We start from the raw sequence: 72,089 nt of genomic DNA, 5'->3' as shown, positions 1-72,089 counted from the left end.
GAGTTAGGTTTACCCTTGCAAGGTTGAATCTCGATTCAGAATCGTCCGCCTCTCACGATGTATGAGACTGCTTATCCCCTTTATCACATAGAGTAACAAGAGCAACTTTATGATTATCAAAGATGGTGCTTGATTAAAGATTTCACCATGCTTGATTAGTTATAGATGCTTACCTAGAATGGTTAATCAACTAGAACCTGAAAGCTAAAAGTTGGAAATAAGGATCTACTCTTTGTTGCTTTTCAGCTGAAAACTCTACCTAAAGCTAAAAGCCTTCATGAGTATAGTTATGGGCTAAGGTATACCCAATTCCGGGTAAGTCTTGCTGAGTATTAGTATACTCAGCCTTGCTTTTGTTGATTTACCTCAGGTAATCCCACTGACGAGCCAGCTTTCATTACACCGTGGCCCTACCCTTTACCTGATGGTTGGTCCGTGGAGTGGGATCCGTCCCCGGCCAACACAGAATCCGCCAAGTGATGTCATGCCAGGGCTAGCATGACATCTGTAATAAAGACGTGTATAATGTTTACACTTTTCAAACTCCGCTGCTTTGAATTCAAACTTAAACCTGTTTTGTAATAATCTCTCTTTAATGAGAGCTAATGATGCTTGTAAATTTTTGTAATATAACTGCCTGTGGTGTAAAATGTATTGGCATGTATATCTCTGGACTCACCTTCGTGTGAGGTACCTTGTTGGATCCTGCGTACGGTGGTTTATCGGGACGTTACCCGACAGGCCAAAGGATTATACCGTTTGAAGCACGAGGTAGCCCTCAAGAGAGGACTCGCGTACTTGAGCCGGTGTAATTCAGGTTGGTTCTGCCACAGCTACGCACTAATCGTAGAGGTATGGGTGGTTTTCGCCACCGTGAGGTACGCACCAATGATGACGCTTTCAGTAAGATTAAATTTAAGATACCTCCTTTTGATGGTACATATGACCCTGATGCATACATTTCTTGGGAAATTGCTGTTGATCAAAAGTTTGCATGCCATGATTTTCCTGAGAATGCACGTGTTAGGGCTGCTACTAGTGAGTTCACTGATTTTGCTTCTGTTTGGTGGATAGAACATGGCAAGAAAAATGCTGATGACATGCCACAAACTTGGGATGCTTTGAAACGGGTCATGCGGGCTAGATTCATTCCTTCTTACTATGCACATGATCTGTTACATAAGTTACAACAATTGAGGCAGGGCACTAGAAGTGTAGAAGAATATTATCAGGAATTGCAAATGGGTATGCTACGTTGTAATTTAGTGGAGGGTGAGGAACCTGCTATGGCTAGATTTTTGGGCGGGTTAAATAGAGAAATTCAGGACATTCTTGCCTATAAAGATTATACTAACGTAACCCGTTTGTTCCATCTTGCTTGTAAAGCTGAAAGGGAGGTACAGGGACGACGTGCTAGTGCTAGGTCTAATGTTTCTGCAGGTAAATCTACATCATGGCAGCCACGCGCTCCTCCCACCACTTCAGCAACCAAGACTGTCCAAAAGCCAGCCGCTAGTGCTTCCTCGGTTGCATTCACGGGTAGAACAAGGGATGTCCAGTGTCATCGGTGCAAGGGCTTTGGGCACGTGCAGCGTGACTGTCCTACCAAGCGCGTTTTGGTGGTCAAAGATGATGGTGCGTATTCCTCTGCTAGTGATTTTGATGATGATACGCTTGCTTTGTTTGCTGCTGACCATGCAAGGGCGGACGTGCACCTGTACCAGCTCCTTCACCGAGTCGTACAGCAGCGTCTTCTCCATCCAGCGACAAGCCGCGCGCTCCTCCCACCACTTCAGCAACCAAGACTATCCAAAAGCCAGCCGCTAGTGCTTCCTCGGTTGCATTCACGGGTAGAACAAGAGATGTCCAGTGTCATCGGTGCAAGGGCTTTGGGCACGTGCAGCGTGACTGTCCTACCAAGCGCGTTTTGGTGGTCAAAGATGATGGTGCGTATTCCTCTGCTAGTGATTTTGATGACGATACGCTTGCTTTGTTTGCTGCTGACCAAGCAGGTAACGAGGGACCACCAGACGAACATATTGATGCAGGGGCAGCCGAACACTACGAAAGTCTCATTGTGCAGTGTGTGCTTAGTGCATAGATGGAGAAGGCAGAGCAAAATCAGTGACACACGCTGTTCCAAACTAAGTGTGTCATTAAAGAGCGTTCGCGTCGTATGATTATTGATGGAGGTAGCTGCAACAATTTGGCTAGCAGCAAACTGATGGAGAAGCTTGCACTCAGCACCAAACCACACCCACACCCGTATCACATTCAATGGCTAAACAACAGTGGTAAGGCTAAGGTAACGAGGCTGGTGCGCATTAATTTTGCAATCGGATCATATCATGATGTTGTTGAGTGCGATGTTGTGCCTATGCAAGCTTGCCATATTCTTCTCGGTAGGCCTTGGCAATTTGATACGGATTGTGTGCATTATGGTAGGTCAGATCAGTTTTCGCTCTTGTACCATGATAAGAAAATTGTGTTGCTTCCTATATCTCATGAAGCTATTGTGCGTGATGATACTACTAGAGCTGCCAAAGCTAAAAGTGAGACCAATAAGATTAACAAGTCGGTTACTAATAAGCAAGATGAGATACGCTTGAAAGGGACTTGCTTGCTTGCTACTAAATTTGATATTAATGACTTGATTGCTACCACTTCTGTTGCCTATGCTTTGGTGTGCAAAGATGCTTTGTTTCCATTCACGATATGCAGCACTCTTTGCCCCCTGCTGTCGCTAACGTTTTGCAGGAGTATTCTGATGTGTTTCCAAGTGAAATACCAGCGGGGCTGCCACCAATACGAGGGATTGAGCACCAAATTGATCTGATTCCAGGTGCATCGCTGCCCAACCGTGTGCCGTACAGGACCAATCCAGAAGAAACGAAAGAGATTCAGCGACAAGTGCAAGAACTACTCGACAAAGGTTATGTACGTGAATCTTTTAGTCCTTGTGCTGTTCTGGTTATTTTAGTCCCTAAGAAAGATGGAACATGGCGTATGTGTGTCGATTGTAGAGCAATTAACAATATCACAATTCGATATCGACATCCTATTCCACGTTTGGATGATATGCTTGGTGAATTGAGTGGTGCTGTTGTGTTTACCAAAGTTGATTTGCGTAGTGGGTACCACCAGATTCGCATGAAATTGGGAGATGAATGGAAAACTGCTTTCAAAACTAAGTTCGGGTTATATGAGTGGTTAGTCATGCCTTTTGGGTTAACTAATGCACTGTGACGCCCTTAAAATTTACCAAATTAAATCGCGCGCTAATGTGTTTCAATGAAAAACCACTCGTCATCGAAACCCTAAACCTAGCCCCTCATGTCCAACAGCGGACTTAACCGCCGTCACATCTCGCACCGCTCACGCGCGACCGTCCGCCGTAATTAACGCAGATGCGACCCCCTTCCTTTTTCTCCTCTCCTCGTGCCGCGCGCATGGCCGACCGGCCGCGACCAATGCCGCAAGATGCGCCGACGCTCCTCGTGCCGCGAGCGAACCCCGCGCGCGCGTGGCCGCGGTCGCCGCCGCGATCGGCGCCGGCGCGTCCTTTTTCTCTCCTCTCTCTTTTTCTTTTTCTTCCCCCCATTTCTTCCTTTTTCTTTTCTTTTTCCAACCTCTCTCTCTCTTTTTATTTCTCTCCTTTCCTCTCTCCCCTTTTCCTTTTTCTTTCCCTTTCCTTCCCCCTCTTCCCTTCCTCTCCCCTCTCTTTCCCCTGGCTCTGCTCCCGGGCGCCCGAGCGCCGCTGTGCGCTGGCCCCGCCCGGCAGTGCCGCGCGCGCGCACGCCGTGCGCTGCAGCGCCGCGCGCGCGCACGCCGTGCGCTGCCGCGCCGCGCACGCGCCCGCTCTGGCCCGCGCCGTGCTGCGCCCTCCGCGCGACGCGCTGCGCCCCGGGCCGCGCCACGCCGCCCCGCGCGCGCACGCGGCCGCGCCGCCCGCCGTTCGCCGTACCGCTCGCCGCTGTGCACCCCGCCTTGCCGCTCGCGCCGCCCCTGTGCCGGCCCAGCACCACGTGCGAGCTCGGCGCCCTCCCCGCCACGCCGCGTCGCGACGACGGAGTGCGGCCGAGGCGCCATTAATGGCCCCTCACCGGCCACCACCGCCCCGCCATTTCCCCGGCTATAAAACGGCCCCTTGCGCAGCCCCTCACTCCCCCACAACTCCCTCCGCCGCCGCTTGCCTCCCCCCCCTGTCCCCAGCGCCGCCGCCGCCTGTGGCCTTGCCGCCGCCCGCCTCCCACCGTGGGCCCACTCCCCCACCGCGCCCCAAACCGAGGTGAGGCCGGGAACTGATTTCCCGTGACCCCCTCTCCCTTTCCCCCCGCGCCCCCGAGCCGCTCTGGCCCTGGCCGGCCGGAATTTGGGCCGCCGGCGCCCCCCTCCATCCCCTCCTCTGCTCTGTGCGGGAGGAAGGAGGAGGAAAGGGGTTATTTGCCCAAAACCCCCTCCCCCTTTCCTGTTTTTCCAAAGGAAACCCCCCCCTTCCCTCTAACACACATATCCACCTCTTTTTACGAAAGGAACCCCGCTCTTTTTAATATTTCGAACCAAGCCCCCCCCCACCACGTAAACCTAATTACACTCGTCACCCATTAGTATGCCTGAATGTTTCTAGTATTTGCAATTAGATCCCTACCCATTTCAGATAATCGCGAATGAGCCCCTGAACCCCTGTTTAAGCCCTAAAACCCACTTTAGCGCGTCATTTTATGTGCAAAACGACCTCCGATTGACCCGAAACTCTACCACGCCCTTTCTAGTATAGTTTTAGCCATGCCATTAAGAAACCACCCAGAGATATTGCCCCTAACTCCGTAACTAAATTATTTCCGATTCAAGCCTATCGGTAAAAGCTTTTAGTTCTTTCGCTTGATTGTGTGTCTGTTTGTTTGCGTCGTAGGACACGGAGTAAACGACGAGGTTTCCGACCGCGACCAGGCAACTGAGGACCAGTACTGCGACCCCGAACCCGAAGGACAGTGCTTCGATCAGGACTTCCCGCAAGGGTTTGACGATGGCAAGTTCAATTCCGCCCTTTGATGCATGTTTTTGTCCTAGTTTTTATAAACACAACCCGATGGCCTGTTTTATAAAATTGCATGGTTTTGCGTGCCGTAACCATGGTAGGATAGCCACCCTTGTTGTGACAACCATACCTTGACCACCTGATTTTATAAAGAAAGTGCGTGTGTGTGAGAAAGGGTAAAATGTGGATTTGAGAAACGAGTCGGACGGGATGGATGGCATTTCTGTGTGAATTGCCGTTGGTGTGCTCGTACCTGTGTGGTTGAGCGAGGAAGGGAGATGTCCATCCTGTCACCCCTAAGGACCGAGTTGTTGTGACATCTCACCTAGCTTCCTGTCGTGCAAACCACTTGACCGTTGTATGGGCAACGGCTTGGCCTAATCCCACTAGTTAGTCTGATAGCCATCAGGAGAGCTGGGAGCAACGGGAGATCAAGGAGACGGGATAAGCTCTGTGTGACTTATGCCCCGGTTAAACCTCAGTGATAGGTCGAATGACCCCTTGATAGATCCCGTGGTGGCTAGTCAGGTCTAGCTAAGGTGGGTAAGGGCTTCGATGGGATCTGCACCGGCGCTAAGGTGTTCGTGTTGTGGTACCCCGCCTGTGGGTAAAGTTGCACACCTCTGCAGAGTTAAAATCTATTCGAATAGCCGTGCCCACGGTATTGGGCAAGTTATGGTGTGGTCACATAACTAGTGTTTCTCTCTGGGAATGGATGGGCTGGTGTGAGTTGTTTGGAAAGTGTCCGGCAGTTGTGCCGTGTGCTACGGCGGACAGGGAGTCCGGTAGCAGCTTAAAACTTGGATCCTGTGGGGATCAAAATCGTGTGCTCCTTGGTATTGGAAAACTTGTTGTGAAAATGTTTTCAAAACGAACCCTTGCATACAGTTGAGTTTTTCACAAATGAACCATAACCTATCCTTGGATTATCCTGTGCATATGATTACTGTTATACCCCCTCCGTGGGTGTGATTGGACTTGCTGAGTACGTTTGTACTCACCCCTCTCTTACTTTTACAGTGGAAGACCCAGACTATATCCCCGAAGACAACGAGTAGGGTTTCGTCCTGCACCCAGTCTTGCCTGTGGTTGAGGCCACCGTTGAATTCCGCATGGCGCCAGACTCTGATGATCCTTTGTTCGTAGCTAGTGTAGTTGTGTGGGTTGTGGTTGTAATCCTCGCGATAGTGGCGCTTCACTGCCCATTACCGCGTAGAGTTGTACGGTGATGTACCATCTGATGTAATAAAAGTGTTATCAGCCTCCTGGGACTGATAAATCGACACTTTTAAGTCTTCCCTGATGGGGGGGACGCTTCAGGTGGTATCAGAGCCGTAGGCTGGCCGTAGGACGTGACCCTAGGAGCGAGACCCCTTTTTAGGCCCTAGGACTTGTTCTGACTTCGATATTTTTCTGCACGAACACTCACCACTGGTTTTTACCCTGTTCCAGATGGCTGACAACGGATGGGTCAACGGAGTCTGCTACGCAGAGCCTGGCCTTCCTAAGTTATTGTTGCTCAGCCTGGAACGCGTTGGGGTCATGGAAACGCCGGAGTACGCCTACCGAGAATACATCTCCGGTGGCACCCTTCGGTGCGACACGATGATCTTTGTGGAGAGAAGCCCCCGCTACCCTGAGGTGGACCCTTGGTTCATCTCCACAAAGGGCTTCCGATTCCCCGACACCTACCGAAAGGCCGCCCGTAAAGCCCTACGCCGACTGCGTGTGCTCTATAGGCACCACCTTCAGCGGACTCCTATGGGATTTTTCCCACCCGCTGAGAGAAGTGGACGCACTTGGATTGCCCGGATGAGGGGGCTTGGACGAGAAGAAGAAGGATTAGAAGATGCGGTCTCCCACCTATCCATCTACCTTACTGGCTTGGATGCACTCTGCCGCGAACAGTCGGCACAACTGAAGAAGCTAATCCATGGGGTTGAAAAGTTAACCCAGGAACTGGAGGAACAACGGACAAGAGCCGCAAACGCCGAGTATTCCTTAGCCGCCCTCCAAGTCCAGATGCAAGAATACGAGAGCCGCAACGGGATAGGTGGATGGATCGAAGAAGAAGAAGAAGAACCCATGGAGACCCATTGGGACAAGGGTACTCAGACCGAAAATGAGATGGATCGGTTCCTTCCAATAAAGAAGCGCTCTATCAGGACCGAGGAAGAATCCCCATGATAGGATTAGCACCCCTAGCAAAAACCCTACCCTAATGACCACGTATCCATGAAAACTGTACCACCCTTGTTGTAATAATAAATATCATCTACTCGCTTTTGCACCTGTACCATGTTGTTTACCCTACTTCTGTTTCAGATGGCTGAGGAAGGATGGACCCAGGGCGATTGCCAAGCTGCACCTGGATTCCCCAGCCTCTTGATCAACACCCTGGAAGACCTTGGCGTTACGGAGCGCCCAAGGTACTACAGCCGAGAGTACGAGCACCATGGTACCCTCCGCTGCAGGGTGATCCTGGTCATCGCCAGGAGCAACCGCTACCCCGACATCCAGCCCTGGCGGGCGACCGCCACAGGGTTTAGGCACCAAGACACCTACCCCTTGGCCGTCAGGAAAGCGCTCCGTTACTTGTGCCGGATTTTTGAAGAACACCTCGCCCCTACACCAGCGAAGTTCTTTCCGCCGGCCATCAGAACCCCAGTCTGGGAAGCGCGCATGAGAGACCTGGAGCGACGTCGCCACGAAGAAGGCCCCCTGTACCAAGTGGCCACCTACCTAGCCGCCCTGGACCAACTCCTTGATGAGCAAGCCAACCTTCTAAGGGAGCAGACCCATCGAGCCGAGCAAGCAGAGCTCGCGGTGAGGATACAGCAGATCCGAGCCGCCCATGCCGAAGCAAGAGCCGCAGCCGCGGTCAGTAGCGAAGCTGTCGCCCAGGAAAGCCTCAGGCAGGCCCGAGACCGGCGTATGCAAGATTGGACCCAAAGTGGAACACCAGTCCCGGCAATTGGGGAAGACCATGTTTTACTCGGAACACCCGTCATAGGATGGGGGACACTCTTCAGAAACACACAAGCCCCACCCGAGAACCCTGAAAGCTCTGCTGCCGCCGATGGAGGGGATGCTGCTATGCAACCCCTGACCGATGGGAACCCAGAAGACGGCGAACGAGAACCTCTCACCCTGTCCGCCCCGGAAGAAGACACACCACGCAAGTAGAGTGACCGACGCCATCCCAGTGATGCCTTCCCAGCCTTCCTGTTTAAGACGTGCCCTTTTGCAAGACCCTGGCCGAGTAGCACGAGACTTAATCGTACCCCTAAGTTGTATCCTCCCTGCTTAATAAAATAGTTGGTGCTTGTTGCTTGTGATGTTGTGTGCTGATGTGTTGTGTGCTGCTTAATTATATAGATATCGGCAGAAGGTAGATTCTGCCTTATATATATACGAATTAAATAACTTAAACATCACATAACCGTAACCCCAATTTACCCAATCAACAGGTGACTCCCCGGAACATCGCGAGGGCCTCCCGCGGCCGGAACCCCGTAGCCGCTAGTGTCGGAGCACAGCCCGCTGAACAAGATCTCCCCCAAGAAGAGCAAGAAGTAAGCCAGAACCGAAGGGGAAGTCAAGAAGGAGAACAACTACCACCACCCCCACCCTCGGAGACCTGGCGCAGATCATCCATAACCAAACTCTCATTCTGGAGACACTGGCGAATGCCCTCATTAACCGGCAGCCACGAGGGCAGAATATGAACGACAAGCTGACGGCCTTCCTGAGGACCAAGCCACCTACCTTCGCCGGATCCTGCAACCCGTTGGATGCTGACGACTGGTTGCGAGTAATTCAGAGGAAGCTCGAACCATTCGAATGCCAGGACCGGGATAAAGTCCTACTGGCAGCCCACCAGCTCACCGGAACGGCATTATCCTGGTGGGAAAACTATTGTGCCGCAGCCGAAGATGCCTCCACCATTACCTGGGGAGAATTTGTAAGGGAGTTCCGCCGCTACCACATCCCTTCAGCCACTATGAAGCGCAAGGCGGACGAATTCCGCGCACTTCAACAGGGGAGTATGACGGTGGAAGAATATACCCACCGATTCATAGAATTGGCCCGATATGCGCCGGAAGAGGTGAACGACGATGATAAAAAGCAAGACATGTTCAAGAAGGGGTTAAGCCCAGAGCTCCGGACCTTGCTTACTCCCCAGATCTATCCGGACTTCAACACCCTAATGAACAAGGCCATCCTCACGGAAAGGGCCAAGGCCGAAGAAAGAAAGGACAACAAACGCAAGTTCTTGGAAAGTAAGGCTCGCCAACAAGACCGCTTCCAAAAGCCGAGGAACTCCAACTACACAGCACCAAGATCTCAGGCTCCGATGCAGTATAGGACTCAGTCGCAAGTGACAGGACCACAGGCCCCGCCCAGGAGCCAGAATACCACGAGGGCCCCGCAGAGCAATACAAGCCAGGTCACCCCCGACAACAACAATGTTAGGGCCTGCTTCAACTGCCGTGAGATAGGGCATTATATTGCCAATTGCCCTTATGCCAAGAACAAGCCGGCCACACCAGCCTTCTCCAACTCGGTGAATGGACCCAGACCAGCCCTGACCGGTGCTAACCAAGTGCCCGTCCGCAACAACGACGGCAGCCAGCAGGGGAAGCAGCAATCATTTGGACGAGCCCGCGTCAATCACATCGACGCGCAGGAGGCTCAAGAAGCTCAGGGCGTAGTGCTCGGTGAGTACCTAGTCAACTCAGCCCTAGCAACAGTATTATTTGATTCTGGAGCATCGCACTCGTTCATATCCTCAAGCTTTGTGGAAAAACACAAAATACCCACAGTACTACTAAATACACCCCTATTAACCCGGACGCCTGGAGGCGACATCAATTGTCAATTAGGCTGTCCATGGGTAAGGATCAATTTAAGTGGGGTAGAATTTCTAGCAGATTTGGTAGTACTTAAGTCTGGGGGAATAGACGTGATTCTTGGGATGGACTGGTTAAGCCGACACAATGGTCTCATAGGCTGTACTGACAAAGTGGTACACCTAACAAACCCTGAAGGAGTACAAGTGATCTGCCATACCCGGGATAGTAAATTTGACCCCATGGTGTTTAGCATGGAAGCCCAGCCCTTAGAAGGAGTCCCGGTAGTGAACGAATACCCAGATGTTTTTCCCGAGGAACTTCCCGGCATGCCACCAGACAGGGATATAGAATTCGTCATCGACCTTAACCCCGGAACCTCCCCTATAGCCAAGAGACCCTATAGGATGGCGGCCTCGGAATTGACGGAATTAAAGAAGCAACTAGAAGAACTACAACGGATTGGTTTTATCAGACCAAGCTCGTCGCCATGGGGAGCCCCGGTTCTGTTTGTCAAAAAGAAAGACGGGAGCATGAGGATGTGTGTGGATTACCGGGCACTGAATGAAGTTACCATTAAGAATAAGTACCCCCTCCCCAGGATTGATGACCTGTTCGATCAGCTAAAAGGAGCCAAGTACTTTTCCAAGATCGATTTAAGGTCAGGATATTTTCAACTCAAGATTAGGGAAAGTGACATCCCTAAGACAGCTTTTGTCACTCGCTACGGGCAATTTGAGTTCACCGTAATGTCCTTCGGACTAACCAATGCTCCTGCCTATTTTATGAATCTCATGAACAAGGTATTTATGGACGAGCTGGATAAGTTTGTCGTAGTCTTTATTGACGACATACTTATCTACTCTAAGAGTATTCAGGAGCATGAGCAACATCTGCGGGTAGTATTGGAAAAGCTGAGGGCACATAGGTTATATGCCAAGTTCAGCAAGTGCGACTTCTGGCTGGAGAAAGTAGCTTTCCTTGGTCACATTCTGACTGCGGAAGGCGTAGCAGTGGACCCAGAGAAGGTCGAAGCCGTTTCCAATTGGCAGCAACCAACTAACGTTAGTGAAATCAGGAGCTTCCTTGGTTTAGCCGGGTATTATCGGAGATTTATCGAGGGATTCTCTAAGATAGCCCGACCCATGACGGAACTTCTCAAGAAGGAGAAAAAGTTCGCTTGGACAGAATCCTGTGAGAAGAGTTTTCAAGAATTGAAGCGAAGACTGACAACCGCCCCAGTGCTGACCCTACCGGACATTCATCGGGACTTTGTCATTTATTGTGATGCGTCCCGACAAGGTTTAGGGTGCGTACTGATGCAAGACGGGAAGGTCGTTGCATATGCCTCCCGCCAACTCAAGACTCATGAGCAGAACTACCCGACCCATGATTTGGAACTAGCAGCCGTAGTGCATGCCCTTAAAATTTGGAGACACTACCTGATCGGAAACAAGTGTGAGGTTTACACCGACCACAAGAGTCTAAAGTACATCTTTACTCAGCCAGATTTAAATTTAAGGCAGAGGAGATGGTTGGAGTTGGTCAAGGACTATAATCTGGAAATTCAGTATCACCCCGGAAAGGCGAACGTGGTAGCTGATGCCTTAAGTCGGAAATCCTATGGGCCCACGAATGACCATCTGCGAGAGGAAATGGCACAATTAAATGTGCACATTATACCCCGAGGTTCCAGCCAAGTGCTAAACGTCCAATCCACATTAGAGGATAAGATTAGAGAAGCCCAAAGCTCGGATCAAGAGTTAGTAAAAATTCGCAAACAAACCGGAGAAAACAAAGCACCGGGTTTCAGAGTGGATGATAAGGGAACATTATGGTACGAGGATAGAATTTGTGTACCCCAGAATGGAGACTTCCGGCAGATAATTATGGACGAAGCACATAACTCGGCCTACTCTATCCACCCAGGATCCACCAAAATGTACATGGACATAAAGCAAAAATATTGGTGGTATGGAATGAAAGCGGATATTGCACGATTTGTGGCTCATTGTGATACTTGCCAAAGGATCAAGGCCGAGCATCAGAAACCGGCGGGATTATTGCAACCCTTGCCTATTCCGGTATGGAAATGGGATGAGATAGGCATGGACTTTGTAGTGGGACTGCCCAGAACGCAGAAAGGACACGATTCCATATGGGTAATTGTGGATCGACTCACTAAATCGGCACATTTCGTACCCGTAAGGACCACTTATGGCGGAGAAAAGCTGGCAAAACTTTACGTGGAAAATATAGTGAAGCTACATGGAGTGCCCAGCAGAATCGTCTCGGATAGAGGGACCCAATTTACATCTAGGTTTTGGAAAAGCCTACATAAAGCCATGGGCACTAAGTTAGATTTTAGCTCCGCGTACCACCCACAGACGGATGGTCAAACCGAAAGGGTAAATCAGATCATGGAAGATATGCTGAGAGCATGTGTACTAACCTATGGGAATGATTGGGAACAGAGTCTGCCCTACGCGGAATTCTCATACAATAATAGTTACCAAGCCAGCCTGGGTACGTCGCCATTCGAAGCTCTCTACGGAAGAAAGTGCAAAACTCCCTTAATGTGGTCGGAGGTCGGAGAACGTGCCCTAGAAGGACCCGACTTTATAAAAGAGGCAGAAGAAAAGGTAGCGGAGATCCGCGAGAAATTGAAAGCAGCTCAGTCCCGACAAAAGAGTTACGCAGACAGAAAGAGGCGAGAGATAAGTTTCCACCCAGGAGATTTTGTTTATCTCAAAGTCTCACCCATCCGAGGAACGCGAAGGTTTCAAGTACAAGGAAAATTGGCCCCCCGATACATTGGGCCGTATCAAGTTCTAAAGAAAGTCGGAGCCGTGGCGTACCGACTAGAGTTACCAGAAGAAATGTCAGATATACACCCAGTGTTCCATGTCTCGCAATTAAGAAGGTGTCTGAGAGTACCCGAGGGAGAACATGTGCTGGTGGAAACAATAGACCTGCAGCCGGATTTGCGATATCAGGAAGTGCCGGTCAAGATTCTAGACACTGTCACTAAGAGGACCAGAAACTCCGAAGTACGGATATGCAGAGTTCAGTGGAGCAGACACGGAGTAGAAGAAGCGACCTGGGAACGCGAGGAGGCTCTAAAGAAAGAATTTCCCTATCTGTTTAGGAACCAGCCGAATCTCGAGGACGAGATTCATTTAAGTGGGGTAGGTTTGTGACGCCCTTAAAATTTACCAAATTAAATCGCGCGCTAATGTGTTTCAATGAAAAACCACTCGTCATCGAAACCCTAAACCTAGCCCCTCATGTCCAACAGCGGACTTAACCGCCGTCACATCTCGCACCGCTCACGCGCGACCGTCCGCCGTAATTAACGCAGATGCGACCCCCTTCCTTTTTCTCCTCTCCTCGTGCCGCGCGCATGGCCGACCGGCCGCGACCAATGCCGCAAGATGCGCCGACGCTCCTCGTGCCGCGAGCGAACCCCGCGCGCGCGTGGCCGCGGTCGCCGCCGCGATCGGCGCCGGCGCGTCCTTTTTCTCTCCTCTCTCTTTTTCTTTTTCTTCCCCCCATTTCTTCCTTTTTCTTTTCTTTTTCCAACCTCTCTCTCTCTTTTTATTTCTCTCCTTTCCTCTCTCCCCTTTTCCTTTTTCTTTCCCTTTCCTTCCCCCTCTTCCCTTCCTCTCCCCTCTCTTTCCCCTGGCTCTGCTCCCGGGCGCCCGAGCGCCGCTGTGCGCTGGCCCCGCCCGGCAGTGCCGCGCGCGCGCACGCCGTGCGCTGCAGCGCCGCGCGCGCGCACGCCGTGCGCTGCCGCGCCGCGCACGCGCCCGCTCTGGCCCGCGCCGTGCTGCGCCCTCCGCGCGACGCGCTGCGCCCCGGGCCGCGCCACGCCGCCCCGCGCGCGCACGCGGCCGCGCCGCCCGCCGTTCGCCGTACCGCTCGCCGCTGTGCACCCCGCCTTGCCGCTCGCGCCGCCCCTGTGCCGGCCCAGCACCACGTGCGAGCTCGGCGCCCTCCCCGCCACGCCGCGTCGCGACGACGGAGTGCGGCCGAGGCGCCATTAATGGCCCCTCACCGGCCACCACCGCCCCGCCATTTCCCCGGCTATAAAACGGCCCCTTGCGCAGCCCCTCACTCCCCCACAACTCCCTCCGCCGCCGCTTGCCTCCCCCCCCTGTCCCCAGCGCCGCCGCCGCCTGTGGCCTTGCCGCCGCCCGCCTCCCACCGTGGGCCCACTCCCCACCGCGCCCCAAACCGAGGTGAGGCCGGGAACTGATTTCCCGTGACCCCCTCTCCCTTTCCCCCCGCGCCCCCGAGCCGCTCTGGCCCTGGCCGGCCGGAATTTGGGCCGCCGGCGCCCCCCTCCATCCCCTCCTCTGCTCTGTGCGGGAGGAAGGAGGAGGAAAGGGGTTATTTGCCCAAAACCCCCTCCCCCTTTCCTGTTTTTCCAAAGGAAACCCCCCCCTTCCCTCTAACACACATATCCACCTCTTTTTACGAAAGGAACCCCGCTCTTTTTAATATTTCGAACCAAGCCCCCCCCACCACGTAAACCTAATTACACTCGTCACCCATTAGTATGCCTGAATGTTTCTAGTATTTGCAATTAGATCCCTACCCATTTCAGATAATCGCGAATGAGCCCCTGAACCCCTGTTTAAGCCCTAAAACCCACTTTAGCGCGTCATTTTATGTGCAAAACGACCTCCGATTGACCCGAAACTCTACCACGCCCTTTCTAGTATAGTTTTAGCCATGCCATTAAGAAACCACCCAGAGATATTGCCCCTAACTCCGTAACTAAATTATTTCCGATTCAAGCCTATCGGTAAAAGCTTTTAGTTCTTTCGCTTGATTGTGTGTCTGTTTGTTTGCGTCGTAGGACACGGAGTAAACGACGAGGTTTCCGACCGCGACCAGGCAACTGAGGACCAGTACTGCGACCCCGAACCCGAAGGACAGTGCTTCGATCAGGACTTCCCGCAAGGGTTTGACGATGGCAAGTTCAATTCCGCCCTTTGATGCATGTTTTTGTCCTAGTTTTTATAAACACAACCCGATGGCCTGTTTTATAAAATTGCATGGTTTTGCGTGCCGTAACCATGGTAGGATAGCCACCCTTGTTGTGACAACCATACCTTGACCACCTGATTTTATAAAGAAAGTGCGTGTGTGTGAGAAAGGGTAAAATGTGGATTTGAGAAACGAGTCGGACGGGATGGATGGCATTTCTGTGTGAATTGCCGTTGGTGTGCTCGTACCTGTGTGGTTGAGCGAGGAAGGGAGATGTCCATCCTGTCACCCCTAAGGACCGAGTTGTTGTGACATCTCACCTAGCTTCCTGTCGTGCAAACCACTTGACCGTTGTATGGGCAACGGCTTGGCCTAATCCCACTAGTTAGTCTGATAGCCATCAGGAGAGCTGGGAGCAACGGGAGATCAAGGAGACGGGATAAGCTCTGTGTGACTTATGCCCCGGTTAAACCTCAGTGATAGGTCGAATGACCCCTTGATAGATCCCGTGGTGGCTAGTCAGGTCTAGCTAAGGTGGGTAAGGGCTTCGATGGGATCTGCACCGGCGCTAAGGTGTTCGTGTTGTGGTACCCCGCCTGTGGGTAAAGTTGCACACCTCTGCAGAGTTAAAATCTATTCGAATAGCCGTGCCCACGGTATTGGGCAAGTTATGGTGTGGTCACATAACTAGTGTTTCTCTCTGGGAATGGATGGGCTGGTGTGAGTTGTTTGGAAAGTGTCCGGCAGTTGTGCCGTGTGCTACGGCGGACAGGGAGTCCGGTAGCAGCTTAAAACTTGGATCCTGTGGGGATCAAAATCGTGTGCTCCTTGGTATTGGAAAACTTGTTGTGAAAATGTTTTCAAAACGAACCCTTGCATACAGTTGAGTTTTTCACAAATGAACCATAACCTATCCTTGGATTATCCTGTGCATATGATTACTGTTATACCCCCTCCGTGGGTGTGATTGGACTTGCTGAGTACGTTTGTACTCACCCCTCTCTTACTTTTACAGTGGAAGACCCAGACTATATCCCCGAAGACAACGAGTAGGGTTTCGTCCTGCACCCAGTCTTGCCTGTGGTTGAGGCCACCGTTGAATTCCGCATGGCGCCAGACTCTGATGATCCTTTGTTCGTAGCTAGTGTAGTTGTGTGGGTTGTGGTTGTAATCCTCGCGATAGTGGCGCTTCACTGCCCATTACCGCGTAGAGTTGTACGGTGATGTACCATCTGATGTAATAAAAGTGTTATCAGCCTCCTGGGACTGATAAATCGACACTTTTAAGTCTTCCCTGATGGGGGGGACGCTTCATGCACCTAGTACCTTCATGCGATTAATGAACGAGGTTTTGCGTGCTTTCATTGGCAAATTTGTTGTGGTCTACTTTGATGATATTCTGATTTACAGCAAATCCATGGAGGCACATCTTGATCATTTACGTGCTGTTTTTACTGCTTTACGTGATGCACGTTTATTTGGTAACCTTGAGAAGTGCGTCTTTTGCACAGATCGAGTATCTTTTCTTGGCTATGTTGTCACTCCACAGGGAATTGAAGTTGATCAAGCCAAGGTGGAAGCTATTCAGGGATGGCCTGTACCAAAGACCATCACACAGGTGCGGAGTTTTCTAGGACTTGCTGGGTTCTATCGTCGCTTCGTGAAGGATTTCAGCACTATTGCAGCACCGTTGAATGCGCTTACGAAGAAGGGGGTGCCTTTTTCTTGGGGCACCACACAAGAGAATGCGTTCACCATGTTGAAAGATAAGTTGACACATGCACCTCTCCTCCAACTTCCTGATTTTAATAAGACTTTTGAGCTTGAATGTGATGCTAGTGGAATTGGTTTGGGTGGTGTTTTGTTACAAGATGGTAAACCTGTTGCATATTTTAGTGAAAAATTGACCGGACCTGTTCTGAATTATTCTACTTATGACAAGGAATTGTATGCTCTTGTGTGCACATTAGAAACATGGCAGCATTATTTGTGGCCCAAAGAGTTTGTTATCCATTCTGATCATGAATCTTTGAAACATATTCGTAGTCAAGGAAAACTGAACCGTAGACATGCTAAGTGGGTTGAATTTATTGAATCTTTTCCTTATATCATCAAACACAAGAAAGGGAAAGAGAACGTCATTGCTGATGCTTTGTTTAGGCGATATACTTTGTTGACATAACTTGATTGTAAGATTTTTGGTTTGGACACAATTAAAACACAATATGTGAATGATGCTGATTTTAAGGATGTTTTGCTGCATTGTAAGGATGGAAAAGCATGGAACAAATTCATCGTCAATGATGGGTTTGTGTTTCGAGCTAACGAGCTATGCATTCCAGCTAGCTCCGTTCGTTTGTTGTTGTTACAGGAAGCGCATGGCGGTGGCTTGATGGGGCATTTTGGAGCAAAGAAGACAGAGGATGTACTTGCTGGTCATTTCTTTTGGCCAAAAATGAGAAGAGATGTGGAGCGATTTGTTGCACGCTGCACTACATGTCAAAAAGCTAAGTCACGTTTAAATCCGCATGGTTTGTATATGCCTTTACCAGTTCCTAGTGCTTCTTGGGAGGATATTTCTATGGATTTTATGTTGGGATTGCCTAGAACTAGGAAGGGACGTGATAGCTTTTTTGTGGTTGTGGATACATTTTTCAAGATGGCACACTTTATTCCATGTCATAAAACTGATGATGCTACATATGTTGCTGATTTGTTCTTTCGAGAAATTGTTCGTTTGCATAGTGTGCCAAACACAATTGTTTCTAATCGTGATGCCAAATTTCTTAGCCACTTTTGGAGAACTTTATGGGCACAATTGGGAACTAAGATTCTATTTTCTACCACTTGTCATCCCCAAACTGATGGTCAAACTGAAATTGTTAATCGAACCTTGTCAACCATGTTAAGAGTTGTTTTAAAGAAGAATATTAAGTTGTGGGAAGAATGTTTGTCTCATGTTGAGTTTGCTTATAATCGTTCCATGCATTCTACCACAAAGATGTGCCCTTTTGAGATTGTTTATGGCTTGATTCCTCGTGCTCCTATTGATTTAATGCCTTTGCCCACTTCTGAAAAATTGAACTTTGATGCTAAGCAACGTGCTGAACTGATGTTAAAACTGCATGAAACAACTAAAGAAAACATAGAGCGCATGAATTCTAAGTATAAGTTTGCTGGTGATAAAGGTAGAAAGCAATTGATTTTTGAACCTGGTGACTTGGTTTGGTTGCATTTGAGAAAGGATAGGTTTCCTGCTTTAAGAAAATCTAAATTGATGCCTCGGGCTGATGGACCGTTTAAAGTGATAGAACGAATTAATGATAATGCATATAAGCTAGACCTGCCTGTGGATTTTGGGGTTAGTCCCACATTTAACATTGCAGATTTGAAGCCATATTTGGGAGCGGACGATGAGCTTGAGTCGAGGACGACTCAAATGCAAGAAGGGGAGGATGATGAGGACATCGCCACTAACGATACATCCACACCTACACCAGTATCTACTTCAACAACATCTCTTGGTCCTATTACTCGCGCTCGTGCTCGTCGGCTTACCCATCAAGTAAGTTCACTCTTAAGTTCAGGTTCATCATATTTAAAGAATGGAGACACGTGCACTCTTATTTTACTCAGGAACAATGGATTGGATCAAAAGGGAAGAGGCATCGCGCAGGCTGGATTCGGACTGCAGAACAGACACGACTTGTGACGGCCGCCACGACTTCATCCGGACTTCGTTTTGGTCGGTCAAGTACTTCCTGGAAAGCTTATCAAATCTACTTTCCAACGGATCCGGAATCACCTCAATATCTGTTCGGAGTCAACCGCAATCCTAGATTTACTACAGAGTCCTTTGCAGCCACGGTGCTACGCCACCCTAATTTGGCCCAACGGGCCGTGTATCAAGTTGAATCCAAGACGGATGCGCTCTAGGGTTGGAACACGACCCCAGCACCCTTGTGGTTGTTCTTCCACTTCTCTATAACCTTTAGCCGCCGTCAAGAACACTCGGGTTTTGTTAGATGCAAGTTTAGCTTTTGCTACTTCCTTGTAGACGCGCGTGCTGATCCAGCCGCCCGTCCACTTGTTTTCAGAACCCCACCATAATTGAGATTCGGTTTGAGACCTTCAATTACATCTTGTAATTTTAGTACTTGTTCTACTTGTTCTTGCTGGTTCTTCGATTGCTTGCAGGACGAGTGCCCTAGTGGCCGGGTGTCGCGCTCCACAAGATCGCTGCAACCAAAGGAGGTGGTGTATCGGACGGCGAAACGTATGTCGGGGAGAGGAAAGAAGCTTACGCTACTCTTGATTTTTGCGTAACCCGATGACCCACTTTGTAAACCAGTTATTGCACCATATTATTTTGGGTTGGCTCTATAGGGTTTTTACCCTACTAATTATGGTTGGGTTTTGGGTCACTAGGTTGGCCAAGAAATCCTGCATCATGAGAGAAGACTAGAATGAGCTGCGCGCTTCGCTGCGCCCATGAAGTATGTATCATGTGCGATTTGATTTAAGCTTGACGAACAGCACGGAGCTGGCCTAGCCTATGATGTGTGTGGGACTGTAGCATAAAGCATACCCATGGATCAGTTAAGGCTATAGAGTATACGCATGATTTATTTCATGCAAAAGTTATTTATATTATTTTCCTATGTTCGATGATCCCTTTATAGGGTACTTCCTTGGACCTTAGTCAGTCTCGTACTGGTAGTTACATACATAGCTGAAGGTTACTATTTTGGAGTCCATGGCATCAATATTTTAAAGCCAATCTTTGTTCAACTCCATGCACCGTGCAAACACCATGGTAGGAATGATTGGTCCCTCTAACTGAAAGGATCGACTTCCTGGATGAGAAATAATGGCAAAGCATTGCAGGGACGATAGAAAACTGATTACATGATGTCTAGAGAAAAATTAGTACCATAATAGCAGCGTAGAAGGCCTTCTACTTCTACTACATGTCTAGCCTACCGCAGGCCTTGTGCTACCCAAGCGAACGATAATACTACATAATGGTAGCGAGACATTGGCACACGTGCGCATGATGACCCAATACGACCTGTAACAACAGCAAAACGTGAGCAGGCATGTCAGCCTGATGATGGTAAAAAGGGTGATCTACAACAGGATTAGCTTTTGGGCAAGCAACAGGGAAGCGAAAAATTAGTCTAGCACCAACAACGACCGACGAAGAGGCCCAAAATTGACATAGGCCGTAACAAAAGTAGCACAGTGCAAAACAAAAGGAGACGACGACACCACGTGTCACGTAGCAATTCGTTTCTACGACAGAGCTATTCCCGTGGAATTCTTCCGCCATAAGATGTTATTAGTACCATAATAGCAGTGTAGAAGGGGTTCTACTTCTATCACATGTCTAGCCAACTGCAGGCCTTGTGCTACCCAACCGAACAATAACACTACAAAATGGTAAGGGGTGCGCATGATGACCCAATACGGCCCATAACAACAGCAAAACGTGAGCAGGTATGCCACCCTGATGACTGTAAAAAAGGTGAGCTACGACAAAATTAGCTTTTGGACTAGCAAAAGGGAAATGAAAAATTAGGTTGGCACCGACGACGGCCCACGAAGAGACCTAAAATTGTCACAGGCTGTAACGAAAACAGCATAGTGCAAAACATAAGAAGACATGACGACACCACGTGTCACGTAGCAATTCGTTCCTACGGCAGAGCTATTCCGTGCCGCGAAATTGTTCCGCCATAAGATGTTACTTATTATTCGTATTATAAATATCCAATCACTTCATATTATAAATTTCCAATCAGTAAAACTCTCCCCCCTCTCTAGCGGCGAGCCCTGGCCAACACGGCAGCAAGGTCGGTCGGTGCGGCGGCCCAGCCACGCCACCGCGATGCACCAAAGCTCTTTGCTTCTTCCTCCTCCCTCTTAAACCCCACCGCCCGGTGACCGCACCGTCCCCGTTTGCCTCCCTCCGCTCCAACCGTAGCAACACGTCCATTTTACTTGCCCCCTCGGCCCTCCTTCCCTGCCTTCCCTTTCCCCACGCCACCTCCCACCTCCGTTCGCCGCCGCCAGCCTACCAGCTCGCCCGCCGCGCCGGCGATGGCGACGACGGAGGGGCTCGTGCCTATCACGCGGGCCTACCTCGCGCGCTACTACGACAAGTACCCGCTGGCCCCGCTGCCGGACGCCGCCACTGACCTCGCCGCCCGGCTCCGCACCCTGTCCGCCGACCTCGCCGCCGTCGCTCCCATCGCCCCCGGTGAGCGCCTGCGCCCTCTCTCGCTTATCTTCACCCGCGATCCGCTGCTCTCTTTCCCTAGGCGCCGCATAATCTCGATCTCTTCGCCATTTTTTCAACTGTTCAAACGGGGGTTCAGCTTCTCCTGCGCGGGATGTTGTTGGTAGACTTAGTATTTGCTTCTACAGTCTGGTTGCTTTGTGGAATCTGGTGGCTATTAGGGAATTGCTTGCTCGGGTTGCTGAAAGCAGCTTAAGATTGCTTCTTGATGAAGCGTAAGGATGTGGGAGAGGTCCTCCAATTAGTTTTAGGATTTTGTTTTTTGTGCTATCAAGTCTCCAGTAACGAAGCTGTAGCTTCGATTCGATGGGTTGCTGAATGAATGACTAGAAAATTAACGGTTTTCAAGCTAAAATAGTCAACAAGCTTGATCCTGTTTAACTACTGTTTAGTGAATTCATTCTTTGCGCGACCAACTCCTCCTCATTTGATCCATAGTGGTATACGGCTATTTTGGATCCGCCAGTTCTACTTGCTAGACATGTACAAGTGACCACTAGCTTGGGTAAAGTTGTGGCTTGGTTGATCACAGTATTCTTGCTGCTGTCTGTTGCCATTGTTTTGAAGCTGAATTTCATATGAAGTCGTGGCATCCTTGTGGTTGCATGGTTGCCGTTGCAGCTGTTTCCTTATGATGGTGGTTTCAGCCCGCGCTTATCTGGGCCGAACATGCGTTCTCTGCAATGAGGCAACTAATGAATTAGAGGGTATATCATGTTTGTCGATTTTTGATCATGGGATGCTACTGTTCCCAGATTTCCTTTATCAAATGGGTGATGAACTTATAATGGCTTCCTTATATTTATTGGACTACTTAGGGCTGAGTTTACATGTTAATTGCCATACTCCACATTATCCCTGATATGCCAGCAGCCCTTAGCTACCACCTGTAGCTGGCAGAGCTGCTTCTTGTGCTTCCACTAAATGCTTGTGACCTTCCCAGCTAAATACTCAATTTAGAAATTGAGAGAGCCCCGCATTGATGGCATTTGGTAGGTAAAATGGTATTCTAATAGCCCATTTTTAGCTTGTAATCACTATAGCTGAATTATGTAAAAACTAGGTGTTCTCATGGGTTGTTTGCTCATGGTTAAAACTCTATGCTTCCTGGAAACTATTTGAAAAGTGGAACTGTGACTAGGCCCCGAATGATTTTGTGAGGCTTTGTCTGGATCACATAATTATAAATTATACAATAATACTCAATTAGTTAGTATGTTCTTGCAGTTTTATCCATTCAGAGTGGAAATATTAACTGCCATGATGGTCCCCTGCAAACTGTATGCAATTTGGGCAATTTGTCTGCAGGACGCGAAATAAAACCAACCTATCGGACACTGCAAAAAGAATTTCTTGTCAGCCAAAAACGAGTGCTACAGACAAAACAAATATTTAGTGTCCTACAGACAAAATCACGGAAATATAGTGTGCCCCAATTTCTTATGCAACCAAGAGTTTACTGATGGGTAAATAGGGTTTGCCAGAAGATACAAGGGACACTTCAAAAGTGCTCATATACCTTTCAATTTTGGAAAAAGTAAACAAATGAAAATGCATGAGCGAGCATGACAAGAAAAGATGAAGTAAAATAATAATTTCATGAAAAATAAGAAGACTGTGTACTGGGAGCAGGAATTACATGAACACTCATGAGCTTACATTTCTAGATAGTGCAAAGATGCCTGGCAGCATAAGATTTTAAAGGCAGCTTTCTGGATCATTAAATATTATGTCATCTTGTTCAGAAAACAAGCATGTTTGTAATATAATTCTTTCATCCATCTTGCATGTGAAAGATGAGGAACTCTTGGAACAAGAAGCAGCGGGCATACCTGCCCACAAAATTGATGAGAATTTGTGGAAGAACAGAGAACAAATGGAAGAAATTCTTTTTTTGCTCAATACATCCCGTCGTCCCGTTGCAGTAAGCTTAGCTTTTTAGCTACATCTATGTATGAGTTCTGCCTTTGCTTTGTTGGTAGTCAACAATTGTCATTTACATGTAAGCAGCTTCAACAGAAGTCCACTCCAGAAGACGCTGAGATAATTTCTAAACTTGATGATATTGAAGCTAAATTGAAGGACATGTTGAAGAAGTTAGAACAATTTCAGATAAAAAATACTGACAATGTTTTCAATACAGGTTAATTTTTTTTTTACTTTGGTTCTTCTTTTCCTGTGATGCACTTCATTAATAGCAAAATAAACGTGAATACTTATTAATGAGTCTTAATTCTTATATTCTGACTAGGCATTGGATATTTATACAATTAAGCAGTTGATGGTTTTGTGCTGTTTGCCTGTTTACCATTTCAGTTATGGTATAGATGATTTGGATATCTTCTGATGGATTGCTGGGCTGATCTACATTAATTTCTGCAATTTATGTTTCGATTCTTATGATTGATATTCCCAGATCTACTCAATGCAAATCATAATATGACATGTTTCATACTTCCATTATATACTGAATAGATCATAAAGAAACATCACTTTCTGCTGATTATTTGAAAGTGTTTGATGTTTTTTATATCAGAACTGAAAATTTGATGGTAGTAACAACGTTTCTGCTTAACCTTAGAAAGTTCATCACTTAGTTCTACATTTGAGTACAATTACAGCTTCTTAGCAAATGACATTTAATCATTTTTTTACAATGTTATGCAGTTATGACATACATGCCCCAAGATTTTCGGGGCACACTAATCAGGCAACAACGAGAACGCTCAGAAAGGAATAAGCAAGCGGAGGTAGACGCTTTAGTTAGTGCTGGCGGAAGCATTCATGATCGATATGCATTATTGTGGAAACAGCAAATGGAAAGGTTGCCTACCTGCTAAGTCCACTGTCCACATACATTTGTTATCAATAAATTTTGATATTTTCCTTTTTATAATTTAATCTGTAGGAGGGTTCAACTAGCACAACTTGGTTCCGCGACAGGTGTATATAAGACTCTTGTTAGGTATTTGGTTGGTGTTCCACAGGTTAGTGAAATTAGAGCTGTGTTCACCATCTCCTTCATGCAAATGTTATGTTTATTTGCTAAAGATTGTTTTTTTATTAGGTTAGATAACTTGGATTGCTGCATACTTCTTTATTTCAATATATCATTACCAAAATAAGATACTTTAGTAAATATTTACTATGCTTTTCAGCATTCTGTGTTAAACAGCAACATAATTTGACATTTTGTTTCTTCTACCTCAGGTTTTATTGGATTTTATTCGACAAATAAATGATGACAATGGGTATGTATGCATATGTTTTCATTGAAAAATTGGAATGAATAATAGCAAATCGTGCCCTACACATCTAAAATGGTTTATGTGAAGCAATCAAGCAACTGCATGCATAAGGCTGAACTGCTGATGGTGCAATTGTGTTATATTTCAATCTGAAATTCCTTTCCAGGCCTATGGAAGAGCAAAGAGAACGATACGGCCCAGCACTGTACACCCTTACAAAACTTGTGCTTGCTATTCGGTTGTATCTGCATGTCTCTTTGGCACGATATGAACAAAGGAAAATGTGAGAAGTTCTCATTTGGACTGCTCTTTTAGTGCTTTAGAGAAGACTGTAGGGACTTTGCTCCTTTTTAGCTGCAACATAATCTTTCTAATTCTAATTATGTGCCACTAAAAATGAACAGAGAGCAGGATGACATTGCTGTGCTGCAGCAAGCTGTAATTATCTACACCGAGGAGTTTTGGAAGTTCACCGAATTCATAGGGTAATTATTCAGCATTAAATGTACACTTCCGTTCTACATTCATAGCATACTGATATGCATTGTTGCCATCATCGATGCTCTAGGGCTTCACAAATTATATATTTGAAACTTCAGTGTTAATGTTTAGCTGGTAGAGAAGAACTACGTGAGATCATATACTCTTATCAATAAAATTTCTTTTGCCACTCCCTGATGCTCTGTCCTGGTAGTACTTCCCCTCCGTGCCGTTGCAAAACACCCTTATCTCATTTTCCACTATGCTTCTAATATCTATTTCTTTACCACTTTGTTATTTCATAACCACTTGACTTGAGAGAATTGAGAAAACTCAATAGAATGTCCGTGACTATCAAGGTACATATCATAAATTGTAGATTTTGTTGAAAGGGTAAAGAAAAGGGTCATAAAACAAGTACATTTTGTTACTAACCTTGGAGAATTGACAGAGAGACAATACAATTTGTTGAGATGGCTATATATTTATGTAGAGCCATGTAGGAATATAAAAAGTCTCATAAGAATATAGAGAGCCTCATTGGAATATAGAGAGCCTTTTATATATTTAACACCCCCCTTCAAACTCAAGGTGTAAGTGAAGGATCTGAAGCATTGAGTTTGAGTAGATGAAGCCGATGCTGCTCTGGAGTTTGTGCTTTAGTAAAGAAATCTGCTAACTGCAGCTCGGAGGGCACATACTGTAGAGCAATGGTTTTCTGATGACAATGAGACCGAGTAAAGAAGGCATCAACTCCAATATGCTTTGTAAGTTCATGCTTCACGGGATCATTGGCAATTTGTATGGCTTCTGTATTATCACAGAGAAAAGGTGTGGGGGCATCACATGAAATAGTAAAATCAGCCAACAACTATTGAAGCCATACAATCTCTGAATTAGTAGTAGGCAATGCTTGAAGTTCTGCCTCTGTACTAGACCGAGATACAACTGCTTGCTTCTTTAACTTCCATGCAAGAGGAGATGAGCCAAGAAGAATGCAGTATCCTGTGATGGAACGGCGATCCGTTGGGTCACTCGCCCAAGTGGAGTCCGAGTAAGCATGAAGCTGAAGCGGACTATCACGAGCATAGAACAAACACTGAGATGATGTCCCCCTTAAGTATCTCAGCACATGAAGTAAATGTCCAAAATGAACGGAGGTAGGAGCACTCACAAACTGACTCAAATTATGGACAGCATGAGCAATATCAGGTCTGGTGACAGTAAGATAAACAAGACTGCCCACAATATGCTGATATCGAGAGGGATCTTCAAGAGGTGTACCATCAGCGGGACGAAGCTGCAGGTGTAGATCCATAGGCGTGGCAGTCGTCCGATTATCGCTGATGCCTGAACGACCAATAAGATCCTCTATGTATTTAGACTGAGAGAAAGTATCCCTTTGGAGAGTGCTGAACCTCAATCCCTAAGAAATAACTTAAGAGGATCCGAATCTGACATCTGAAATTGCTCACCAAGTTGCTTCTTTAAAACAGAAATGTGTTCCGCATCATCACTCGTAATCAACATATCATCCACGTAAAGAAGCAAAGTACGGCCACATGGAGAGATGAATAAATAAGTCAGGATCATGATCACTAGGTGTAAAACCAGCAGCCTGTATCACAGAGACAAAACGCTCAAACCAGGCACGAGGAGCCTGTTTAAGACCATATAAAGCATGTCGAAGACGATGGACATATCTTGAAGGAGCATCAACACCTGGGGGTGGTTGCAGATAAACTTCCTCATGCAAATCACCATGAAGAAAAGCATTCTTAACATCCATTTGAGAGAGAGTCCATGAAGAAGTGGCAGCCACTGCAATCAAATTCCGAATAGTAGTCATATGAGCAACCGGAGCAAATGTCTCATCATAATCTCGTCCCTAAGTCTGCTGAAAACCTCTTTCAACAAGAAAATATCTCTCGATGGAACCATTTGACTTGGTCTTAATTTTGAATACCCACTTAGATGTGATAGGCACGGCATGTGATGGTAATGGAACAAGATCCCAAGTTCCTGTGCGATCAAGGGCAGCAAGCTCCTCAGTCATAGCAAGCTGCCACTCTGGAATACTTGCAGCTTCCTGATAAGTGATTGGCTCACCAGCAATAGCATTCACATGTGATTGGCTCACAGCAATAGCATTCACACGGGGAAACCATACTTGTCTTCAGGACGAATAGTACTGCGATCTCGTAGATTATATCTTGGGACCAGCCTATGTCTCATCAGAAACAATATGTGACCCATCAATATTATTATTAGAACCATCAACAGTGGGCACATCAGGACTGGCTGAGGTGGTAGAACTAGAAGGAAGTTTGGTGTGGGTTTTCGGACGACGACTGAAAACACGTGTGACAAGTGGTTTTGAAAAAAGATGAGGTGGAGGTGGTGGAGTTGGCGCATGTGTAGGTGGTGGAGGTGTAGGTGGCGCATATGAAGGTGATGGAGGAGGTGTAGGCGGTGCATGTTCAGGTGGTGTAGGTGTAGGTGGCGAATGTGTAGGAGGCGTGATGGAAATAGGAGGAAGACACATAAAAGATGTGGACTCCGTGGGTGAAGATGAGGGCTGTGTAGAGGGGTTATAAAAGAAAGGACGATCTTCAACAAAGGTCACATCACGAGAGATACGTATGCGACGAGAAGGAGGATCATAGCAGCGATAACCTTTATGCTCAGGACTATAACCAGAAAAAGCATTCAGCAGACTGCACAGATAATTAGTACGTTCACAAGGAGCAAACAAAACATAGCATGTACATCCAAAAACTCGGAGATGGTCATAGCTAGGATGGGTGCCAAAAAGTACCTCACCAGGACATTTATCAGACAGCTTGGATGAGGGTTGCCTATTTATGAGATATACAACAGTAGAGACAGCTTTCCCCAAAAATTGAGAAGGAACAAAAGCTGAAATCAAAAGTGTGCGAGCTGTCTCTATAATATGGCGATGTTTGCGTTTAGTAACACCATTTTGAGCATGAGTGTCAGGACAAGAGAGCTGAGCAATAGTACCCTCAGAGGACTGGCAAAAAACATTAGACAGATACTCACCACCAGAGTCAGAACGAAAAACTCTAATAGGAGTAGAAAACTGTGTGTAAACCATGCAAACAAAAGATTGGTAAATGGAACACAGTTGATAACAATGTTTCATAAAATAAATCCAAGTATAGCGAGAATGATCATCAATAAAAATGACATAATATTTGTGACCACCCTTTGTAGCAAAAGGTGCAGGACCCCATACATCTGAATGAATAAGATCAAAAGGTCTAGCAAAATGAGAAACACTAGATGAATATGGGAGTTGTATTTGTTTTCCAAGCTTGCAACCCTTACAATGAAAACTAGACTGGAGAGATGTATGACCTATACATCCTTTATTTATTAAGGTAGACAACCGAGATCCACAAAGATGACCAAGACGATGATGCCACTTGGCGAAGGACGAGGTGGATGACGAAGCGGCAGATGACACACGAGGAGATGATTGAGGAAGACGCAGGGTGTCGAGAACATAGAGGCAAGAGGAACCTTTATGGCGATGGCCAGTCCCAATCATAGCCTCGATTCGACGATCCTGAATAAAACAAGATGAGTCATCAAATCCAACAAAACAATTGTGATCTGCTATTTGTCCAACTGAAAGAAGAGACATCAGGCACCGAAAAATTAGAAGTACAAAGAGAACCCTGATGAGTGATATAGCAAGATGTGCCATCTGCTATCTGTATAGAAGCACCATCAGCATCTGGCTTGCTAGCAACAAGCTGGGACTGGTCAGAGGTCACATGAAAAGAAGCCCCTGAATCAAGAACCCAAGAAAACTAAGGAGCACTGATATGTGAAGTAGCAGCAACAGACACTGAGCCTCTAGGAGTAGAACTAGTACCACGACCTCTAGCCGCACGAGCCACACAACGTGCACGAATATCAGCCAATTTCTCTGGATGCTGAGAGAAACAGTTCCCTGAACTATGATTGGTCTTGCCACAATGCTTACATGGTTCTGAAGATGTACCTTTAGGTGGTGCACTATACCTTTGAGAAGCAGCCAATACAGTGTAAGACACAGACATAGGAGGAGCAGACATGGACCGAAGGCGAGTCTCCTCAGCAAGAAGGTCAGACAAAGCACGAGCCATGGTCTAATCAGATGAATCATGAAGCAGCCATTTACGAATGGAATCAAACTCTTCCCTGACTCCCATGACAAAATGATATACAAAAAATTTCTCAATAAATTGATGTGCTGGACAGTTATCTGCTGTACAGTCACCTCCTATCATAGAAGTCAGAGAGCCCACAAGACGATCAAAAGCAGAGTAATACTCATCGATGGTCATTTCATTCTGCTCGATTGCATGTGTTTGCTGCATGAGAGTATGCAAAAGGGCACCACTATCCTGAACATAGCGTTCCTTCAAATGAGACCAAATGGCCTTGGCTGTTTTGAACTTCATATGACTCATAATCATAGATTGCTTAACACTATTATCCATCACTTTACCTTCATTGATTTCTCAAGTTTGGATGGCATTAGCATTGCTAGGATCTGCCACTACAGTAGGAGGATCATCAATCAAGTGGAAGTATAGATGATAACCCCTCAATGCAGTCTCTACACAGAAAGCCCACTCAGGATAATTCTGACCATCCAAAATAATATTGATAACAATGGTGTTGATAGACATGACTGATAGAAGGGAACTACCACCAAACACAGATGAAGGTAACAAAACCAGACAGTAATGGGGAACCAGTAGAGGATATGAGTTACCAAAAAGAAATCACTGGACAGAAGATGCAGGCCAGCAGCAGAGTCACGAGCCAACAGCAGATGAGTTACCAACAGCAGCAGCAGGGAAGCAGGCGGCCTGAGGAAGAAATCACCAGCCGATTCGCAGCAGGCGGAATTAAAATGCTGACGAAGACCAGGATGCAGTCCACCAGTCGGCGCAAATAGAGCCCAATCAGCGCGGATTGGAACCGACGATGAGAAGCGGGCCAATCTGCAGCAGAATCGGTGACGGAGAGGAAGCCGCAGCAGACGGTCGTCCTTGTCAGCTATGAGCGGAAACAGAGGGTCCGCGATGGCGGGTCCTGGCGCCGAAACGAGGAAGCAGCGACGACGGCGACGGGCCGCAGAGTGATGCAACGGGCAGCAGCCGCGACGGCGACGAAAAAGAGAAGCCGCGACATGCAGGATGAAGAGAAGCCGCAACGGCGGCCAATGGGTCCGCGACGTGCGTACGCAATGAGCGGTGCCGCGACGGGCGGCCGCCGCAATGGAGCTGCGACAGCGGCAGAAAAAAAAAATTGGATCAGCGATTAGCTAAAACCCGCTCTGATTCCATGTTACTAACTTTGGAGAATTGAGAGAGAGAGAGAGAGAGAGAGAGAGAGAGAGAGACAATACAATCTGTTGAGATGGCCTTATATTTATGGAGAGCCATGTAGGAATATAGTCTCATAGGAATATAGAGAGCCTCATGGGAATATAGAGAGCCTTTTATATATTTAACACATTTAAGGTATAAACATGAACATGAATTTTAAATATGGAGAACATATGAACATAAATTTTAAATATGGAGGAAATTTTGCTCAAATTGCTCTAAGACTGAAATGTTTATACTGTTTGAGAAAATTTCAGAACTGTTTTTCCAAAATGACCGTTAAAATTGCGATTTTATATTTTTTTTGGAACTTTGTTTCGATAAAAATATATTTCATGAAGGTGCATTTTGCAATAATAGAAGATTAGACCTCGAAGTAGTGGCAAAAATATACCTCATTTTAAAAACCAATTGTTAGTTTGACAACTCAAAGTAGATCTCAAAATATTAGCAAAACCATTGGAATGTGTTCTAGAGTGCACAAGTGAAGCTGTGCTTAAATTTTCCAATGATGTAATTTGTTCCTATGGCCTAAAGAAAGAAAAATGGAGTTCCTGCCTTTAAATATCATATCATGTCTATGTGATGCAGATTCAGCTTGCTAACTAGCATTAAATATTTATTTGTATTAATTTTTATAAATTATTTTCATGATTTTTTTTTCCAAACTAATGAGTTAACACTCTGCAGAAAGGTCTTTGTGAACGCACCATTCTTTATATCCGCTGATGATGCTGGTGCTGTGGATGCAAGGTAATTTCTCAATTTAGCAGTAATCTCATGCATTTTGCCCCTAAGCACTTTAGCTTAGTAATAAGAAGTACGAGAGGTTTTGCAGAACTGAAATACCTTTCCCCCCTACTCTTTTGGTAGGAAATGTGATGAGTACAAAGAAACTATTATTCCAGCTGGAAAGACACATGAGGTACATATCTAGTTGACCTCAGTTATATGCTCTATTTATTGGTAAATAATGTTGGACCAAGGATAAAGGCCCCCACCCCTCCCACTATAACACCTGGGTTTTATGGTCGGGTTGGCTAGGTGGGAAGTTCTAACTTGGTACCAGAGCCGAGGTCCTAGGTTCGATCCCTCCCGGCCACGCATTTCCGCTGCGCGATTTCCCTGCGTCTCGTGTGCTGAGACCTGCTGCGGGCTACGCCGGGCAACCTGCTGCGGGCTACGCCGGGCTCGCACGCCGTAGGGGGAATGTTGGACCAAGGATAAAGGCCCCCACCCCTCCCACTATAACACCTGGGTTTTATGGTCGGGTTGGCTAGGTGGGGCGTTCTAACTAATAAGATACCTGTTGCTTCTTGTCTCTTGTTGGCATTTCCCTTTTGAATCCTATTATTTAGTCATGGAGTAGTTATCTGGATTGTTAAGTAGTTGATATTTTATTGATGGATTGTCTCAATTTGCTTAAGTTTTGTCATTCACATTTTTCAGGTCATTTTGAGTGTTGAAGCCGTAAACTCATACATTGCATGGGACTTCTCCTTGCAACAAGGGGCCCTCAACATGGTATTGGTACTACGCTGATTCTGTACTCTATGGAACAGAAGATGATTCTTATTGTGTATTTTATTTTTCTAACTATGCAAACCACATTTTTGTTGTTGAGAAGGCTTCAGTGGTTCTTATTACGTACGATGACATATTTGTGGTTTAGGTGAAATAGATTACTTCAATAGAAGATGGGATGAGATGAGATGAAAAGAAATGCTAAAGCCTAGAATGCTGATATCATTGGAACGTGATATTGTGATAGCTGTCCTAGTTATAATCCTTATGATAATTAATGATAGTTTCTTTAGCTACTACTAAAAAAAAAAGAAAATTTTCATACTACTGTCGAAATAAAAGTGCTGGCTAATGCTTCATGTTTCTTGAGTCAAAGAAGCAACAGCACCTGTAATTTTAATAAGGATTGTGCAGCCTTTGTAATGCTTTAGTAGTTAATCGTTTTTTCATAATCCCTTAAGAGAAATATTTGATGTTGGCAGGACATTGGATTTCATGTGGAGTACATTAGCCCTTCAGGGGAGAAAACTGTAAGTTTCTTGTTCACTAGGATCTGATATTCTGTTCATAAATGAAACTGAAATATCGAGAAGACATCTCTGTTCATGGACATTAGGATTAATCCATTTTAATAGCCTGTGTATAGTTCTGTGGTTTTACAAAATTGGTTTGCTTGTTATGAGGGGTATATCTCTTGTCATTTTACCACACACCAAGTGTGTGTTTGCCATTGGCATTCTATTGTATTTCCATCAGTTGGAGCATTCTCTTGTTTCTGATAAGCTATGTAAGAGCTGTTTATGGCATTAGCGCAAAACACTTTGTTTTCAAGTTACAGTATCCTATGATTAGGGTTACTTTTTAATTTTGTTTATATGATGTGTCCAATCTATTTAACCTTGTTTGGCGAGATTTCATCTGATGGTACTAGTGAAAAAAATTGCACTGAGGGTGGCACCTTTTATTTCTGCATAGTGTGAGTGGGTGGGTGGGTGTGACTAGTCATGTGTTTGGGTTTCTTTCTGCATAAGATAATGGCATGAGGCTCACCTGCTTGTTCGAGAAAAAAAAATTTACATGGTAACAGAAGAGCAGTAACAAAACTTTCAGTGCAAAGTGATGAACAGTAATTTTTCCATAGCAAACCCTAAACAGGGTATATTAGTTATATACATGAGCCTCTATGGGCCTCTATACACATGGGCTCAATATACTCCAACACCCCCCGCAGTCTGAACTATCGGCGCAACGGTGTTCAAGACTGGGCAACAAGAAAGCTAACACCCCCCCACAGCGGTGTTCAAGACTGGACAAGAAGAGAGTACAAATAGAGTACAAAGGGCAAATACCCCCCCGCAGCCACAACTAGCCACCGACTACGTTGAGGCTGGATTGAAACTCCGAGAAGGTCGAGGAGGGCAGCCCCTTGGTGAAGATGTCAGCAAACTGGGAGGTAGTCGGGACATGGAGGACCTGAACATCGCCGATTGCGACTTTGTCGCGCACGAAGTGTAGGTCGATCTCCACGTGCTTCGTCCGCTGATGTTGGACGGGGTTGGTGGAGAGATACACGGCGCTGACGTTGTCGCAGTAGACGAGCGCTCTTGGCGAGCGGGCTATGGAGCTCCGTCAAGAGCTGTCGTAGCCAGGACGCCTCCGCTACGCCGTTAGCGAGAGCCCGGTACTCCGCCTCGGCACTGGAGCGAGAGACAACCGGCTGCCGCTTGGACGACCAGGAGACCAGGTTGCCACCCAAGAAGACGGCGTAGCCGGAAGTGGAGCGACGAGTGTCCGGGTAGCCAGACCAGTCAGCGTCGGTGTAGACCACCAGCTCAACAGAGGACGAGCGGTGAAATACCAGGCCGAGGTCCAAAGTGCCACGGACGTAGCGGAGGAGACGCTTCAGCGCAACAAGGTGTGACTTCCGGGGATCATGCATATGGAGACAGACCTGCTGGACAGCGTAGGTGAGGTCCGGCCTGGTGAAGGTGAGGTACTGCAAAGCACCAGCCAGACTCCGGTAGGCAATAGGATCAGCCACCAGATCACCCAGATCAGCGGACAGCTTCGCCTGAGTGTCGACAGGAGTGGAGTAGGGCTTGCAATCAGTCATCCCAGCTCGTTCCAGGATATCGAGTGCGTACTGCCGCTGGTGCATGAGAAGACCAGACGGGCGAGGCTCAACAGTGACGCCCAAGAAGTGGTGGAGCTGACCGAGATCCTTCGTAGCAAACTCCTGCTGCAGAGAGGAGATGACACTCTGAAGCAACTGCTGACTAGAGGCTGTGAGCACAATGTCATCAACGTAGAGCAGCAGATAGGAAGTCTCATCCCCACGGCGGTAGACGAAGAGAGACGTGTCAGACTTGGCCTTGGTGAACCCTAATGTCAGCAAGAACGTGGCGAACCGAGAGTACCAAGCCCGAGGAGCCTGCTTCAGTCCATAGAGAGACTTGTTGAGCCGGCAGACCATATCCGGACGACTCGAATCCACAAATCCCGCTGGCTGAGTGCAGTAGACAGTCTCTAATAGAGTGCCGTGAAGAAACACATTCTTCACGTCCAGTTGGTGCACAGGCCAAGAGCGCGAGAGCGCAAGCGAGAGGACTTTGCGCACCGTAGCAGGCTTCACGACTGGGCTGAAGGTCTCATCATAGTCCACACCAGGCCACTGAGTGAACCCCCGGAGAACCCAGCGAGCCTTGTAGCGCTCCAGTGTGCCATCAGCCCGACGCTTATGCGTCCAGATCCAGTTGCCAGTCACCACATTGTAACCAGACGGACGCGGCACGAGGTCCCACGTCTGGTTGGCAATAAGAGCCGCGTACTCCTCTTCCATCGCGCGACGCTAGTGAGGATCCGCAAGGCGTCGCGGACAGAGGAGGGTACCGGAGAGACCCGCGGCTCTCCCTCGGCGGCGGAGAGAGTCGCAGCCTGAGACGCCATCCGCCGAGTCACCATGGGATGGATATGCCGAGGATCCCGATGGATGACTGGCGGGTGGTAAATGTTGGAAATTCAGGCAGCAAATGAGGAGCTCTCTAAAGTAGGAGTTAGGAAAATTGAGCTCTATTTACATTGGAGGGGTACATGTCCTTTTATAGGACCCTCTAAGGCGGTTGCTACAGTAACCGCCCTGCTACAGTGCTGTTTTACAGCTAGGGGACAGCTTGCTAGCTGTAAACAGCAGGCCAAAACCAATTTGAACCCCTACTCCTAAATACCTAGAAGGATAAAAATCCTCTACTTTCCTTAGCCACTAAGGAACCTAATAGAATCTAAAAACTTGTGAACATACAAGATTTACAACTAACATTCTCCCCCTAAACCTTGTATGGTTAATTTACTTGACATATCCCAATCTTGTCTTTTAACTCCTGAAACTTGACCCTTCCCAGTGGCTTTGTGAGTATGTCACCCAGCTGCTCAGCTGTTCTAATAAACTTGACCTCTATTTGCCCTGTCTCTGCATATTCTCTAACCACATGAAACTTCACATCAATGTGCTTACTCCTATCATTCAGCACATGATTTTTGATAAGGGAGATAGCAGATTTGTTGTCAATCCTCAGTAATGGCCTTCCCACTTTAGTACCTAAGATGTCAGCTTGTATCCTTGCCAACCACACAGCTTGACAAGCTGCATTAGCAGCAGCTATGTATTCAGCTTCACAGCTTGAGTTTGCCACTACCTTTTGCTTCACCGACTGCCATGACACGGCCCCATCACCCAAGAAGAAGATTATCCCAGATGTGCTTTTTCTATCCTCCACATCTCCTGCATAGTCACTATCACTGAAACCAGTTAGAAGTGGTTCAGTCCCTCTTCCTCTTGCATAGAACAGCCCAATATCCTGAGTACCAGCCACATATCTCAGAATTTGTTTTACTGCACTCCAATGCTTCTCATGAGGCTCCTCCATAAACCTACTTACATATCCCACAACAAAAGCAATATCTGGCCTAGTATGGACCAAATACCTGAGGCTTCCCACAGCACTTCTGTATTTGGTAGCATCAACTAGGGGACTTGTACATTTCTTGCTTAGCTTCAGCCTTGTCACCATGGGAGTCTGACACGAGTTGCAGCCTGACATCCCTGTCTTCTCCAAAATTTTTCCTGCATAAGCCTTTTGACACAATGAAATGCCCTGTTCCTGCTGCTTCACTTCTATACCCAGGTAGTAGTGCAGTAAGCCAAGATCACTCATTTTGAACCTGAGTGTCATCTCCTCCTTGAACTGCTGAATGATCTTGCTGCTAGTCCCTGTAATGACAAGGTCATCAACATATACTCCCACTACTAACCTGTCAGCACCATCACCCTTGCAGTAGATAGCATGTTCAGATGGACTCTTCTTAAAACCCAAAGCAATCAGATTTTCATCCAGCTTCATGTTCCAGGTTCTAGGAGCTTGATGTAAACCATACAAAGCTTTATGCAGCCTATATACCTTGTGCTGATTGTTGACATCCCAAAAACCTGGTGGTTGTTCTACATACACCTCCTCCTTCAAAACCCCATTCAAGAAGGCAGATTTTACATCCATGTGGTGGACTTCCCAACGTTGATGAGCAGCCAACGCAATTAGCAGTCTAATAGCTTCCATTCTTGCAACAGGGGCAAAAACTTCATCAAAATCAACACCCTCCCTCTGAGCATATCCCTTGACCACTAGCCTTGCTTTGTGCCTTACTATTGTTCCCTGCTCATCCCTTTTTACTTTGAACACCCATTTCAATCCAATTGCCTTGCGCCCAACCGGCAAACTGGTCAATGTCCAAGTATTGTTCTCCTCAATGGTTGTCAGCTCCTCAACCATTGCATTTTTCCAGCACTCATGCTTCAGAGCTTCTGTCAGAGACACAGGTTCCTCAGCACTAACTACCAGGAGCTCCACATCCTCTAGAAAACGCTGAGCATAACCCGGTGGATTTGCTGGCCCAAGCAAGTTATCAACAGTTCGGAAACGGAGAGGTGTGTCACCGGTATGTTCATCATCCAGCTGCTCTTCATCTATAACACCAGGAGGTGACACAAATTGAGCAGGTGACACAACAACAGCAGGGGAATTTGGTGCTGCCGGTGGTGTCCCAAATTCTGCCGGTGGTATACCTTGATCCGGCTGTGGTGTACCCTGCTCCGCTTCCTGCTCTGCACCTCCAGCTGCGCCCTGCACCACTGGTTCCTCTCTTCTTCCAATTTCTTTGTATTCCCTGTTCCTCTCCACTGGGTACAGAATGGTAAAGATGCCACTTCCATCACTACTGCCACCAGCTTCCTTGTCCCTTGTTTCTGCCCAATCCCACTGGGCTCCTTCATCAAATACAGCATCCCGAGTGATGACCACTCGACCAGAGATAGGATCATAAGCACGATAGGCCTTAGAACCCTTCTCATACCCGATGAACACCATCCGCCTCCCCCTGTCCTCTAATTTCTTCAGATTCGGCCTAGTGTTCCTCACATACACCACACATCCGAAAGTCCGCAGGTGATGAACTGCAGGCTTCTTCCCACACCACGCCTCATAAGGTGTCATCCCCTCAACACCCTTCGTCGGCGCTCTGTTCAACAAATACACCGCCGTTGCAACTGCTTCTCCCTACAGCCACCCCGGCAAATTCTTTGCCTTCAGCAAACTTCGAGTAGTCGCCACTACTGTCGCATTCCGGCGTTCCACAACACCGTTCTGCTGCGGCGAGTATGGCGCTGTCAGTTGCCTTTGCATCCCGACCTCCGCACAGAACTCCATGAATTCAACAGAGGTGAATTCTCCTCCCCTGTCTGTGCGCAACATCCTCAATTTTCTCCCTGTTTCTGCCTCGGCTGCAAGCTTAAATTGCTTAACCGAATCTGCTGCCTGGTCCTTTGAGCGCAGAATCGACACCCACATGAATCTGCTCCTATCATCAACCATCAACAGAAAATACTTGCTGCCACCTGCAGTTGGAGGAGAGATTGGCCCGCACAAATCACCATGGACCAGATCAAGCACCTCCTCTGCCCTGAATTCTGCCTTCTGCGGAAAAGACAGCTGCCGCTGCTTCCCCGCCATGCACCCTTCACAAAGCTGGTTCACATGAGACAGCAATGGAAGCCCGCGCACCATTCCACGGCGCGCCAATGTCCTCAAGGCCTGAAAATTCAGGTGTCCGAACCTTGCATGCCACCTCCATGCCTCATCTTCTGTGCACGACGCCAAGCACACCGGCTGTGTGACAGGAATGTCCAGCACAAACAACCGATTTCCCTTGCGAGGCGCATGCGCCAGCAGCACGCCACTCGGATCCCACACCTTCATCACTCCATCCTTGATCACAACCTCATGTCCAGTCTCATCCAACTGACCCACGCTCACAATGTTTGTAGTGAGACGCGGTATGTAGTACACATTAGATAGGATCTTGTGTTCACCGGTTTTGCAGACAAAGAGAATAGTGCCACATCCTTCAATCTTCGCTGTAGAGCTGTCACCAAAGCGGACAGAACCGACCACATTCATGTCAAGTTCAGCAAATGCTGCACGAGAACCAGACATGTGGTTCGTCGCCCCGGTGTCCAGCACCCAGCTCCTCACATCTCGTACACCACCTTCATTCAGCTGGACAAACACTTTCTCCTCTCTCAACTGGACATCCCTTACAACCTCCTCTTCAGCGGCAGTCACCATCAGCAGCGCCTCTTCCTCCTCCTGGACAAGATTCACCGCTGCCGCCGCTTCCTTCTCTTTCTCCCTTCTACGGCACTCCCTCGCCCAGTGCCCTTTCTTGCCACAGCGGTTGCAAACGTCGTCCGGTTTTGGACCGAACTTGTTGCTAGGTTCGCCCTTCCCCTTGTGCGACCTTGCGTGGCTGTCGCCTCGGCCTCGACCTCCCCCGCGACCTCTTCCTCTGTTGCTGCCACCACGCCCACCACTGCTGGAGCTACCACGCGCTTCTTGGTTATTTAGACGCACCCGCCACTCTTCCTCCGTGAGGAGGAGGCGGCCGGCATCATCTCTCACCGGCGCCGGCTTCTTCCTTTGCTCCACAGCACGTAGTCGACCAGTGGCTTCTTCAATGGAGATCTTACTTAGATCAAGTAACGTCTCGATAGAGATCGCCACCTGCTCCAAGCTCTCCGGCACCGAATGCAACAGCCGCTTCACAACTTCCTTCTCTGTCACCATATCACCTAGAGATCGCAGCTGGTGTGCTAACGTGTTGAGCCTGAGTGAGAACTCCTCAACACTCTCCCCGGGCTTGAAACGGAGATTACTGAACTCCCTCCTCAGCTGCTCCGCATTAGCCTCCTTTACCCGCTCAACACCAACACGCACTTCCCTAATCGCCTCCCATGCCTCCTTGGCTGTTTCTTTAGTTGCCAGCCCGGTGTGCATGTCTTGCGGCACCGCTCGAAGCAATGCCGCCAAAGCAGCCCGATCATCCCGGTATTCCCCCTCACCGGTCTCGATGATCTCCCATAGCCCCGCTGCCTGCAGGTTAACCTTCATCACCAAGGACCACTCCGTGTAATTGGTCCGGGTCAACATGGGGTAGACCACTGCTGCTGCTGTTCTTTCCACAACCCTCTCCAGAATCACCTCGCGGCCACCCATGGTGCGACCTCGATGGCGACGTGCTGGTGGAGACAGCGATACCCTTCGATCACGCCGTGGAGACGGCGTTCGCCCAGCATGTTGTTGCCTTCCGGGAGCTGATGCAGCAGCCATGGATCAGCCCAACGTGGCTCTTGATACCAAGTGTTGGAAATTCAGGCAGCAAATGAGGAGCTCTCTAAAGTAGGAGTTAGGAAAATTGAGCTCTATTTACATTGGAGGGGTACATGTCCTTTTATAGGACCCTCTAAGGCGGTTGCTACAGTAACCGCCCTGCTACAGTGCTGTTTTACAGCTAGGGGACATCTTGCTAGCTGTAAACAGCAGGCCAAAACCAATTTGAACCCCTACTCCTAAATACCTAGAAGGATAAAAATCCTCTACTTTCCTTAGCCACTAAGGAACCTAATAGAATCTAAAAACTTGTGAACATACAAGATTTACAACTAACAGTAAACCTCCGGCTCGGTTCGAGAGGGAGCCGGAGGAGGCGGCGGCGGCGATGGCTCCGGCGTCGGCGTCGCAGGAGCCTCCGGAGCAGGGGCGGCGCCAGTGTCGGCGCCGAGCGACACCGGTACACCTGCACCGGCTGGGCGTACCGCGCAGGTGCACGTGAAGGCACCGGGGCTGCGCGTGGCGCAGCGGGAGACACCGGGTCCGCGCGCGGCACGACTGGAGGTACGGGAACCGCGCGTGGCGCGACCGCGGGCACTGGGCCCGCGCTCGGCGCAGCAGGGATCACCGGAGACGGTGCCGGCGTGCCGGGGAAACCTGCAGGAAAAGGACAGACAGGTAACGGTGGCTGAACCACCGGGTTAGTCGGAAACAGAGTCTCCAGCTCGGGGTCAGGAGAAGGTGTAGAGGAGGTAGGGTAGGGAAAATCCGACTCGTCAAAGACAACGTGTTGGGAGATTAGAACGCGGCGAGAGGTGAGGTCAAGGCATCGGTACCCCTTGTGGTCAGGGGAGTACCCGAGGAACGCACAACGAGTCGAGCGGGGCGCCAGCTTGTGAGAAGCGGTGGCAGAGGTGTTAGGGTAACACGCACACCCGAAGACCTGAAGGTGGTCGTAGCGAGGAGGGGTACCGAAGAGAGCGTGATGTGGAGTGGGAGCAGGAGAAGCAGTGGACTGGAGACGGTTGAGCAGGTAGGTGGCGGTGTGGAGGCTCTCAGCCCAGAAGCGCGGGGGCAGAGAGGCCTGGATCAGAAGGGTGCGCATGACGTCGTTCGTCGTGCGAATCATCCGCTCAGCCTTGCCGTTCTGAGGAGAGGTATACGGACAAGACATACGCAGCTGAACACCCTGAGACAGGAAGAAGGACCGGGAGGTGGAGTTATCAAACTCCCGCCCGTTGTCACACTGGACGGCCTTAACTGTTAGGCCGAACTGAGTGGACACCTAGGCAAAGAAGTGGAGGAGGGTGGGGAAGGTCTCAGACTTGGCGCGCAAAGGAAAAGTCCAAGAGTAATGAGAAAAATCATCAACAATGACAGATAATATTTATAACCAGACATGCTGAGTACAGGAGATGTCCACAGGTCACAGTGAATCAGATCGAAAGCATGCGTAGCATGCGAAGAAGAAGAAGAAGAAAACGGAAGTCTAACATGACGACCTAACTGGCACGCATGACAGAGGTGCTCAGCAGGAGCCTTAGTACAAGGAGCATCGGTATTTCGGCTGAGCTGAGCCAAAACGTCGCGGCCAGGGTGACAAGCCGGCGGTGCCAGGTGGTGGAAGAAGGTGTCACGGCAAAAGCAGCAGACAAAGAAGCCGAAGGCGAGGCAGCGGAAGCAGGAAGCCGAAGGGTGTAAAGGGGCCCCGGGCTGTCACATCGGAGGAGTGGACGCCGGGAAGCCGAATCCTTCACAGTAAGACCAGAGGAGTCAAATTCGATAGAACAGGAGTTGTCAGCAGTAAACTGGCGAATAGAAAGAAGGTTGTGAACCATTCGAGGAGTAACAAGAACATTAGGAAGACGAGGAGCAGAACCCACGGTGGTGACAGGAAGGCAAGACCCATCACCAACCATGATAGAAGAAGGACAAGAGGGGTGTGGGGGTCGGACAGAAGAGAGGATACCGGCATCAGGAGTGGTGTGGAACGAGGCACCCGAGTCGGCGATCCACTCGGTGCTAGCCGGCGGCGTCAGTCCCATGGTGCTAAAGGACTACGCCAGAGCGGCCTGGTCCCACCCCCCAGGCCAGGTCGGCTGCTGGCTGGGCTGAGCGGGCGGGGTCCAGGACGGCGCGAAGAGTGGAGCAGCACCAGTGAACATGGCCGCCGGCTGGAGCTGAGGACGAAGCCCCCCCCCCCCCCCCCCGCCGGACCCTGGAACGGCCACATCGAGATGCGCCCTGACCATGGGTTGTTGAAGGATGGCCAGGGCGTACCTCCAGGGGCAGGGGCAGGAGCGGGAGCCGGGGTCGGCGCGCCCCGACGGCCCCCACCGGTACCGGTACCCCCAGGAGCAGGGCCACCAGTGCCACCACCACCACCCCGTCGCCGGCGACGTCCACGGCCCCCCCTCATCCGGTCTGCCCAGCGGGAGTAGCACCAAGGAGGGAGGTGGCAGGAGCAGCGGAGGAGGCAGATGGAGCAGCAACGAGCGCAGCGGGGTTGGGCGAGGAGGATCCGGGCGCGAGACCCCTGGTGATCTCCTCAAGGGTGAGGTCGTCCCGGACCTGCAGGAAGGTGGGAAAGGGCCTCTGGCGGGCGATCCAGCTCTTCAGGTGGCTGTAGGTGCTGCTCAGGCCCCGTAGGACATTGAGCACCAAGACCCGATCGGACACTAGATCCTCGAGGTCGTGAAGAGCATTAGCCATGCTCTTCATCCGCCAACAATACTCACCGATGGAGAGGTCCCCCTGGATGAAGGTGCGGAAAGTGGCGTCGAGCTGGAGGGCGCGGTACTCGGCGTTGCCGAGGAACTGCCCCTCGAGTGCCACCCAAGCCTGCCGCGCAGTGCCGCCGTGGGTCCTGACGAGGTCCTGAAGATCTAGGGAGATGGTCCCGAAGACCCAGGACATGGTGACGCTGTCAAGGCGCAGCCACGCCACATCTCGCGCCTCGATCGGCGAGTCGACGAGGACGTGGTCGTTGAGGGCGTAGCGGCAGAGGGTGAGGAGGACCTGGTCCTGCCAGCGGCCGTAGGAGGAGGACGTGGGGTCGAGGAGGACGGAGACCAGGGCCCTAATGTTTTGGACGCCGGCTACCTGGAGGTGGAGCTGGGTGACCATGGGGTCGGTCGGGTCGTACCGGGCTCCAGATCCAGCAGGCGGGGCCTGGAAGGAGGAGGAGGCGCCGTGCTCAGGGTCGACGGGCTGGCCGGAGGAGATGCGGAGGTAGCGCTCCGCCTCGGCGACCCGGAGAGAGGGCGTCGACCGTGGCACGCTCCCATTCCTAGGCGAGGGCTGCCACACGGACCCGCTCCTGGGCCGCCGAAGCCTCCGACTTGGCGGCGAGGAGGGCCGGGGCGAGAGCGGCGTCGGCCTGTTGCCCACGGAAGGTGGCGGCGGAGAGCGGCGCATCCCCGAGGCCAGACCGTGCGACACCGGGCGCAGCATCGATGACGGGCTGCTTGCCTGCAGCGACAGGATCGGCGCCCGCGGCCAGCAGCAGCTGCACAGCGGCCTACAGGGCGGCCGGATCGGCACCCGCGGCCTGCAGCAGCTGCGCAGCGGCCCGCAGGGCGGCCGGATCGACGGCGGCGCGCTGCTCGGGCCCCGCAGCCCCGGCGCCCGCGCCAGCAGCTGCTGTGGCAGCGGCGGCGTCGGGCTGCAGGGGGCCCAGGGCGGCAGGTGGCTGCTGCCGCGGCCCCTGCGCCGGCGGGGGCCCCTGCGGCGCCTGGAGCAGAGGAGCCGCGGCGCCTGCTTCGGCGCTCGCAGCGGCGCCCGCGGTCGGCACTCCCTCGATGACCAGTGCGGCGGCGGGAAAGCCGAGCGGCGGCGGCCAGGCGCCGGCGGCCCAGGCGCCCAGATCGGCGCGAGCGGGAGCAGAGGAGGAAGAGGAGAGGGGAGGGAAGGAGGAGAGGGGAGGAGGAGGAGGGGCCGGCGGCCGGCCATGGTGGCTGGCGGCGGCGGCGGGCTGGAGGGTGGAGAGAGGAGAGAGCAAACCTAGGCTGATACCATGATGAACAGTAATTTTTCCATAGCAAACCCTAAACAGGGTATATTAGTTATATACATGAGCCTCTATACACATGGGCTCAATATGCTCCAACACAAAGTGAAAAGTATCTTTTAGAAAACGTATTGCACTAAGAAGAAGCTCAGTCAACCGGCTGAGAAAAGGCCCAGGATCCTAGCTTCACCCTTATAGGATTGCACCATTACCTGAGCCGGGGACCACTGCCACTACACCTATAGGGTTGCACTGTTACTACAGGCCGGCGCGACACTATTTTTGGGGGTTGATAACGAGGGACCTTTATTTGTTGCCACCAGGGTTTGAACTCGGCCAGTAGCTCCCTCATCTGGGGTGCTGAACGTTACACTACAAAAGCGTCTGCTAAAACAGACCATCTGTTTGTGGAAAAAAACAAAACTAAATTTTCTATGGATTCCTGATATTGTTCCACATGAATTCATTGGGGACAGCCTTATATTGGAGTATGTTTTACCTGGACCAACATTTTGTTTACCCTCCGTCCTGTGTTATTTCCTCTCATTTTAAGAACTACATTATCTTTATTATTTTATTTTATAAGATTTCTACAGTTTACAACATGGCATGATACTTTCTTTTTTATGGCTGCTTCTCAAAAAGTATTTTGTTTGTTCATATTGTGTCAATTCTAATAGAATTTTATTTATTGCAGCTAATTCTTCCCTACCGACGGTATGAAGCTGACCAAGTAAGTTTTCTTTCCTGGTTGCTCCTTTTCTTGATTTAGATATTCCATTTTTCCAGTGTCAGGTACAGGAAAGGTTTTAGAAATAAGGTTTCACATTCATGGATTGACAGAATGTGGGTTCAACGGAAAATGTTTAAATTGGTGGGGTTGAGCCAAAAGCGTTTCGACAAAAGAGTAGATACATCCTGAGCATCAACGTTTTCATCACTAGAAAGCTGTCATACCTACTTACCAGATGATGTCTACAGATAATATTACATATTGGAATTCTGAAATGTTTGGTCTGTTGAGTATGTTTCTCTCATTATTGATGCCTGCACTAGTTGACAGTGACTCCAAACAAATTGTATGGTTTTAAATTCCCCTAAAGTGAAAATCTCTCTACTGAAGATTACGCTTGATCAGCCCTGCATTTCTTCTAATGTTTCACATGCATTTGGTTTGTTCTGCGCAGGGCAATTTTTGCACTGTGTCAGCAGGATCCTACAAACTTGTATGGGACAATTCATATTCGTCATTCTTCAAAAAGGTATGTCACAAATGATGCCCTGCGTATACCATTGCAGTTAATGCCATGCTTAAAGTCTCTTTTCCAGTGGAACATGCTTCCCACACACTGGAAACGTTTTCAATTGCCTATGATGGTTCATCTCCAAGGCTCCTAGTGTAATGAGCACAAACTCAAGTATCTTATGTCATGGCATTGAACTAATACCAATGGATACTGCAGTTTCTTATTTCATGACCACATTGAACTAACAACAATGGATACCGTGGTTCCTCATTCAAAATAGTAATGATATCAATCTATTCTAGTGATGATTCATCTAATTTTGCCTCATGACAGAGCCTTCGGTACAAGGTGGATGCTGTGCCACCGGTTGTCGAGCCGACGGTGTCCGCCATAGAGCCCTTATGAGGCCTGTGTTAATATAACTCGACAAGGGCTGATGCCTGTCATGGATTAGACAGTGCAGATGCATCACAAGCCCCATACGGTGTTGTAACCATTTCTTTTATCGTAATCGCAGGGTTCTGGTGATACATACACATAGCTCTCAGTCTGAGAGCAATATGTACTGCATGCACATGGTTACGGCCAGTTGGCCAGTTTCCAACTGATGAATGCCTAATTCTATACCAGAAAAGTGTACTATAGCCACTACTGAAATCGTTTGCCTACAAATCGTTGAATTCAATCCATGAAATTAGATTCCAGTTCATACTTTTGGTGGAATTTGATCTTGGTTCTGATTCTGATTCCGGTTATCTGTTGGGGTATTATTTTAGATATGCATATTGTGTTTTGCAGTTGTCCCTTGAATCAAATAGCAGTAGCTCCTCGTAAGGTTTGATGAAGCTGAAAGAAATTTGTTGTAGATAATTTAGCTAGCTATGGAGTTACTTTTAGCAGATTGGTGTACCCCAACTGTATAATCCGTGGCACGGTTTTTGATTTTGAAATTCAAAGCTGTTTTCACTAAAACTTCATGAAATGATGTTCAACTCAGATGCTAGAGCATACAATTACTTACTCCCCGACCTACAAAAAGCATATTTTTGTAGGACAAATTAAGATCGGAAGAGAAGAATTAATATGACTTTGATTTAAACGATGAATCACATAGCGTAACAGCCTAATGTGCTATGCTTAATTTGAGTGCACCGTCGGAGATAGGGAAAGTTAATTTCAGGAGGGGTGAATGCATTAATGGCACTCGTGATTTTAGAAGGGAAACTTAAGTAATGCTTATATTTATGGAGGGAGTAGTTGCAACATATATGAGTCTCCACCCTGTAAATTTTCTTGTGCTTTGGAGATCCAAAATTTGAAAAAAAACTTGGGAGGTAAAACTGTATTAACACCTTCCAAGTTAGAATAGCATAGTATCTCTTAATATCTTTCACAAAAATGAAAAAAATAAGTTTATCCGGGCAGAACCTCAACTCTTGAGTGCGCTAACCATCACCGTAAAGGCAATCCGGGCTAACTCGTACTTAAAATGGAGTAACTTGATAGTTTGTCAAATAATATACCGATGCAACCACTAGATTTCGATCGAAATAAAGTATACATACAACCCACTCGAAGGTGAGCCTAGAGATTACAACATTCTACAATCTTACATCATAGAGTTCGACATGAATTATTATTACAAACCAAATTCAAATTCATAAAGCAAGTACTTCAAAGTTTAACAATGCAGTGGAAATAAACGATAGTTCTAATCAACGATATATGATATCGTGATAAAGCCCGTACATAATATCATTCAGCACGATCATCATTGGCCGAGGACGCATCCCATTCCACCGACTAACCAGGAGAAAGAGTAGACGGCCAAGTCAAACTAGCAACCATATCCTCAAAAGCCTCACCTGAAAATAAAGCTACAAGCAACGCTGAGTATACTAATACCCAGCAAGGCTTACCCGTCTATTGGTATATACATAGCCGACCCCTAAACATACAAGGTTTTTGGCCTGAGAGGTTTGCTTTTGCCGAAAAGCAACAAAAAGTAGGTCCTTTCTTTCCAATTTTAGTTCAAGTTCTAGTTTGATTAACCATTCTAGATAAGCACTATCCAACATCACACATGGTGGAAGTAATTGATTTGAGCATCCAACCAGATTAATCATCATCATTGTTCCTCTTCTTATTTTATGTGGTAAAAGAATCAAGCAGTCTCAATGGCAGCGAGAAACGGATGATTTGAATCGAATTTCATAACCTTGCAAGGGAAACCTAAACACACGTCACATAATTACTCCTAAAGTCACACATGCAACTTTTCCCCTTTATTCCCGTTTTGCGGAATAGGCCCACCGCCCTTGAGTATAGAGCCCCGCTCTGCACCCACCATGAGGCCACATGGGAACGAAGTCAAGACGGTGGGGTGGTATGTTCTATGCCCCAGTTCAATCATGGTGGAGAGGTATGTTCCACGCGCCAATTCAACCAGGTACTTAAGTTTACCGATCACCATATTCTCGGCATTTGGTTACTACGTTCAAAAACTTGACCACCACTACCATACACTTCGACCTTAGCCATTTTGCTATTTAGATGGGGCCTAAAGCATTTGTTTCTCATGTCCGAAACTTCAGTATCTTCGTGGGGACGTACACGATTAGGAACTAAAGAAAACCACTTTTCAGTATAGTACCTACATAGAGCCTACATCAGTCCCAAATCTGATATAATATGAATAAAAGACAATGAAGAAAAAGATAATTGGTAGCTGAAATTTACCTAGGGTTGAGAGAATGTGCCAAGCAGTGGAGAGGTGTATTGCTTTTAAGCCACCTATCATATAAAATGGCATAAACAATGTCATAGAAGGTAGATTCTTCATCATGTGACTTTCTCTCATGTTGATATATGCAAACTTTAACTGCCTCTATCATTGTGTCCCACATCTCATAAATCAAATGGAGAGATGGCTTGTCAGTGTCTGCTGCCCTTAGCATTGAATAAAATGGCTCAGTGAAATCAACAATGTATTTAACAGTGTCCCACCATAAGTCATCAAGCACCTTTCCTTTCACAAATCTTGCTTTGCCCTGATCATCTTCCCTATAAGCTGCCCACTTGTCACTAACCACCATTAGCAAAAGAGAATCTTTAAGAGGAAGGAACCTGTTAAGCATGACGATATGTGATGCAAACCTTGTATCAGCAATAGCAAGAAACTTAAGGTCACTGTACTCATTGAACATTGATAGCCGCATGTTGTGATTCATTATAAAGTTCTTGATCATGAAGGCATCATCCACAGTTTCCTTGATCCACATGAGCTCATCATTTTCACCATCATTGTTTTTTGCAGCACAAATGTTCTTCAGTGCCAAATTCAAATTGTGTACAACACATAGGGTCCAAAAGATGTGGTTGTACTTCTGTTCAACAATCATCCCAGCACCCTTGCAATTTGCAGCATTATCTGCCACCACTTGGACCACGTTTTTTGCTCCTACTTCTTCAATCACGGCGATCAATTTTTCAGCAATGTATTCCTTCCTCTTGACCTCTCCTTCAGAGTTAATAGCTCTTAAGAACATGGGGCCACCCTCAATTATTGCTATAAAGTTGATGAGTGGGCGTCGTTGAGCATCAGTCCAGCCATCAGATGTAATAGTCACCCCTTTTGTAGACCATGTACTCTTGAATGGTTGCAGCAGCTTCTCAACATTAATTTTCTCATGCTGGAGAAGGGTCGTCCTCAGCTTGTTATATCCAGGAGGAACATACCCATCCAAATCTGTGTTTGCAAGAAATTTGAAAGCAGCTATGTAATTTGGATTTCTTGCCAAATTGAATGGAACACCTACAAAATACTAAAATAGCAATCAACAAATGCCCTATTTGGAATCATGTTGACAATTTAAAAATACAAATATACAATAGTAGAAATCTAGGATGCATACCGCCTGAATAGAACATCCTTGCAATGAGAGCATCTGCTTGCTGACGATTTTCAGTATAAAAACTTTCTTCGATCCCTGTCTGCTTCCTTCTCTTTCCCTTATTGCTAGTGGTTCCTGCACTCCCTGTTTGCGTTGGCAATTGTGATATCCAGGTAGTTAGACAACTAGATACTAAGTTTGGGTATATTATATGTAAGCAGGATATAGTGTATACAAGTTGTACAAAGCAATAAGGGTATATTTGTAAATTATAAGTTTTATAAATTCTCATGTGCAAGTGTGTGAAAATGTTCTTAAGTGTCAAATTTCAGATGGCTATAGAAAAGAAAAGAGCAAAAGTTAAATAAACCTAAAGGGAATAGACTTTATATGAAATTAAGGACCTTTATGTAATTAATACAAAGGTATAAGGATTTACTTGTGAAAGGGTAAAAAGACAAAAGTAAAACTTAGTTTTACCTAAGGGCTAAAGTGTAAAAAGACCTAGTCATGATTACTGCAGAAAAACTTACAAAGAGACCCCAAACATTAGAGCATTTTGTTTTAATTAACACATAAGGTTTATAATTTAAGTTGTGTTCAAAAGTTCAAAATAAAATAGCACCCTTTGAGATTTGAAACTCGAGCCCTAAAGCATTCTTGTAGGATTTGAAATTCTCTACAACTTTGCTTTAAACATTTTTCTCATTAAGATTTTGTATCAATGGGAAATTTTAGTTTACAGAGGAGTCCCTGAACTCTTTGAAAATTATGAACAGGTCCCCCTGACACCCCCTGCTTCGTCTTCCTCTGGCACGCGCCGCTTCCCCCTTCTGCTCTGCTCCTGTCGCCGCCGTTCACCGCCGGCACAGCTTCCCGAGCTCCACCTCCTGCTAGCATATCCTCCCACGCGTCATCCTCTCCCGGTCTCGACTTCTTTCCTCTCTCTTCCTGGCCTCACGCGCGCGCGCCACGGCAACCCGAGGCCTCCGCCGGCCGCCACCTCCTGGTCACCATGGACAGGCCACCCCGGTGCCTTAACCCTCTCTCTCTCGCACGCAGCAGCACCACATCAATACTTACGTTCTGTTCTGCTACTCCCAGCGTCCAATTTCCAGTACTCGAGCTGCATTCCGCCGCCGCCGTCATCTTCCACTCCGGCCGCGCACGGCACGCCCGTGGGTAGCCCACACCGGACCTCCTCCGCCCCAACCAACACCTGCACAAGCTTTCCCGTCATCCACTGGTGCTCCTCGCCCATTCGTGGCACTCCAATTTCCACTGAAACCTCGTCGCCGACGATCACCATCCGCCGCCGCCCTCGGCCTCACCGTGGGCAGCACCACTCACGCAGTCCTGAGCCCCCACAACCCCATAAACAGCACCACATCATCACCCTGAAGCTGTACGACCCATCCATTGACCCTCTGGTGCATCACAGTGCCTTCCCGACGCTCGCCGGCGTTCTTCTTCGCCGCCGCCGCCTCGGTCCCCGTCGGTTTCCTTTAATCCAGCACGATTTCTTCTAATTGATAGTACCTACACCTTCCCTGTGTCTCACTGAAGCTTTTGCACAGGTCGGTTGCCAACGTTCGCCACCGGAGCTCCGCCGTCGACGGTGACCCCTCCGCCGTCACCTCGGGCTCAAGTCGAACCCCACTGTTCCGGCCATTCCCGTCCACGACACGTAGCGCAACGAGACCACAGTAAGCTCCGGACCCGATTCCTGCACTTGGACCTCGCCGCCGGTGACCGCCGTCGCCGGAACATGGCCGCCCCGCCTTACTCTGTCTCGGTTCCCAGTCCAAGGGCTTCGGGTTAGAAGAAATAGAACTTCAGGGGGTTTTGTGCAAAAGAGTAGACTCAGAGGAATAGTGCCGAGGGACCTCCTTATGTAAATTTGGTTGCCAACTTAGAAATACTATATCTCTTCAAGGAAAAATCATAAAATAGTAAACTAAATTTTGTTAGAATCTTTAGACCAAGATCTGCAACTTTGCTTTAAAGGTCGACTTCAGTTTTTGAATGTTTAATGATCTAATTTAAATATCAAAGTTAGTTGCTTGTAGGCTTAAGAAATACATAGTAATTCATAGAAAATTTATGAATTAGTAAAACCAGTGCTAATAATTTTCTTTTAGCATGTAGAATTGAAGAAAAATAATTAGCCTTGTACTCTAGTATTATTTTCTTATTGTATAAATTTTGTTAGGAATAAGGAGTAGTTTCCTTAGTATAATTAATAAATATAGTTCTAAATGTTCTAAAATCATGAAAATAGATTAAAGGTTCTGTTTTGTAATATTATCACATGTTATTAAATTTCCAATCAAGGGCTAGGTATTAAATAAATTGGATATAATATAATTGATCTATAATACAATGATAACTTAAAGTTAATATAAATATTTAGTATAGTCATTGTATAAAGTTTTTAATGGGAACCACACCACCTGTTGCCCCATGCTACTAATTGAATACTTAACATAGCTAAATTTGTTGTTTAAGGTATCTAAGTAAACTTATTAGTGCTCAATAAATGACTGCCCAGTACAGGGTAATTAGGAAATTTATCAAAATGAAATGTTATTTATGTTGGATTGCAACTTTATCGGGAAGTAAAATAAAAGTAAAGGCATCCCATAACTTGTAATTTTGCATCTCATATAGACTCGACCACTCTCGCTGACGGGGATTATCAACTGATCCCGGAACAAGAAGGAGGTTATTCTGAAGACCCCGGGATTCTTGTCGCGGATTTCTCTGAAGCCCCGAACCAAGGTTCGGAAGAAAATATTTTGACTAACCCCAACCCCACCAGCGAAGGCAAGCCCCGGACATAACCCCTACTTTATTACACTGCAACCTATACTATTTATGTATATCTTTATGCATTAAGTTCTTAGGAGTTGTTTGTAAACCTTAGTTGCATAATTCCAGGAACCTATGTATTGAACACTAGAACTTGAGTCCGAATAGCTGCTCTGCTTATAGGACCGGTAGAAGTCGAGTGATTTCCTGTCACTCGCGCGATATAGGAATTGAAATGTTTACATTCCTGTTATCACTATAAGGATACCGGACGGATATTTATGAGGTATCATGGTCAAGATGATACCCGTCTGTGTTGATAAATTTGATAAGGTCGCAGTGTGTGGTAGCGGTGGTTAAGCGTTTGAAAGTACTAGCCACATACCGTGAAATATGGTAAGCGGTAAGCCTAGTAACCGATCGGCCCGAGGAGTGGACATACCCCCCACCACATGTATTTGCTTCTTTTGGTTACTTTGTTCGACGTGTAGGCATATGTGTTGCTGGGCAACCAGGAGTACGAGTTTTGTAGTCGCGCTACAGACGTACTTCCTGCACTTTGGAAGTGCGTATGACCTGCAGTCGCTTGTGGTGGCCCTGATCCACGAGTCGGAATGAAAGGCAAACGGTTGCTTCGGAATAACCCTGTGGTATTCCAAGCGTGCGTGTTAGGTTTACCTTGCAAGGGTTGAATCTCGATTCAGAATCGTCCGCCTCTCACGATGTATGAGACTGCTTATTCCCTTTACCACATAGAGTAACAAGAGCAACTTTATGATTATCAAAGATGGTGCTTGGTTAAAGATTTTACCATGCTTGATTAGTTATAGGTGCTTACCTAGAATGGTTAATCCACTAGAACCTGAAAGCTAAAAGTTGGAAATAAGGATCTACTCTTTGTTGCTTTTCAGCTGAAAACTCTACCTAAAGCTAAAAGCCTTCAGGAGTCTAGTTATGGGCTAAGGTATACCCAATTCCGGGTAAGTCTTGCTGAGTATTAGTATACTCAGCCTTGCTTTTGTTAATTTAATTCAGGTAATCTTTCTGATGAGCCAGCATTCATTACACCGTGGCCCTACCCTTTGCCTGATGGTTGGTCCGTGGAATGGGATCCGTCCCCGGCCAACACCGATTCCGCCGAGTGATATTATGCCAGGGCTAGCATAATATCTGTAATGACGACGTGTATAATGGTTACGCTTTTCAAATTCCGCTGTTTTGACTAAAAACTAAAACCTGTCTTGTAATAATCTCTCCTCTGTGTGAGCTAATGATGTTTTGTACATTGTTGTAATGTAACTGCCTGTGGTGTAAGATATTTTGGCATTGTATCTCTGGACTCACCTTCGTGTGAGGTACCTTGTTGGATCCTGAGTTCGGTGGTTTATCGGGACGTTACCCGACAGACCGATGGTTTTATACCGTTTGAAGTGCGAGGTAGCCCTTCGGTGAGGACTCGCGTACTTGAGTCGGTATAATTCAGGTTGGTTCTGCCACAGCTGGTATCAGAGCTAACAAGTGTACTCTGGAGATATAATTAGTCTTAAAAAGTAATTTTTAGTATAAAAATTGATTAATCAAGTATTTGCAAAACAAGGATGGTTCGTTAAGGATTATGTATAGTACGTAAGCCCTAGGGTAATGCTAATATGGGAATTAAAGGTGGCTGTAATATATATATATATATATATATAATTCTGACTTCCAGCATTACTTTTCTGTTGAAACTTAAATTTATGCACAACCCAACCTTACTTTCTGTAACGACATCTTCGATCGTAAGGTAAGAAGGTAAGGATCCTCAGCCAACTGAGGGAGCTTGGCCTTCCTGTCGGTGATGCGAACCGAACGCTGTTTCTCAAGCAGTGGCCTACTTGAGATGCTGCCAATATGTCAACTTTGGTTGACTACATTAGGAGTATATGGTTCGGCGCAGGATATGGCGATCGCTGTTCATATCCCCGCATTTTGCGGTACCCCCGTGAATACGTTATTCAAATAACGTATGTTAACGTTGTCTGTACGGCGGTAATTGTACAGATACTGTTTCTATAGTGAGCAGTAATGAATGGGGACGCTTTCATGACATGCTGGCATGAAAGGTTCATTGAATATATATATATATATATGCATTGTGGTTTTTTGCAGGTACACTAACCACGATTCCGAAATTAGGACGGATAGGACCTATCGACTAGTTAATAGTGAGAGCCGTATTTATATTGTGCCACCGTAACTAACCACGTAAGACCAAGATTACTTGGCAGTTACTTTTGGTTGTGAGATCGATTAGTACGTGCATGCATAATCCATTAATCAACTAAATTGAATGTTTAAATTGATGCTTCCTAAGAAATAGACAACATGTTGGTATTTCTTAATTTGGGTAAGTAAGAATCTTTAGTTGGGTATCTTAGGTATTCATCTGAATTCCAGCCTTTGCTGTTATCAGAATCAGCTATCTTAATCCAATTTTACCTTGTAAATTTTCTCAACAGGGTAAAAATATCTTACCATTTGCATTGTTGTCGCAGATGGCTGCTCCTGCTAATACCTTTTGGGATCAGGAGGGGCACTTTCACACCATTGGTTTACATTGGGAAGGATTTCCTCATCTTTTGTGGGAATCCTTGAGTATGTTTCATTATACAGAGCCTCCTCTGTATGATGGGGTAGAGTATCGTGAAGAAGGAGTTCCCCGCTGCAGGGTTAAGATGATAATTCCTCAACATCCTTTCCGCTCCTTATGGCCTCCCATAGAAGTGGAAGTGGTTGGATATCGTCTAGTGGATACTCTTGAAACTGCTGCTTTAGAAGCTATCAAACTCTTTTGCAATCAGCATCCAATTGAAGTTGCCGCATATCCTATTGGGTTATTTCCTATCATAGACCCGGGTAATTCGGACTGGGATTTTCGGACAGACCATCATGGTCATCTACTAGGGGATCTGGCTGAAGAAACCGTCCGTATGGTTACCAGGTTCATGGATGTGCAATATCATTATCAAATGCTACTGCGTCATGGGGTAAGTCAGATAACTGGTGTGGCTCAAAGCCACTATCGGAACGCTGACCATCAAGTAACCCAAATAGAGGAATTACAAGCTTTGGTGACTCAGAAGGATGAAATTATTGCAGCAAGAGATGAGACAATCCTCCATCGTGAGGATCAGATCAATGAGAGTGATCATATTATCACTCAGCGTGACACTGTTATTGAGTTTCTACAGGCACAAATTCATGATCTGATACTTGTGGCTGATGATGCCCAGGCTCACATTGAGGAATTGCAGCAGCAACCGATACTTCCCGCTATACCCATAGTACCTGAAGAAGAAGAAGAAGACCCCGAAGAGATTGAGGGTGTTTCAGAGATTGACTCTGAGCATGGGGATCCAGTTCTTAGTCCCTATCACTCTTCTTCTGGCAGTCAATTTTCTGTAGGCAACTTCGACGATTTTTAGTTTAGTAAATCGTCGACTATCTAGATATAACCTATGGGGAGTGTAATAACTTAAGGAGTGTGTAACTTAGCTAGATCTCATGCCAATTGTTGTAACATAGATGGCCTGCGTAGAGATCTTTCGGATGTACGATGCGGAAAACAAAAGAACCAATATTGTAATATAAGTTTCCTGTTTTATCATCTTGTTCATTATCCTTATGATTCTGAAATGAGATGATTGAATGGAGTATGTGATTTGTTTATATTTTCTGAAATTGGGAGTAAGGCTATATGGTTAATGATGGACATCTCCTTTGTTTCAGATGGTTGGAGCCACACGTGGAACCCCGGAAGGTTTCCGGGCTGATCAGGCTAGCGGTTCTCAGCAACCGCCACCACCTCCTCCCAACCTTGCCGAAGTCATGGCTCGGCAAACGGAATTGCTTAATTTGCTGGTTCAAGCACAGCAGAATCAGCAGCATCAATTCCGAGGAGGCCGGGATGATCGTAATCCTCCTGTGGCTAGTTACCAAGATTTCCTCAGTACCCAACCGCCTTTCTTCAGTAAGGCCGAGGAACCATTGGATGCCGATGCCTGGCTCCACATCATTGAATCGAAGTTCGCTCTTCTGACCATACCTTGTGCGGATTCTAGCAAGGCTTCTTTTGCTGCTCAACAACTTCGTGGTGCTGCTAGAATCTGGTGGGACAATTTCTATGCCATGCAATCTGCAGGGCATGTCATCACATGGGATGAATTCCGGGTTGCCTTTCGAGCGCATTATATTCCCGCAGGACTATTGGAGCGAAAACTTAATGAGTTCCTGGCTCTTACTCAAGGTGCCAATACAGTTCTGCAGTACGCATAGAATTTCAATCATCTGTGCCAGTATGCAGGGTATCATGCAGATAATGATGCCAAGAAACAAGATCGTTTTCGCCGAGGCCTTAACACCAAACTCAAGGAACGCCTGAACCTTGTGAGGGCAAATACTTTCAGTGAGTTGGTTAACATGGCCTTAACTCAAGAAGACTGCATTGTGGCGCATTATGCCGAGAAGAAGCGGAAGAACCCTGCTGGACCCTCGAGTGCTCAACCACCGAGGTATCGGGTTGTTTCTAATACGCCGCCCAGAGCACCACAGCGCAATGCTCCAACGGGAAGATTGGTTTTTAGGCCGCCCCAGCAGCAAGGGAGGTACAGACCTCCTGTGCCCCCGCAACAAGCACAACAATCTGGCCAACGGCCAAATATTCAACAAGTGCCACAGAGAGGCAGCAACTATCGCTGCTACAATTGCGGAAGTGCGGATCATTTCATCCGGGATTGTCCGCGGCCTAAGAAACCTAATCAAGGGTAGAGCTCCACCCAGAGAAACCCGAATAAGGGCAAGAAGCCGGTGATGCAAGTCCGGCAAGGACGAATTAACTTCACCACTCTTGCAGAACTCCCAGATGGAGCTCCCGTCATGTCGGGTACATTTTCTATTTACCATAAGCCAGTTGTTACTTTATTTGATTCCGGAGCAACACATAGCTTTATTAGTAACAACTGTGGTACCCGACTAGGACTTGAATCTTGTTCTATCCAGGGGTCATATATGATCTCTACCCCTGGAGGAAAAATCACCTCCAACCAAATGAGTAGAAATGTGCCACTTCAGTTAGGTAGTAAAGAAATCAAAACTGATTTGGTTTTACTCAGTTTAGAGGGTATTGATGTTATACTTGGGACAGACTGGATGACTAAGCATCGAGTCCGGTTAGATATCTGTTCCCGAGTGGTTGAAATTAATTCACCATACTATGGGATTACCACCCTTTATCTGCCTCAGCCAGAGTATCTGCACCCCTGTACTTATGCTATCACAGATATCAAAGTCAAGGATATTCCGATAGTATGTGAATTTCCCGATGTCTTTCCAGACGACTTGCCTGGAATGCCCCCAGATAGAGACGTCGAGTTCATCATTGAACTTCAACCGGGCACTGCTCCAATTTCCAAGAGGCCGTATCGTATGCCTCCAAACGAATTAGCAGAACTGAAAATTCAGCTCCAAGATCTTCTTGACAAAGGATATATACGTCCAAGTGCTTCACCTTGGGGTTGTTCTGCTCTCTTTGTTAAGAAGAAAGATGATAGCCTGAGACTATGTGTCGACTACCGTCCACTCAATGCGGTTACCATCAAAAATAAGTATCCTCTTCCCCGCATTGATATCTTGTTCGATCAACTAGCTGGAGCAAAGGTCTTTTCCAAGATTGATTTACGCTCCGGTTATCATCAGATCAAGATTAGGCCTTGTGATATTCCAAAAACGGCCTTCTCAACCAGATATGGACTTTATGAATATCTGGTTATGTCATTCGGACTTACCAATGCACCGGCATATTTCATGTATCTCATGAATTCTGTATTTATGCCGTAGCTCGATAAATTTGTTGTGGTCTTCATTGATGATATTCTGATTTACTCCAGAACCAAAGAAGACCATGCTAATCATTTACGTGTCGTTCTTCAGCGACTACGGGATCATCGCCTTTATGCCAAATTTTCAAAATGTGAATTCTGGCTGGATAGTGTGAAATTTTTGGGACATACTATTTCTAGTCAAGGCATATCGGTTGATCCAACCAAAGTTCAAGAAGTTATGGACTGGAACCCTCCCACTTCGGTCCATCAAATACAAAGTTTCCTTGGATTGGCAGGATATTATCGCCGATTCATTCCAGACTTCTCCAAGATAGCTAAACCCATGACTGAGCTACTTAAGAAAGAAATTAAGTTTCGTTGGGATGATAAGTGTGAGGAAGCATTTCACGCTTTGAGAAAACTTCTGACGACTGCTCCAGTACTAGCTCAGCCAGATAGTACCCAGCCTTTTGATGTCTACTGTGACGCTTCTGGAATTGGCCTTGGTTGTGTCCTTATGCAAAACAACCGGGTTATTGCTTATGCTTCCCGAGCACTTCGAACTCATGAGCAAAATTATCCAACACATGATCTTGAATTGGCAGCAGTTATTCATGCTCTCAAGATCTGGAGACATCATCTTATGGGTGCTAAGTGTAACATTTACACTGACCATAAGAGCCTCAAGTATATTTTCACTCAAGCTGATCTAAATATGAGGCAAAGGCGTTGGTTAGAGTTGATCAAAGATTATGACCTTGAGGTACACTATCATCCGGGCAAAGCCAATGTGGTTGCGGATGCACTTAGCCGCAAAGCACACTGTCATTGTTTATCCATAGCAACTTTCAGTGACACTCTTTGCCATCAGATGAGAAAACTCAATTTAGAGATCATTTCTCAAGGTAGTCTGAATCTGTTATCTATTGAATCCACTCTCCAAGATAAAATCATTATGTCTCAACTTAATGATGAGGGTGTCAAAATTATCAAATCCAAGTTATCCCAGGGAGAAGCTAAATATCGGTGTTTTCACACTGATCATCAAGGAGTCCTATGGTTCAACGATCGGATTGTTGTGCCTAAGGATCATCAACTTCGTAAGCAAATCCTCGACGAAGCACATTTGTCCAAATTCTCTATTCATCCTGGTAGCACCAAGATGTATCAAGATCTTCGGCAACATTTTTGGTGGACCAGAATGAAAAGAGAAATTGCCAAATATGTATCTGAATGTGATACATGCCAGAGAGTTAAAGCTAGCCATTTAAAAGCCTCTGGTACGCTTCAGCCATTACCCATACCATCATGGAAATGGGAAGACATTAGCATGGATTTCATTGTCGGTCTTCCCAACACATCTCAAAAGCATGACTCCATATAGGTGATCATCGATAGACTCACAAAAACAGCTCATTTTCTTCCGGTGCATACTACTTACTCTGCTAAAAAGTATGCCGAAGTCTATCTGGACCAGATCGTTCGATTACATGGGGTTCCAAAAACCATCATCTCTGATCGAGGGCCTCAATTTATTGCACGGTTTTGGGAGCAGTTACAATCAGCTCTAGGGACCAAATTGATTCGAAGCTCTGCATATCACCCCCAAACTGATGGACAGACTGAGCGAGTTAACCAAATCCTTGAAGACATGCTCCGAGCTTGTATTATTCATTATGGTACAAGTTGGGACAAATGGCTTGCTCTAGCTGAGTTTGCTTACAACAACAGTTATCAAGCTAGTCTTCAAATGGCTCCTTTCGAAGCGTTATATGGTCGCAGATGTCGAACTCCTTTGAGTTGGTCAGAGACCGGTGAACGCAAAATCTTTGGACCCGACCTAGTCGTTGAAGCCGAAGATAAGGTTAAGATTATTCAATCTAATCTTAAAATCGCTCAGTCCAGACAAAAGAGCTATGCAGATAAGAGGAGGAAACCTCTGCAATTCCAGATAGGAGATTTTGTATATCTCCGAGTATCACCTACCAAAGGCGTCCAACGCTTTGGCATAAAGGGGAAGTTAGCACCCCGGTATGTCGGACCCTTTGAAATTCTTAATGTTTGTGGCCCAGTGGCTTACAAACTTCGTCTTCCATCTCAATAGGCGGCTATTCACGATGTCCTCCATATCTCTCAACTTAAGAAGTGTGTCAAAGTACCCACGGAAATCGTTGAGACATGTGCCATTGAGATTAAACCTGATTTGTCGTACATCGAACAACCTCTTCGAATCCTGGATACTAAGGAGAGATTCACTAGAAAAAGGGCAGTTAAGATGTACAAGATCTTATGGGATCATCACACCGAAGAAGAAGCGACTTGGGAAACTGAGTCTTATCTTCAACGAAATTTTCCAGACTTCCTGTAAGCCAATCCCCAAATCTAATTATCCATTTTTGTTCAGCTTCGGAATCTCGGGACGAGATTCTTTTTAAGGGGGGGAGGCTGTGATATCCAGGTAGTTAGACAACTAGATACTAAGTTTGGGTATATTATATGTAAGCAGGATATAGTGTATACAAGTTGTACAAAGCAATAAGGGTATATTTGTAAATTATAAGTTTTATAAATTCTCATGTGCAAGTGTGTGAAAATGTTCTTAAGTGTCAAATTTCAGATGGCTATAGAAAAGAAAAGAGCAAAAGTTAAATAAACCTAAAGGGAATAGACTTTATATGAAATTAAGGACCTTTATGTAATTAATACAAAGGTATAAGGATTTACTTGTGAAAGGGTAAAAAGACAAAAGTAAAACTTAGTTTTACCTAAGGGCTAAAGTGTAAAAAGACCTAGTCATGATTACTGCAGAAAAACTTACAAAGAGACCCCAAACATTAGAGCATTTTGTTTTAATTAACACATAAGGTTTATAATTTAAGTTGTGTTCAAAAGTTCAAAATAAAATAGCACCCTTTGAGATTTGAAACTCGAGCCCTAAAGCATTCTTGTAGGATTTGAAATTCTCTACAACTTTGCTTTAAACATTTTTCTCATTAGGATTTTGTATCAATGGAAAATTTTAGTTTACAGAGGAGTCCCTGAACTCTTTGAAAATTATGAACAGGTCCCCCTGACACCCCCTGCTTCGTCTTCCTCTGGCACGCGCCGCTTCCCCCTTCTGCTCTGCTCCTGTCGCCGCCGTTCACCGCCGGCACAGCTTCCCGAGCTCCACCTCCTGCTAGCATATCCTCCCACGCGTCATCCTCTCCCGGTCTCGACTTCTTTCCTCTCTCTTCCTGGCCTCACGCGCGCGCGCCACGGCAACCCGAGGCCTCCGCCGGCCGCCACCTCCTGGTCACCATGGACAGGCCACCCCGGTGCCTTAACCCTCTCTCTCTCGCGCGCAGCAGCACCACATCAATACTTACGTTCTGTTCTGCTACTCCCAGCGTCCAATTTCCAGTACTCGAGCTGCATTCCGCCGCCGCCGTCATCTTCCACTCCGGCCGCGCACGGCACGCCCGTGGGCAGCCCACACCGGACCTCCTCCGCCCCAACCAACACCTGCACAAGCTTTCCCGTCATCCACTGGTGCTCCTCGCCCATTCGTGGCACTCCAATTTCCACTGAAACCTCGTCGCCGACGATCACCATCCGCCGCCGCCCTCGGCCTCACCGTGGGCAGCACCACTCACGCAGTCCTGAGCCCCCACAACCCCATAAACAGCACCACATCATCACCCTGAAGCTGTACGACCCATCCATTGACCCTCTGGTGCATCACAGTGCCTTCCCGACGCTCGCCGGCGTTCTTCTTCGCCGCCGCCGCCTCGGTCCCCGTCGGTTTCCTTTAATCCAGCACGATTTCTTCTAATTGATAGTACCTGCACCTTCCCTGTGTCTCACTGAAGCTTTTGCACAGGTCGGTTGCCAACGTTCGCCACCGGAGCTCCGCCGTCGACGGTGACCCCTCCGCCATCACCTCGGGCTCAAGTCGAACCCCACTGTTCCGGCCATTCCCGTCCACGACACGTAGCGCAACGAGACCATAGTAAGCTCCGGACCCGATTCCTGCACTTGGACCTCGCCGCCGGTGACCGCCGTCGCCGGAACATGGCCGCCCCGCCTTACTCTGTCTCGGTTCCCAGTCCAAGGGCTTCGGGTTAGAAGAAATAGAACTTCAGGGGGTTTGTGCAAAAGAGTAGACTCAGAGGAATAGTGCCGAGGGACCTCCTTATGTAAATTTGGTTGCCAACTTAGAAATACTATATCTCTTCAAGGAAAAATCATAAAATAGTAAACTAAATTTTGTTAGAATCTTTAGACCAAGATCTGCAACTTTGCTTTTAAAGGTCGACTTCAGTTTTTGAATGTTTAATGATCTAATTTAAATATCAAAGTTAGTTGCTTGTAGGCTTAAGAAATACATAGTAATTCATAGAAAATTTATGAATTAGTAAAACCAGTGCTAATAATTTTCTTTTAGCATGTAGAATTGAAGAAAAATAATTAGCCTTGTACTCTAGTATTATTTTCTTATTGTATAAATTTTGTTAGGAATAAGGAGTAGTTTCCTTAGTATAATTAATAAATATAGTTCTAAATGTTCTAAAATCATGAAAATAGATTAAAGGTTCTGTTTTGTAATATTATCACATGTTATTAAATTTCCAATCAAGGGCTAGGTATTAAATAAATTGGATATAATATAATTGATCTATAATACAATGATAACTTAAAGTTAATATAAATATTTAGTATAGTCATTGTATAAAGTTTTTAATGGGAACCACACCACCTGTTGCCCCATGCTACTAATTGAATACTTAACATAGCTAAATTTGTTGTTTAAGGTATCTAAGTAAACTTATTAGTGCTCAATAAATGACTGCCCAGTACAGGGTAACTAGGAAATTTATCAAAATGAAATGTTATTTATGTTGGATTGCAACTTTATCGGGAAGTAAAATAAAAGTAAAGGCATCCCATAACTTGTAATTTTGCATCTCATATAGACTCGACCACTCTCGCTGACGGGGATTATCAACTGATCCCGGAACAAGAAGGAGGTTATTCTGAAGACCCCGGGATTCTTGTCGCGGATTTCTCTGAAGCCCCGAACCAAGGTTCGGAAGAAAATATTTTGACTAACCCCAACCCCACCAGCGAAGGCAAGCCCCGGACATAACCCCTACTTTATTACACTGCAACCTATACTATTTATGTATATCTTTATGCATTAAGTTCTTAGGAGTTGTTTGTAAACCTTAGTTGCATAATTCCAGGAACCTATGTATTGAACACTAGAACTTGAGTCCGAATAGCTGCTCTGCTTATAGGACCGGTAGAAGTCGAGTGATTTCCTGTCACTCGCGCGATATAGGAATTGAAATGTTTACATTCCTGTTATCACTATAAGGATACCGGACGGGTATTTCTGAGGTATCATGGTCAAGATGATACCCGTCTGTGTTGATAAATTTGATAAGGTCGCAGTGTGTGGTAGCGGTGGTTAAGCGTTTGAAAGTACTAGCCACATACCGTGAAATATGGTAAGCGGTAAGCCTAGTAACCGATCGGCCCGAGGAGTGGACATACCCCCCACCACATGTATTTGCTTCTTTTGGTTACTTTGTTCGACGTGTAGGCATATGTGTTGCTGGGCAACCAGGAGTACGGGTTTTGTAGTCGCGCTACAGACGTACTTCCTACACTTTGGAAGTGCGTATGACCTGCAGTCGCTTGTGGTGGCCCTGATCCACGAGTCGGAATGAAAGGCAAACGGTTGCTTCGGAATAACCCTGTGGTATTCCAAGCGTGTGTGTTAGGTTTACCTTGCAAGGGTTGAATCTCGATTCAGAATCTTCCGCCTCTCACGATGTATGAGACTGCTTATTCCCTTTACCACATAGAGTAACAAGAGCAACTTTATGATTATCAAAGATGGTGCTTGGTTAAAGATTTTACCATGCTTGATTAGTTATAGGTGCTTACCTAGAATGGTTAATCCACTAGAACCTGAAAGCTAAAAGTTGGAAATAAGGATCTACTCTTTGTTGCTTTTCAGCTGAAAACTCTACCTAAAGCTAAAAGCCTTCATGAGTCTAGTTATGGGCTAAGGTATACCCAATTCCGGGTAAGTCTTGCTGAGTATTAGTATACTCAGCCTTGCTTTTGTTGATTTAATTCAGGTAATCTTTCTGATGAGCCAGCATTCATTACACCGTGGCCCTACCCTTTGCCTGATGGTTGGTCCGTGGAATGGGATCCGTCCCCGGCCAACACCGATTCCGCCGAGTGATATTATGCCAGGGCTAGCATAATATCTGTAATGACGACGTGTATAATGGTTACGCTTTTCAAATTCCGCTGTTTTGACTAAAAACTAAAACCTGTCTTGTAATAATCTCTCCTCTGTGGGAGCTAATGATGTTTTGTACATTGTTGTAATGTAACTGCCTGTGGTGTAAGATATTTTGGCATTGTATCTCTGGACTCACCTTCGTGTGAGGTACCTTGTTGGATCCTGAGTTCGGTGGTTTATCGGGACGTTACCCGACAGACCGATGGTTTTATACCGTTTGAAGTGCGAGGTAGCCCTTCGGTGAGGACTCGCGTACTTGAGTCGGTATAATTCAGGTTGGTTCTGCCACAGCAATGGAATATTATTGGGTTGACGACCATTAACAAGTGGTTCTGCTTCAGCTACCTCTCTGTGAAGTTGCTCAAGTATAGGTACTGTCACTTTTCTGCAAATACTAACACATTGCCTTGGTATCTTCAGCAAATGTGCCCTCACTCTAGTATAGCTACCACTTATTATTTTCTCACAAAACAAGCACTCTGATTTTGTATTTCCTCCATTAGGACCATTGCTCTGAATTATTTTAACATGCTTCCAAAGTGGATACCTAGGATTAGTAGGATCATTCTCACCAATCGGATCCCCAGGAGCATAACCAACGTTGCCATGAGAACTTCCACCGGCACTTGCCATCTCTAAAAGGTAAACTGACCTAGAGCAGATTGAAAAAATAAAAAGGATTTCTGATCTAAAGATGGAGTCACGAAAGGATGCATGCCTAGGACTAGGAGAGTAGGAGAATAGATTTTGAGTTGACGTACCTTTGCTTTGATTCCTTGAACAAAAGATGCAACGATCGTACGATGATGGAACTGTAGGCCGGCATCTCCGCGACTCTACGTCTCTCCGAGACTCCGACTGTTCAGTTCCTTCTACGGGATATGAACCAGTTAATTAGGGTTAAACACCGGCAGCCCTCCCTATATAGGTCAACAACACAAACGGGCTGCAGAACTGGGCTGTTGAGTCTATGGGCTGCAAAATGAGTGGTTATGGGTCATAAAGTATCGAAGAGGTATCGAAGTGTATCGAATAAGTATTGGGATTAATTTTATTTATTTTTCTGCCCTTATTTTCTGATACTTTACCGATACGGTATCGGAGGAGTATCGGTGTATTGAAGTATCGGATATGTATCGAGATACCGATACTGTGGTTTGGTGCAGTATCGGTGCTTCATAGTACAGAAGTATCAAGTTCCAAACTTTTTCTATAGCTTCTATGTGTCATGGTAACACTAGAAAAGTTTCAACACTATAATAGATACAGAACATCATGAACAAATAAATCCACGAAACTAGTACATGAATCAAGATGCAATAACAACTATAGCTAGAGGTATTCTATGGTCCTAAAATTTTTACGCAAGGCTACTAATCAAGAATCCAAACTGCTGTCAGTACATGCCTAGTATAGGAGATACAAATAAAAGCTAACCAAACTAATATTAATTCTAGAACAAATTTTATTTTGAAACTGGTCAAAATCCTGTACAAAAGTTGTAGATCTTGTCACAAGGAACTCTACAAATTTTGGTTTACATTTTTCTGATTTTTCTACTATTTTTAAATGAATTTACAAGTTCACAGATTCAAACCACATCTACCCAGCTTTAGTCTTACGAACAGGTCCCTGGATGTTTGACAAAATATCTTAAAAAGAACTTGATGTTTACAATGTAGTCCCTGGGCGCAGCTGCCAAGGTGGAGGCCAAAATCCGGCGAGGGAGGGGTTTTCCGGCGAGGAGAGGTGGCCGGCGAGCATCGGGGCCTCATCTGCGACTGGTTTTCTGTAGGTTGTGGAGCAGGAGGTGGTCGGGAGGAGGGGGAACGACGGTGTAGCGGCTTCGGGCCGCGGCGGCGAGCTTGCTCCGGTGAGGGAGGTGGGGAAGTCGTTCAGGGGGCTGGTGGAGGCAAGAGCGGGCTCGGAGGGGAAGCTCGGCGTGGAGGGGGTTTCACAGCACTGGTTGCCGCTGGGGAAGTTCGGGAACGAGGCACAGGGGGAGGCCGAGCTGCCTTTGTAGCCGCTGGGGAGGAGAGGGAGGGGGCGAGGAGTGGCTTGGGCGAAGGAATTGCTGCCCATTGGGCGACCGGGTGAGGGACTGGGGCGCAAGCAGGGCAACGGTGTCGCGGAGCTGCGGTCAGGCATCGGGCGTGGCCGGAGCCGAATTGGGCAAGGGGCATTGGCCGTGGGGAGGGAGATAGCGTGGCTGGGGCTGGGCGCGGCCGCGATTGGGTTGACGCCTAGCGCCGGCCAGTGAATCGGCGGCGACGTGGCTCGTCGGCCCTGTTCTTTTCGGGGGAGGAAGAAAACAGGGGAGAGAGAAGAGAGAGAAAAGAGTAGGGCTGAATGTTTGCAGCGATTTTCTTCAAAATTTTGTAAGAAACATGAAAAACTATCAACATGAAAGTTGTAGGGAATTTAAAAATCTATAACTTTTGTTTTAAGCCAAACTTGATTTAAGCCCTGGTTTAAAAATTATTTTAAATTTACTAAAATTCAAACTACTTGTCATTCCATGTCCAAAATTTAAATTTTGGTCAAGATTTCTAATTCATTTTTATAGATCATGTCAACAAGAATAGGTGAATATATTTTGCTAGACATGTTGAGTGGATTTTGGGAAAAATTATAGAGTACCTATACTAAGCACGTCTACACACATACATATGTACATACTTACATACACATGCACTCATGGATGAAATGCTTTGTTTGTATTTTTCTTGTTCATTATGTATGATGCCATATGCATGATCCTATTTTAGCATTTTAAGCACCTAAGATGTTACAATATCTAACTGCAACTTCAACTTGCGAAAATTCAGATGCTAGAGCACCTCCAACAGTATGCAACGCCAATAAACTTCCATTATTGGGGATAAGATTGTTCTTGAAATTCCCTATACATCTCCCTTTCCCTATTTTATTATTTATCCTAATACTTCACCTAACTCCCCTAAATAGATGCAGAGTTCATTTATCACCCTCATGTATGTTACAACGTGCTAAACTAATAATGAGCTCCTGATAATATTCCTCTAGCCTTTATCATTATGATTTAAAGTTTGCAACTTTAAACGCAAATCATGTTGATAACAAGGAGGCACAAAGCTTTCATATGTTGTTTTAAAGCATTCCAAGTATGAGGTATAGCATTTGCATCGTTAGGAGCAGTGCAAAGATCATTCCACCAAAATAGAGCAAAACTAGTAAACTTACTAGGAGCAAATCTAACTCTATGCTCAGCATGAACCAAATGAGAATTAAACTTTTGTTCAATAGCAAGTTCCCAATCTAAATAAGCCTTAGGGTCAGTAGTACTAGCAAAAGGAATCATGGTAAACTTTATTTTAGTGAAAGGATCATTATTACCATGATTATTATTACGATGATTATGATTACCTCACATACCATGATGAATACGCTGAAGACGATCAGCATCAAGGTCGGCATCATCATCCTCTTCCTTTTGACCCTCCGGTGGTTGATGTCGGGGCCATCATGGAGGAGGCTGTTGTTCAACATGTTCAATCCGGGTGACCAAATTATTAGCAGTTTTCATCAGCTCCTCAAACTTCGTATTGATGTAGGTGCACTGGTCATCAAGAAGCCTCGTAAGCTCATCCTTGGACACACACTCGTTGAAGTCTGAAGGGGACTCCATTCCTTCCCCTGGTCCTCCTGACATGGTTAGAAGACAACAAAAGATGACAACAAAATATTATCTCTATCAACTAACAACTATCGGGTGGTGGTGAAAGCGGAGTGCAATAGCTCAAGCGCTTTACCACCGTCTTGCAAGTGTTCTTACCAAAGCCAACAGGGCGGTACAATCTATTGTCAAGCTTGAGTGTAACAGTTACAAGGTGAATCTGTACTGACAAAAGTATATGTGTATCTGTTATCACGGTTGGATATAAAATTTAATTTTAGCTGATTTAAAAAAAAATCACCATGTTTCGAGTTCGTATGCAAAAGTTATGCTTGTTTTAAGGAAGAGCCTCCGAATCAGGTTTTTGGAGGTCAAAAGCAAGACAGAACGCGTCGACGCGGCTAGGGCAAAGCATCCCTGTGTGCCAACATAGAAACATGGCTAAGCAGAGCCTCTCAGCAAGTGAACAATGTAGGGCAAAGCTTCCCTGGTGTATGCAGCAATAGGTATCGCCAGATGAAATAAGGAGGGTTGCGATGCAAGGCGAAAAACACATGGCGGCTGGCAACCTATCTAGGGCTTGCGCGGTGACAGTTCACACAAGGCAGCTAGCGGGGGCAGGTCAAGTAACGTGAGGGCTCGACTTGTTGTTTGGGGCAAGGTGGATGGGATAGCGGCGGAAACAAAAACAGCGATGGACGATTGAAACTATGACCACGAACACACTAAACCAGCAACAAGGACTTGACCACGGACATTAAGTCAACAAAACAAATCTAAAATGAAATTGCAAAGGCTAAAATAGGTGATAGGATAGCGGGAAGTGTAAATTTTTTTAGCTTTTTGTGGACGGTAGGTAATGAAAATGAGAAGAATCTAAAGGGGAACACAAACATATATCTCACGGTTAACCTAAATCCTAATACCACTTGATGTGTGAAAGTGCATTTGGCCCCCTAAGTGGATTTTGGTGTTGATGACATACAAAATTAAGGAGCTAATGATTTTATCAAGTTATTGACAGATTAAAATTTAATGAAATGAAAAGGAGCAAGAAAAGACACCAAATTTGCTTAAAGAACGGTGTTGGGCTTAAAATAAGATCTTTTAATACTTTTTATTTTGAATTTGAGTATAGGAAACACCGTACTATTAAGAGGGATGTGAATGGATAGCATGAATGTGTCAAAGTGCTTATTTGAGATGCTAATCATCAAAGAGAGACACAGAATCACACACTTGTGCACCTAGTTTTTTGACTGATTCAGTGTGGGTCGGAAGTTCCAACTAGGGGTCGGAAGTTCCAACAAGGGGTCGGAAGTTCTCAGTAACTTCCGACAGGGGGTTCTCGACCAGCTGTTTTTAGCTAGGTTGGAAGTTCCATCCCTATGTCGGAAGTTCAGGCACCAATCGGAAGTTCCGACACCAATCGCAAGTTCCCTGTAACTTCCGACAAGGGGTTCTCAGCCAACTGATTTTAGCTGGGTCGGAAGTTTTGACCCTGTGTCGGGAGTTCAGACAATCACTTAACCAGTGCACTAACAGCTAGTTGTGGGGGCTCGGGTATTTATACCCCCACACCCCCTTCTTCATTTGCTGCTGACTCTACACGCAAGAACACCTCCAAGAACATCAATTCCACTCCCCAAATCCTTCCTTGAGTTAATCCTTTTGTTGATTTGAGCTAGAGCTTAGGTGTAACACCCTAAGGTAATTTCCTCAAATTTTAATTAATTTATTTGGGCTCGAATAAATTTTCCAGGGTTTTCTCTAATTTATCTCGTATTTAAAGTAATTTTATAACGCAAGAAAATAAAATTTATCATAGGATTAAATTGTTTGTGCATTCATGCCGCAGCATTATTTTATTTGTGTTGAGTTCATAGGTTTGAATTCAATTTGCATTTGAATTCAAATAGTTGTTTGAATGTTTGAGTATAGAAAAGGAAAGGGAAAAGAAGGAAAGCAACAAAAGCCCTTGGGCCAGCTCTTCTCCCGGCCCATCTCTTTTCTCCTCTCTCCTCTTTCCCCTCTCTCCCGCATGGGCCAGCACCCCCTCCTTCCTCTCTTCCCCCGCGTGGGCCGCGCCCCGGCCCACTCCTCCCTCAGCGCCCCCGAGCGCTCCTCTCCCTTCCTTTTCTCTCGTTGTCACCTGGGCCCGCGTACCGGCCCACTTCTTTTTCCCCCGGGCCGCTCGCGCGCCTTCTCTCCTGTCTCTCGCTGACCGCCCGGCCCCACTTGTCATCCCTATCCTCCCGTGCTCCTTCCGCAACGGCCGCCCGCAGCCCGGCCGAAATCCCCGGTCTCTCTCTCCGCCGCACCCGCACCCGAGACCCCCGGCCCTGCCCCTCTTATCCCCTGCGCCATCCCTTGGACCCCCTCATCCCAAGCGTGCCGCCCCTAAACCCTAACCACGGGCGCCGCCTTGCCTCGGCTTGGACCCGAGCCGTCGCCGCCGGTGAGTCCAAATTGCCGGCCTCCGTACCTCCTCGTGCCGTGCTGACCCCCCTATCCCCTCCGCAGGACCTTCGTGTGTTGATCCGAGGAAACCCGGCGTTCGGAGAGCGCCACAACCGCCTTCCCCACGTGCGCCGCCGATCTCCGTCCGCGCTCCACCGCCGCCGTCGTCGACAACACATCTGCACCGCTCCCCAGCCGACCTAAATCCCTCGGTGAGCTTCCCTTTCGCGCCCTGGTTCTTTTGCCCTAAGAGTCGTGATCCTTAGCTGGCCGCAGGGCCTAGACCGCGCGCACGCCGGCGTGTTGGTCGTGCCGAGCCGCTCTCGCTGCCGTCCTGCCTTAGTCATGCCCAAATCCTCCACCACGACTGCTCAGGTGGGTTCGCCATCACTCCCTCTCTCTCCCCGGCGTGGTCCCGATCACCCAGAACCCCAGAGCACCCAGATGCGCTGATAGAGTCGGAGTGCCCGATCTTTCGGTGAGTGGAGTTAATTTCGATCTGGTGGAAGATGACCCTCACGATCCGACTACGACGAGCGAGCCCGAAGCGCCAATGCAATCGCTGAACCAACTTCCTGTGGTTACCGACCTTGTTGATGCAAGATCAGCCTGATCACGAAGATCGTTTCCTGCACGCAATCGAAGAACGAACAAGAAAAAGATGCGAGCAATCACAATATCACTCGAAGGTGGAGTTCTGAATCTCACGAGGACAGCGCGTATTTGCGCGTGTTCGAGAGTAGCTAAAGCTAGATGTAAAACAAAACTCAAGTCTGGAAAACAATGATGACTCTATCTAAATAGAGGAAGAGAGGGGCGCAACCCTAGGAAAGGGCGGCCAGGAAGGGGGCGCAGCCCCTAGTGGTGGTCAGCCCTAGGCGCCCACGCAAAAGGCCTCAGTTGGGCCAGCATGTATTCTTCTGGGCCTTCGTTCTTCAGTAGCATGACGAAGTTTAGTTCTCTTGCACGGGCCCGAGTGATTGGCCCAAAAGGAGGTGGCGCCTGGGGTGGAGGAGCATCTGGTGTCGCCGGAAAAGGTGCTGCTGGCGTAGACGTACTCGTGTTGTAGTTGATGTCCTCATCATCCTCCCCTTCTAGAACTGAAGTCGTCCTCGACGGCAACTCCTCATCCTCGCCCACATATGGCTTCAAATCTGCAACATTAAAACTAGTGGAAACACCAAGCTCCGCAGGCAGGTCAAGGACATAAGCATTATCATTAATCTTGGTTAGCACCTTAAAAGGACCAGCAGCACGAGGCATCAATTTAGAACGGCGTAAAGTAGGAAACCGATCCTTTCTCAAATGCAACCAAACCATATCACCAGGTTCAAAAGTAACAAGTTTTCGACCTTTACTACCAGCAACCTGATATTTAGCATTAGCAGCAGCAATGTTTTGTTGAGTCTGTTCATGCAAATTAATCATGTGTTCAACATGGGCAACAGCATCTATGTGTGGGGCGTCCGCAGCATCAAGCGAAAACAAATCAATAGGCGCCCGAGGAATATAACCATAAACAATCTGAAAAGGGCACATCTTTGTAGAAGAATGTGTTGCATGATTATAAGCAAACTCAACATGAGGCAGGCAATCTTCCCAACGTTTCAAATTTTTGTCTAAAACAGCCCTAAGCATGGTTGACAAAGTTCTATTAACCACCTCAGTTTGTCCATCAGTCTGAGGGTGACAAGTTGTGCTAAACAGCAATTTAGTTCCCATTTTATTCCAAAGTGATCTCCAAAAATGACTAAGAAACTTAGCATCACGATCAGAGACAATTGTATTCGGAATACCATGCAAACGAATAATCTCGCGAAAGAACAATTCAGCAACACTGCTAGCATCATCAGTCTTATGACATGGTATAAAATGAGCCATTTTGGAGAATCTATCAACAACCACAAAAATGCTATCCCTCCCCTTCTTAGTTCTAGGCAATCCCAAAATAAAGTCCATAGAAATATCAAGCCAAGGGAAAGTAGGGACAGGCAAAGGCATATACAAACCATGGTTGTTCAGTCGTGACTTAGCTTTCTGACAAGTAGTGCAGCGGGCAACAAGGCGCTCGACATCACGGCGCATCCGGGGCCAAAAGAAGTGGGCGGCCAGTACCTCATGCGTCTTGTAGACGCCAAAGTGTCCCATGAGACCGCCTCCGTGTGCTTCCTGTAACAACAAAAGACGAACCGAGCTTGCTGGAACACACAGCTTGTTAGCGCGAAACAGGAACCCATCCTGCAAGTAAAATTTGCCCCATGGTTTGCCGTCCATACAATGAGCTAAG

General features: G+C 46.9%; 2 protein-coding genes across 4 annotated transcripts; one reads left to right on the top strand and one right to left on the bottom strand.

The window, feature by feature from the left end:
- The first annotated feature begins 20,799 nt into the window (after window positions 1-20,799).
- On the top strand, window positions 20,800-45,530 carry LOC112887050. 3 transcript variants are annotated; one of them, XM_025953127.1, is made up of 15 exons: window positions 20,800-21,148; window positions 22,984-23,111; window positions 23,198-23,330; window positions 23,855-24,011; window positions 24,096-24,174; window positions 24,398-24,438; window positions 24,602-24,718; window positions 24,840-24,920; window positions 31,017-31,079; window positions 31,200-31,251; window positions 31,776-31,856; window positions 32,333-32,380; window positions 44,272-44,307; window positions 44,762-44,836; window positions 45,155-45,530. In XM_025953127.1, exons 1-15 carry the CDS (start codon window positions 20,989-20,991, stop codon window positions 45,224-45,226), a joined length of 1,323 nt encoding a protein of 440 aa, XP_025808912.1. In that variant the 5' UTR covers window positions 20,800-20,988; the 3' UTR covers window positions 45,227-45,530. The 3 variants fall into 3 exon arrangements, with proteins under 3 accessions (XP_025808912.1, XP_025808915.1, XP_025808913.1); XM_025953128.1 differs by having other exon boundaries at window positions 20,809-21,148; window positions 31,776-31,850; XM_025953130.1 differs by lacking the exons at window positions 22,984-23,111; window positions 23,198-23,330 and having other exon boundaries at window positions 20,801-21,148.
- A 1,757-nt stretch (window positions 45,531-47,287) lies between these two features.
- Window positions 47,288-48,869, bottom strand: LOC112885441. The gene is made up of 3 exons (XM_025951063.1): window positions 48,736-48,869; window positions 47,561-48,635; window positions 47,288-47,474 (listed from the first exon to the last, which is right to left on the bottom strand). The coding sequence occupies exons 1-3, from the start codon at window positions 48,749-48,751 to the stop codon at window positions 47,288-47,290; spliced, it is 1,278 nt and encodes a 425-aa protein (XP_025806848.1). The 5' UTR covers window positions 48,752-48,869.
- Window positions 48,870-72,089: the final 23,220 nt, after the last annotated feature.

Source organism: Panicum hallii, chromosome 3, assembly GCF_002211085.1.
Source record: "Panicum hallii strain FIL2 chromosome 3, PHallii_v3.1, whole genome shotgun sequence".
In the NCBI taxonomy this organism is placed as follows: Eukaryota; Viridiplantae; Streptophyta; class Magnoliopsida; order Poales; family Poaceae; genus Panicum; species Panicum hallii.
The sequence above is the reverse complement of the archived record's forward strand: the minus strand, read 5'-3'. Positions and strand labels throughout refer to the sequence as shown.

Bases quoted from the DNA above. Each gene is read 5' to 3' on its own strand.
- LOC112887050 (XM_025953127.1), top strand. From the start codon at position 20,989: ATGGCGACGACGGAGGGGCTCGTGCCTATCACGCGGGCCTACCTCGCG. The intron at 21,149-22,983 runs GTGAGCGCCTGC...TGCATGTGAAAG, and splicing joins CGTCGCTCCCATCGCCCCCG to ATGAGGAACTCTTGGAACAA. The intron at 44,308-44,761 runs GTAAGTTTTCTT...TGTTCTGCGCAG, and splicing joins GACGGTATGAAGCTGACCAA to GGCAATTTTTGCACTGTGTC.
- LOC112885441 (XM_025951063.1), bottom strand. The intron at 47,475-47,560 runs GTAAATTTCAGC...GGCTCTATGTAG, and splicing joins GCACATTCTCTCAACCCTAG to GTACTATACTGAAAAGTGGT.